The sequence below is a fragment of the Dipodomys merriami genome, unplaced genomic scaffold (assembly GCF_024711535.1).
Source record: "Dipodomys merriami isolate MVZ:Mamm:240054 unplaced genomic scaffold, mDipMer1.0.p SCAF_328, whole genome shotgun sequence".
Classification (NCBI taxonomy): Eukaryota; Metazoa; Chordata; class Mammalia; order Rodentia; family Heteromyidae; genus Dipodomys; species Dipodomys merriami.
Window position 1 is genome coordinate 1,006,749 of NW_027204804.1, and position 56,371 is coordinate 1,063,119.

General features: G+C 50.4%; 4 protein-coding genes and 1 long non-coding RNA gene across 12 annotated transcripts in view; 3 read left to right on the plus strand and 2 right to left on the minus strand.

Moving 5' to 3' along the window:
- Window positions 1-3,573, minus strand: part of LOC138841760 (zinc finger protein 688-like) — a 4,405-nt gene extending 832 nt beyond the window's left edge. Inside the window, exons 1-4 of one of the 3 annotated variants that reach the window (XM_070042633.1) lie at window positions 2,884-2,960; window positions 2,688-2,787; window positions 2,472-2,585; window positions 1-917 (exon numbers count right to left, since the gene is read on the minus strand). The exon at window positions 1-917 is cut by the window's left edge and continues 832 nt beyond it. In XM_070042633.1, the coding sequence (XP_069898734.1) occupies window positions 412-917; window positions 2,472-2,585; window positions 2,688-2,772 (705 nt within the window). In that variant the 5' untranslated portion in view covers window positions 2,773-2,787; window positions 2,884-2,960 and the 3' untranslated portion in view covers window positions 1-411. Of the gene's footprint in view, window positions 918-2,471; window positions 2,586-2,687; window positions 2,788-2,883 lie in introns of all 3 variants that reach the window. The other 2 variants (XM_070042630.1, XM_070042634.1) reach the window with 2 other exon arrangements.
- Window positions 3,574-3,576: 3 nt separating this feature from the next.
- On the plus strand, window positions 3,577-9,119 carry LOC138841761 (uncharacterized). 3 transcript variants are annotated; one of them, XR_011376488.1, is made up of 4 exons: window positions 3,577-3,826; window positions 5,630-5,931; window positions 6,574-6,844; window positions 7,360-9,119. It is a non-coding gene; the product is annotated as an uncharacterized lncRNA (long non-coding RNA). The 3 variants fall into 3 exon arrangements; XR_011376489.1 differs by having other exon boundaries at window positions 6,574-6,592; XR_011376490.1 differs by lacking the exon at window positions 6,574-6,844.
- A 2,170-nt stretch (window positions 9,120-11,289) lies between these two features.
- Window positions 11,290-17,359, minus strand: LOC138841759 (zinc finger protein 689). The gene is made up of 3 exons (XM_070042629.1): window positions 16,832-17,359; window positions 16,533-16,646; window positions 11,290-13,686 (listed from the first exon to the last, which is right to left on the minus strand). The coding sequence occupies exons 1-3, from the start codon at window positions 17,034-17,036 to the stop codon at window positions 12,509-12,511; spliced, it is 1,497 nt and encodes a 498-aa protein (XP_069898730.1). The 5' UTR covers window positions 17,037-17,359; the 3' UTR covers window positions 11,290-12,508.
- Window positions 17,360-25,330: 7,971 nt separating this feature from the next.
- On the plus strand, window positions 25,331-31,156 carry LOC138841758 (proline-rich protein 14-like). Of its 4 annotated transcripts, none has more exons than XM_070042626.1 (12): window positions 25,376-25,394; window positions 26,174-26,245; window positions 26,371-26,542; window positions 27,629-27,747; window positions 27,820-28,009; window positions 28,552-28,592; window positions 28,678-28,874; window positions 29,180-29,765; window positions 29,885-29,954; window positions 30,243-30,334; window positions 30,611-30,682; window positions 30,775-31,156. In XM_070042626.1, exons 2-12 carry the CDS (start codon window positions 26,223-26,225, stop codon window positions 31,049-31,051), a joined length of 1,839 nt encoding a protein of 612 aa, XP_069898727.1. In that variant the 5' UTR covers window positions 25,376-25,394; window positions 26,174-26,222; the 3' UTR covers window positions 31,052-31,156. The 4 variants fall into 4 exon arrangements, with proteins under 4 accessions (XP_069898728.1, XP_069898727.1, XP_069898726.1 ...); XM_070042625.1 differs by lacking the exon at window positions 25,376-25,394 and adding an exon at window positions 25,556-25,640; XM_070042627.1 differs by lacking the exon at window positions 26,174-26,245 and having other exon boundaries at window positions 25,331-25,394.
- Window positions 31,157-32,464: 1,308 nt separating this feature from the next.
- On the plus strand, window positions 32,465-45,165 carry LOC138841762 (autism susceptibility gene 2 protein homolog). The gene is made up of 18 exons (XM_070042635.1): window positions 32,465-34,350; window positions 34,626-34,805; window positions 35,506-35,541; window positions 35,639-35,668; window positions 36,593-36,641; window positions 36,732-37,032; window positions 38,315-38,616; window positions 38,825-39,030; window positions 39,144-39,188; window positions 39,428-39,523; window positions 39,944-40,012; window positions 40,895-40,924; window positions 41,316-41,387; window positions 41,747-41,864; window positions 41,967-42,047; window positions 42,941-43,024; window positions 43,156-43,363; window positions 43,451-45,165. The coding sequence occupies exons 1-18, from the start codon at window positions 33,895-33,897 to the stop codon at window positions 44,019-44,021; spliced, it is 2,934 nt and encodes a 977-aa protein (XP_069898736.1). The 5' UTR covers window positions 32,465-33,894; the 3' UTR covers window positions 44,022-45,165.
- Window positions 45,166-56,371: the final 11,206 nt, after the last annotated feature.

Here is a 56,371-nt window from a genome sequence, read left to right on the forward strand (position 1 = left end):
TTTGTTTTTGTTTTTGTTTTTGTTTTGTTTTGTTTTTTGGGGGGGGAGACGGGACAGAGTCTTCACTATGTAAGCTAGGTAGCCTGGCCTGGAACTGGTGATCCTCTGCCTCAGTGCTGGGATAGGATCCTAAGTGTGCACCATTATACTGGGTTGGTTTGGTGTGTGGGGATGGTGGGGGGGATGTGTGTGTGTAGAGCAAAAGACTAGGGGAGGGGAGGGGATGTCAAGTTTAATCTATTGGAATCTTTACAGGCACTTTTCTTTTTACAATATGGAAACTTGAGGGATCCCTGAGGGATCCCCAAAAGAATGAACTTGAGTTCCCAAGTCCCTGTCTGGGAGCCACCCCTCTGGGCCCAGTGAGTCTTAGATGCCAAAGCCAGGCTTTGGCTCCAACCTGCCTCAGGCTCAGCTGCACTCCTCGAAGATGTCCGGATAGTGTCGAAAGAGCACAGGTGGATCCCGGTCGCCACGCACGGGGGCCCGAGGCACAGCCCGGATTCCAGGCCTACGACCCCGCCGGCCCCCGGAGCAGGAGCGGTGGATCCACTGGTGTGCCTCCACGGCGAACTTTCTCTTGAAGCGCATGCCGCACTCGGGGCAGGGGAAAGGCCGCTCGCCAGAGTGCATGCGCCGGTGGCTGACCAGCAGCGAAGGGTAGGTGAAGCGGCGGCCACAGTCAGTACACACATGGCGCCGCTGGCAGGCCTGGGCATCCACCCCGGGCACTGCCACAGGGGGTTGCGCAGTGGAGACCTGGTCCCGGGCTTCTTTCCTACGCTGTGCTCTGGCTGAGGTCTTGCTGACAGCTGAGTCACGTTTGTGTTTAACCAGCGGTTTGGGCTTCTCCTTCCCAGGTCCCAAGGCTTCTGGCCTTCCCTTGGGTTCCTCTTCCTTCTGGTTTGGAGCATCGCCTGGGAAACGAGAAGAAATTATCCTTTAAAACATTAGGGGTGGGGGAGGGAGAGAGGCCAGTGTCTCATGCCTGTAGTCCTAGCTACTCAGGAGGCTGAGATTTGAGGATCGCAGCCAAGGGCAGACAAGTTCGTGGGACTCTTCAATAAAAACTACTCAGGGAAAAAAAAAAGCACCCCCGGCCCAGAGTCCAAGCTTCTGGCAAAACAAACAAACAAAAAACCCATTGTGCATCAGAAAATAGGATGCTTTTATTTCTGGTGCAGGGGTGGGAAAAATACCCCCCAGTGACTAACATGCAGCTTTTGGCAAAAGGTCAACCGTTGTCTCTTTCCTCTAGGTTTAAATGGTGAAAACTACATTTAAGTTCCCAGAGGCTTTGGGAGAATCAGTAGATGCATGTTTGTTAAGCTTATCAACAGTGACTAGTATGCCTTCTTCCTTTTCTTTTCTTTCTTTTTTTTTTTTTTTTTTGTTGTTGTTTTGTGTGCAGGGTAAGATTCACTTTAGATTCACTCTGGAGAGGGTGAAGAGAAAGGAGCCAAACTGCCAACATTTGGGCATTGCCTTTTTGCGATTTTTTTTTTCCTGGCTTGAGGAATGAAAATGACAGACCTGAAGCCACTTCCATTGTGTGTGTGTGTGTGTGTGTGTGTGTGTGTGTGTGTGTGTGTGTGTGTGTGTGTGTATTTTGTACTAGGGCTTTAAGTCAAGGCCTAGACACTGTTCTCTCAAGGCTAGTGTGTGTGTGTGTGTGTGTGTGTGTGTGTGTGTGTGTGTGTGTGTATTTTGTACTAGGGCTTTAAGTCAAGGCCTAGACACTGTTCTCTCAAGGCTAATGTTCTGCCATTTTAGCCATAGCTTCACTTCCACCTTTTTGGTGGTTAATTGGAGATTAAGAGTCTCAGGAATCCAGGTGCCAGTGGCTCACTCCTGTAATCCTCGCTACTCAGGAGCCTGAGATCTGAGGATCCCAGGTCAAAGCCAGTCAGGGCAGAAAAGTCCATGAGACTCTTATCTCTAATTAATCACAGAAAAAGCTGGAAGTGGCCCTGTGGCTCCAGTGGTAGAGCGCTAGCCTTGAGCAAAAAGGAGCTCAGGAGAAGTACCCAGGCTCAGAGTTGGAGCCCCAGGACCAACCAAAAACAAAGTATCAGGCAGTGAGTCTGGCTTTGAATTAGGATCCTCGGATCTCAGCCTCCTGAGAAGCTAAGATTACAGACATGAGCCACCAATGCCTAGCTCTTAGGGGACATTTTTAGTTCTTGGAAGAGAGTGAGCGATGTTTTCTTTCAGAGACATCTGGAAAACTTCGAAGTTTTAGTTTTCAGCTCTTGATCTACTCTGGTCTCAACCTATGACGACTGTCCCAAGTTCGAAAACTTTGTTCTAGTTTGGTTTTCTTTCTTTCCTCGTCTAGTATCCAATGTCGTTGGGCTCTTTTATTTTCTTTAGGGGTGCTGGGAATTTGGGGACCCTGAAAGAAAACTGCTAAACAGGAAACTCCAGACAACCAAGTTGGGGGGGAGGGGTCCCTTGGAACAACCCCTCACCTCGCAGAGCTCCTCCCAGGTTTTCCCCCTCCTCAGGATCCTGAGCGGCGGGGTTCCAAGCCTCACTCTCCCCTTCCATCCAAGAAATGAGAGCTGGTTTGGGGCCAGGGAGTCCTGGGAGAAAATAGGGATCACATTGCTGGCTTGCAAGGGTGTCGTGGGACGTTGGCATCCCCCTGCGGGGGCGAGGGCACCTCCTCCGAATGCATGCTCAACCTGAACGGGGTCTGCAACGCTCTTGCGTGAAGGAAGCAGATGCGGGATGGAAAGACTCCCGAGGGGTACCCGAAGCCCTGGGCATGGGAGGCGGCTCGTGCTGTTGGGTGGAATGGTGCGGGATTAGGGCTCACGATCCACTCGTGCCCTGTGAACCCGGGTGAGGGAGGAGGGGGGCTCTGACCCGGGGCCTCACCGAGCGCGCCCAGGTGGCCGTAGGTCTCCCGCATCACGTCCCGGTACAGGGCCCTCTGTGCGGGGCGCAGACACCCCCACTCCTCCGGGGAGAAGTACACGGCCACATCCGCGAAGCTCACGGCCCCGGGCTTCCTGCAACCCAGCGGCGGCTCCCCGGGTCCCAGGGCCAGCAGCGGGGCCGGAGGCGGCGCCATCGGGGCTCCGGGCCCCGGGCAGAGGCCGCCTCGTCCCCGGGACCACCGCCCCCTGCTCCCGGCCTCAGCTGTCGCCGTCCTCGGGAAGGGCGGCCCGGGCCCAGGCTCCGCCCCGCCTCGGTAACGGAACGCTGCCGGCGAGGCGAACCGAAGTCCAGGACTGGCAGCTGGGGACGCGGGAGAGCTGATGGGGACAAATAAAACCCCTTGATGTTTTCATGGCCGTTAGGACTGAGACCCCCCGTTAAAGGGCCCGGAAGGCGCCTTCAGAAAAGATGGCGACCACCTGGCTTCAAGTGCCACTGCTTGTAGTTCAGGGGCTGGTGTCTGAGAATATCAAATATGGCTTCTTTTGTCTCAGCCTCCCGTCTGCCCTTAAATTCAGTGGCTGCTACAGGAGATTTTTTTTTTCTTCCCCTTTTTCTTTTCTTCCCGTGGAACTGGGAAGTCTAGGAAACCTTCTTGCCTTCAAGAAAGATGGACGTGCCCGCAGCTTCACACCGTTCTCCCCGCTTGTCTGTGTATACCGGCCGATGATTGGCTGGAACTACGGAAGACACTGTGCGCTGATTGGTTCCTGGCGGGGGCGCGGTTGAAAAAGATTCTCAGGGCTGAGTCCCGAGGAGGTCCTCCAGCTGGGTAGTTACTTGGGAGCTGCGTCTACAACCGCCTTTCACCTGACGACGGACGGGCATTGGGATCTGGGACCTGGGATCGGGTCCCGGCTCAAGCTTGCAGACGCAGCAGGTACAGCTGCCGAGGGTAGAAGCCAGGGTATGGATTGGCAACTGCAAAAAGCGGTGGTACTGGGGCTTGAATTCAGAGTCTGAACACTTGCCCTTAGCTTTTTCACCCAAGGCTAGCGCTTTATCACTTGGGCACAGCTCAATTATTTATTTATTCATTCATTTGGCGGTTAATTGGAGGTAAAAAGGCTCAGAGACTTTCCTTCCTTGGCTGACTTCGAACCTTAATCCTCAGATCTCAGTCTCCTGAATAGTTAGGATTACGTAGACATGAGCCGCCACTCCTCAGACTCCTTAAACTCTTGAATGTTTGAAGATTTGTATAAGGAGGAACCTAGCTGTTTTCAAACTTCAAAGACAACTGGGTGACTTTATCATATTTTATCTTGAACAATACTATGAAGTATTGCCATTGGCTCCATTCATTATAAGGCAGTAGTGTTGGATTATAGGCTTACAGTCACAGAATATGTGGAGGCTAAGTTTGTTTGGAATTCAAGTCTGCCAATTCAGGAGAGGCTATGTAGTGAAATAAAAACCTTCAGTTTTTTTCTTTCCCAGGCGTGGGCTTGAACTCAGGGCCTGGGCACTGTCCGTGAGCTTCTTTTGCTGAAGGTTAGGCACTCTACCACTTGAACCATAGCACCACTTTTGGCTTTTTCTGTGTATGTGGTACTGAGGAATGGAACCCAGGGTTTCATGCATGCTAGGCAAGCACTCTACCACTAAACCACATTTCCAGCCCTAGTAATCACTTTTTGAACTATGGGGTTCAGAGAGGTAGCCATTGTTAAGACAGGTTTGAGTCAACACCTGTGTGGATGTATTTATTCCTTCAAGTTTCCTCTTCAATAGTAGGATGCCAAGATCTAAATAGGTCAGGAAAGCCAGCCATTCAATTGTTTTTTGTTTTTTGTTTTTTTTTAATTGTATTTTATTTTATTTGAGAACATGCTGTACAGAGGGGCTACAATTACATGGGCAGGATAAATGTTTTTTGTTTTTTTTAATAGTATTTTATTTTATATTTATTTATTATTTATTTTGGGGGATCCGGTTGTGGGGCCTGAACTCTGGGCCTGGGCGCTGTCTCTCAGCTCTTCAGCTCAAGGCAAGTGCTCTACCATTTGAGCCACAGCACCACTTCCAACTTTTTTCTTTTTGCTTATGTGGTGCTGAGGAATTGAACCCAGGGCCTCATGCATGCAAAGCAAGTGCTCTACCACTGAGCCACTTCCCAGCCCCCAGCCATTCAATTGTTAACATAGTAGATCATTACAATAAAAAAATAGACTGAAGGTTTTTCCCATTATAATCCTAGCTACTCAGAGGTGTTTGGGGTTTTTTTGGGGGGGGAGGGGGGTCCAGTCGTGGGGCCTGAACTCTGGGCCTGGGCGCTGTCCCTCAGCTCTTCAGCTCAAGGCTAGCGCTCTACCACTTGAGCCACAGCGCCACTTCTGGCTTTTTTCTTTTTGCTTATGTGGTGCTGAGGAATCGAACCCAGGGCCTAAGGCATGCAAGGCAAGCACTCTACCACTGAGTCACCTTCCCAGCCCCAGAGGTGTTTTGTTTTGAAGCCAAGCTAGACAGAAAAGTCTGTGAGACAACATCTCCAGCAAAAAAAAAAAGCCAGACTGGGGGTGTGGTTCAAGTGGTAGAACACCAGCTGTGAACCAGAAAGCTAAGTGAGCTTGAAGCCTGGAGTTCACATCCTGGTACTTGAAAAAAAAAAAAAAAAAGACTGAAGAGACTATGCCTTGATTTCAACTGTCATCACAAATAATTTACTCACAATGTTCCCCAGCATTGTATTTCCAGTTGTTTTGGCCTGAAAACTCATCTTTAGCCAACAGATGCAAAATCCAGAGACCCATGGATAAAAAGACATGCCAACCATTCCCTCAAAAACAGAGAAACCAAGCTGGGCACCAGTGGTTCATGCCTGTCATCCTAGTACTCAGGAGGCTGAGATCTGAGGATCGTGCTTTAAGGCCAGCCCGAGCAGGAAAGTCCGTGAGAATCTTATCTCCAATAAACCACTAGAAAACCGGAAGTGGCACTGTGGCTCAAGCAGTAGAGCGCTCGCCTTGAGATGAAGAGCTGAGGGTAAGTGTCCAGGCCCAGAGTTCAAGCCCCATGACTGGGCAAAAAAAAAAAAAAAAATAGAGAAACCAGTCCTGAAGTGTATTAGATTTCATACTTTTGTGTATTCTGTACAGAATGCGCAGAGGGCAGAAGGGTTCCCCCTCCCCCCCTGCCCCCCCCCAGGCCACTATCTCTATAGTCACCCCCAAGTTTCCTGGGGTGAGCTACTCCTGTGGGACAGACTCACAATTCACAATGTGCCCTCTATCCCAGGATGGGTGTGGTCTTTTTTCTTAGACTGGCATCTAAGTGACCTAGTTTCTGAGGCTAGAAAACAGTATTCAAAGGGAGAGAACAGTCCAGAAAGAAAGGCCAGCTAAATGAATGGTCTGCAGTGGATTACCTCCAAGTGGATCTTCAGGAGCTTTGTGAGTGGAAGTCTCCAGAAACAGGGTTCAGCTTTCAGTTTTTAAAAATAGAAAAGGTTTTAGTTCTAATTTTTAGTACCCTTAGCAGTTTATGAATACAGTCTGATAGTACAGCTTTGCCACTCTCAAAGCAGTTGAACTAAGCCCTGAGTCCTCCATGCTTCCAGAACCTTCTTTTCCTGAGATGTTTCTTGACTCATCTCCCTCATTTATAAACCTGTCTCTTCCTTTCCAGAGAAATCTGATCAACTTGGGTAAGCCCTTTTACCCACACTCCTGGAATATATCCCAAAAGTAAACAAGGGGATCTTGATCTTCCCCAAACACATGTGCTCTGAAAACTGATGCAGCCTGTGGCCACCTCAGCCTCTCCTCACCAGAGCAAGGAACCTACTAATATGCCTTCAGCCTGCATTCTTGCAGCTTGTGCCACACTGGCTGCAGGAGGATGGGCCGGACACTGAGCAGCAGAGAGGGGAGTATGTGAAGTGGAGGCCTCAGACCAGGCAAGGATAGGTCTTCTCACCTATGATCGTGCCTGTGGCTGGCCAGCAAGTAGGGTTAGGTGCAGTGGCTCTTGCAGTTGGGGAATGGGTAAGGGTTCTCCCTCATGTGAGCCCACCATGGATGGCTAAGAAGGCCAGAAGTGGCACCCATCCTCTGAGCATGGGTAGGGCTTTTTCCCAGGAGTGGGTGAACCAGAGCTAGAGCAGTGTTAATTGTGTGGGGAGAAATGAGCCTGGCTGATCACAGGAAAAAGGCCTCTCCCTGGTATAGACCCAGTGGTAGGTAGCTGACCAAAAGGGAAGGGTAGCTGAAGCTAGGGCCACAGTTGGAGTAAGAGTAGGGTGCTCTGGCACCTGGAATGTCCCTGAGCCCCATGGCTTGATGGGGCTCTACCAAGGGGTGGGCACTTCTAACAGAACTAGAACCAGGTAGCATGCCAGCTGGCAGCCTCTCCTGGAGAGGCTCTTTTTGTTTTGAATTCTTCTTCAACCCTTCTTTCTCATTCTTATTTCAGGATCCTGAGATGGGGAGAAAGAGAACCTGAAATGGCAGTGTATTCCAGGATATACCCTAGAAGAGAGATAAACAGAGTACATGGCCCTCTGGGAGCTTGGTTGAGTGGCGCCACAGGAAGCCCTGAAAGCTACCCTGGAGTGCAAGCAAATTCCATTGTCTGAGTATAAACATAGGAGGATCATGAACATTGGAGAGAGTGGGAGAAGAGTCAACAATACTGAATCCCAGCTCTGTTTCAGGCACTAAGGACAGCAGTGGTCCCAGTCATGGAGCTTTCAGGCTGGAACCTGATTGAAGAGTATAAAATCTTCATCAAATAGACTTAAATGACCCTCCCTGCTGCCATTTAGGCCATCACCAATTTGGTGATGGACTGGAGGGAAGACTTGGGAACATTTGTTACGACATAATGGCTTCAGGGAAAATATTCTGCCTTTGTTTTAACATCTGATGAGCCAAGTGCTGGTGGCACATGCCTGTAATCATAGCTACTCAGGAGGCTGAGATCTGAGAATCAGGATTCAAAGCCAGCCTGGGCAGGAACTTCCATGAGACTATCTCCATTAAACCACTAGAAAACCGGAAGTGGCACTGTGGCTCAAGCAGTAGAGCGCTGGCCTTGAGCTGAAGAGCGCAGGGAGAGTGCCCAAGCCCAGAGTTCAAGCCCCATGACTGACCCAAAAAAAAAAAATCCAGAAGTGCTGTGGCTCAAGTGGTAGAGCACTAGCCCTGAGGAAAAACAAAAATCTATGAAGCATTCTCACCCACATTGTGATCTACATGATATCCAAGAATAACACAACTTCATTTTATCACACTCCAATTCCTTGACTTCTCAGGACACTCTAAGTCTATTTTGCATTAAACTGAAGTTATCCAGTATGAGCGATTGGTTCACAATAGCTGTTCTCTCCAGCTGTCTTGATGTCAGAACTTGGTTAAGGTGCAGGAAAACTAAGGCGACTTCGGTGGGGGCAGTGTGCACTGAGAATGGGAATTGGGTTTGAAATAAAGTCCCTGTTACCTTTCCCTGCCCCAGCTGACAGCTAGTGGGCTCTCTCCCTCTGGATCCTAGGTTTCTGAGATCCAAATCTCCCACCTCTTCTTCCACCTGTGAGATAAAAGCAGGTTTGAGGCCTGAAAATCCTGCAAAGGAGAAAACTGAGCTTAGATCGGAACACACATGGGGCATGGAGGGGATGAGTCGGTTTCCTCGGTGGCCTCTAGGAACACATTACTGGAGGATCTAGCCCTCATGCAGCGCTTGGGATCTTGTCCTGGTATCCGGAAGGCCCTCTGTGGCCCCGCCTCCTCGGAATCCCGCCCTTAACCAACATGGTGCCTCTCTGGCGTCAACATCCCTTGCTTTGCCCTCTGCCCTTACGTGTGGAAGAGGAGACATTGACTGGAGGTTGGCTCCCACAGTTCAACCGACTGATAGATAACGTGCGTTGATTGGACAGTGCCGCGGGAAGAAGGAGCGCTGTGAATGGTCTTTCCGGAGCGGCCTGTTTAAAAGGCTGAGGCTGAAGAAGCCACAAGCCGGGGGAGTGGCGGGAGCAGCAGAGACACCCGGGCTGGGAGAAAGATGGATTGACGCTGCTCCCTTCTTCGATGAAATTTCTTGCAGACAGGTCCAGGTAGCCAAGACTCCCTGGTGAGTAAACTGAGACCGGTTTGGAATAAGGTATTGTTACCTGATTTACAGCAGTCCTTGGGATGGGTATAACACACACACACACACACACACACACACACACACGTTACTCACATCTCATTAAATTTATTTGTGTAATGGAAGTGTATCTGTTTTTATTCAGACTTTGTATTCTGCTCTGAAATAAATGGGAAGGAGTGACTGATCAAGAAGCACTAGATGGGGGGCTGGGAAGGTGGCTCAGTGGTAGAGCGCTTGCCTCACATGCACGAGGCCCTGAGTTCGATTGCTCAGCACCACATAAGCAGAAAAAGCTGGAAGTGGTGCTGTGGCTCAAGTGGTGGAGCGCTAACATTGAGCTGAAGAGCTGAGGGACAGCACAGGCGGGGAGTTCAGGCCACACAATGGGGGGGGAGCACTAGATGCATAAATAGATGTTAAATGATAACCCCCAATCCAGGCACAGGTGGCTCACGCCTGTAATCCTAGCTGCTTGGGAAGCTGACATCTGAAAATCGCAGTTCGAAGCCAGCCTAGGCAGGAAAGTTTGTGAGACTCTTACCTCCAGATAACCAGCAAAAAGCCAGAAGTGAAGGTATGGTTCAAGTGGTAGAACACTAACCTTGAATGAAAAAATCTAAAGAGAGAAGCCCTAGTGTCAGCGGGCATGCACCTATGTGTGTGTGTGTGCGTGCACACACACACACACACACACAATGTACAACTATTTGAAGTTTAGAACAGAAAAATAGAAATTGCCAATTGTACAGGCTAGGAATGTGATAAAACACTTAACCTAGCATTCATCCTGGCACTTATCTGTGCAAGACCCCAAGTTCCATTCCCCAGCAACACACATAGCAATTGGAATAATGCAAATTCTTAGTTTGATATAACAATGTTAATTCCTTTGATGTAATCTACAAAAACTATAGTACAAAGCCGGGCCCTGTAGCTCATGCCTGTAATTCTACTTGAGGCTGAGATCTGAGGATTGTGGTTCAATGGCTTTTCCCTGGCAGGAAAAATCTATGAGACTTTTACCTCCAATAAACCACTCAGAAAACCCAAAGTGTGCTGTGGCTCAAGTGGTAGAGTGCTAGCCTTGAGCTGAAGAGTACAGGGGCAGTGCCCAGGCCCAGAGTTCAAGCCCCATGACCAACAAAAATTGCTGAAAGGATGTTGAGCTCACTGGATACTGGGCATGGATCATGTCTGCAATGGGCCCTGACTGGGCGTCACAAAGAGACTAGGAAATCGATCTCATCTTTGTACTCCACAGACCACAGGATAGAAATTGGCTATCAGTGGCTTCCAAGTTTTATGAAGTACAGTCCATGCTCAGAGGAAGTTATAAAATTCCTACAGGAGGAATCATGTGTGCTAGCCTGTTTATGTGAAACTGGTAAGTTCCAACACAGAAGGCTAATGAAAAAGGTATTGGTTTACATCCCAACGGGTCTTTGCTCAGGCAGGGTGTTTCCCTGGTCCGAGGGGCTGTATCTTAACATCAAACTTTTTCTCAGTCCAGAAAAACTAGATATACATTTTTTAAATAGTAATTCCACAAGAAACCTAATTCATTCATCAGACTTTTAATGACACCCAATGTGGATTACCCCTTCCGGGAAAGCAGTTATCCAAGGAGTAACAAACAGTTCCAATGACAACCTGCTGAACACCTGAACAGAGGCAATTACAAAATGCTATGTTCTCTAGTCAGTCTCCCTCTCTGAGGATGAGATCAGAGCTGCAGGAAGAAGCAAAGAAGAGTAGAATAATGACCCATTCCAGCTGTTGGAATGAGTCATGTTTGGAAATTCCAATTTGATGCAGCTGCCCAAGGTAAAGGGGTCGGCTATGTTCACACTGAATCATAAAGCTTTATTTAGGAGGCATATCACAAAGAGTAAGAGACTGCTTCCTGGCCCCACTGGAGGTCAAGGAGGGAGGGAGGGAGGGAGGCGTGGACAGTTTTATGAAACTCTTCTTTGTATTCAATTACCTCTCTACCTTCCTTAATGATCTCACTTTATGGGGGAAAAAATGCTGACTGAGGCCTCATGGAAGAGAAGAGTAAGATCCATTAGTCAAGAATCTTCCAATTAGCTACCTAGATTTATTCCAAGTCCACCAGATGAAGTATAGTAATCCAGTCCCGTTTTTACCTCTTGCAGCTAGACCATAGGTCCCCCATAACACCACACTTCTCCCAGAGTTTACTGTGCTTATGTTTCATGCCCAACTTGAGCCAGTTTTCCAGAAACAAGGTGGAGAAGATTTAGCTTTATCACATTTAAAAGGTCAGGGCAGTTAGATGTCTGTCAGCCAAGAGACCTCTGGTTTGCAGTTTCCCCTAAACCAGTACAGCCTGGAGTTGCTAAAAATCAGTGCAGACCAGGAAGGTGTACAGTGAACAAGGTATGCTGTCTTTTTACTTTTATATGACAAAGCAACTTTTTTTTTTTAAGGCCTATTCTGAGGCAGATGAAGCATGGAACTGAAACCATCTGTGAGTCGTGGAGCTTGAACTAAGGGCCTGGACACTGTCCCTGAGCTTTTCTGCTCAAGGCTAGTGCTCTACCACTTCAGCCACAACTCTACTTCCGGTTTTATTGGCCGTTATTTGGCGGTAAGAGTCTTAAGGGCTTTTCACTCCCAGCCTGGCTTTGAATCACAATCCTCAGATCTCAGCCTCCTGAGTAGTTAGGATGACAGGTCTGAGCCACTAGCACCCAGCTTGAAACCATCTTTAGGGAGTGATTAACCTAACATAGTGACACAGACCTGCAGTCCCAGCTATGCAGGAGGATATCTTGAGTTCAGGAGTTAGAGACCATCCTTGGTGAGATCCCATTCTCCAAAGGAAATGAATTATTGCAATTTAACCTGGCAACCTAGAGGCAAAGTAGTTGTGGTTATCTTAACAGCTGCCATGTAGATGAAGTATGAAACATCATATAGGCCAGGTGTATAGAGCAGGACATGGTACTTCACCTCCTAAAGATCAGCATGATCCCACAATGAGATGACCTGCCTTGTGAGGTAGTGAGCTCCCTGTCAAAGAAGGTGTACAAGCAAGCAATAGATCACTTGGCAGGAGTGTTGTAGAAAGTGGGCTAGACCAAGTTTTTCAGTTTGGTATGGAGACAGTAAGGAGCAGGTGCCACTCCTGACTGCATGCAAGGGGACAGAGATTAACTGTCTGCAAACTAGAAAAGCAGCCTTGAAATAGATGGGGCAACTTTTAACCCAGTACCAGTTACACAGATTACTTCAGAAACTAACCCAATAATGTCCCATCTCCGAATGGGACTGTTGTAGGTTTAGTAAGGCATCCGGTGTAGTGGAATATACTAAAGTTCCGATGTGTACGCTAGGAGGCCTGGGTTTTAGTTCTGACTCTGCCCTGTATGGCCTAGAGCTCTGCCTGCCTTTTCCCGGACTCTTCTGCGAAGATGAAGTGAACCAGCCGATCATCCTTTCCATCCTAAAGGGCGCCGCCTTTCTGGCTGGGGCCCCCCACGGCGGATCTAGGGCTCCGGTTTGGGACCTTGGGGCTACACTTATGAACCGCCAGAGACCACCTCTGGCGGAAGCATCGCCCACACTCGAGGCAGGGGAAAGGCTTCTCCCCGGTGTGCAGGAGCTGGTGCTGGGCCAGGTGGCTCCACTGGGCGAAGCGCTTGGAGCAAAGGTCACAGGCGTAGGGCCGCTCGCCCGAGTGCACGCGCCGGTGGCTGGCCAGCAGCGAGGGGTAGGCGAAGCGGCGGCCGCAGTCCTCGCAGGCGTGCAGCTTCTCCTCCGTGTGCGTGCTGCGGTGGATGGCGAGGGAGCCGCTCCGGCGGAAGGCACGGCCGCAGTCGGGGCAGGGGTAGGGCTTCTCCCCGGTGTGCAGGAGCTGGTGCTGCAGCAGCGTGCTGCGCTGGGAGAAGCGCGCCTGGCAGTGCTCGCAGGCGTAGGGCCGCTCGCCTGAGTGCACGCGCCGGTGGCTGACCAGGCGCGAGGACGAGGAGAAGCGGCGCTCGCAGTCCGGGCACGGGTAGGGCTTCTCGCCGGTGTGGATGCGCTGGTGGATGACCAGGGCCGTGCGCTGGCGGAAGCGGCGGCTGCACTCTGGGCAGGTGTAGGGCTTCTCGCCCGTGTGCGTGCGCTGGTGGATGGCCAACAGGGACGGGTAGGCGAAGCGACGGCCGCAGCTGGGGCACTGGTGCGGCTTCTCGCCCGTGTGCGTGGTCCGGTGATTGGCCAGGGAGCGGCTCCTGCGGAAGCAGCGGCCGCAGTCAGGGCAGTGGTAGGGTTTCTCGCCGGTATGGATGACCTGGTGTTGGGAGAGGTTCTTGCGCTGGGAGAAACGTTTGCCACACTGGTCACAAACGTAGGGACATTCACCGGAGTGAGCCCGCCGGTGACTGACCAGCAGGGATGGGTAGGAAAAGCGGCGCCCGCAATCGGGGCACGGGTAAGGCTTCTTCAGGTTCTGGGCACACTTGTGGCTCTCCAGGGCGTGGCTATCGGGGAAAGTGCAGCCACAGTCGGGGCAAATGGGACCCCCAGACGTCTGCCTGGGGACCAGTCGAGGTTTGCTGGGCCTCCGCCCTCGTTTCCCCTTCCGGGGTGCCTCCTTAGGTGGGAGTACGTCCTTCTCCCCATTCTTCCTTCTGGTCTCTATAAGGACATGGAGAAAAGTTAGTTTTAACCACTACCAGCCTTCTATTCTTGCCTATGACAATACAGGTTATAAAACCAACACACTCAGTCCCTGTCCTCAAATGTTGGTGTCAGAGACAGCTAAGTGTGAGACACTCTTATGGAAACGAGGAGGGTACTGAGCCAGCTCGGAGGTCAGGGAAGAGAAACAACATTCTTTGGAGTGTGGATGTAGTTCGTTGTTTATGAAGACACAGTAACAGGAACAGAAGGAAGTCAAAATCCTACCATGCTCCCCATTTACTCTGTAGAAGCCATGCTTAATTTCTTCTGTGTTTTGCTTTTTTGTTTGTTTTGTTTTGCCAGTCCTGGGACTTTAACTAGGGCCTGGGCACTGTCCCTGAGCTTCTTTTGCTCAAGGCTAGCACTCTCCCACTAGAGCCCCAGCGCCATTTCTGGCTTTTTCTGCTTATATGGAACTGAGAAATCAAACTCAGGGTTTCATTCATGCTAGACAGGCACTCTACCACTAAGCCACATTGCCTGCCCTCTTCTAATACACTAATACACAAATACACTATTCCTACTCTTTCTTACAGAAAGACAGCATGTATACCCTTTATAATAATTTACTGCACCTTCATTATTTCCACTTATACACTAAAGATCTTTTTATGTCAGCACATGTACTTATTTTGAAATTGTAAAAAACAAATCTATGTGTTAGGCAAATGCTCTACTACTGAGTCCCAACTCCACTCCAACTTTTTTTCTTTTTCTTTTTCTTTTTTTTTTAACAGTGCTGGGGTTTGAACTCAGAACCTTGCCCTTATGTGGTCTGCCACAGAGAAGGCCTGTAGCCTTCTCTGCTTTAGATTGTTTTTGATAGGGTCTCATGTTTTTGCCCACCAGCTTCAGACCAAGATTATCCTATGTCTGCCTCCCAGGTAGCTATAATTAGAGGCTTGTTCTCTCTATTTTTTTTAAAAAAAAGTTTATTCCTTTTTTCTTTAATACATAATTCTCACTATGTAGTCCAGACTGGCCTCAAATTCTGGATCCTCCTGCTTCAGCCTCCTGAATGCTGTAATGCAGTGTATGTATCCCACTTGCCATAACAGTGTAAGAAAGCCTGAAATGGGCTCTCTCTGGCCCTTGCTTCCAAGATGATGAAAAAAAGAAGGAACAACGGTCGAGCCAAAAAGGGCTGAGGCCATGTGCAGCCTATTAGCTGCACAAACTGCACCTGATGCATGATGCATGCCTAAGGACAAGGCCATTAAGAAGTTTTGTCATTCGGAATATAGTAGAGGCCACAGCCGGTAGGGACATTTCCAAAGTGAGTGTCTTCGAAGCTTATGTTCTTCCCAAGCTCTATGTGAAGCTCCATTACTGCGTGAGTTGTGCCATTCACAGCAAGGTGGTCAGGAATGGATCTCGTGAAGCCCAGAAAGATCGAACACCCCCACCTCAATTTAGATCTGTTGGTACTGCTCCACAGCCTCCACCAAAACCAATGTAAGGAGCTGGATACTTGCAGACTTCAGAAAACCTGTCTTCTAGGGAAAACAAAAAGAAATAAAATGGAAATTATACTTAAGAAAGAAAGAAAGGGGCTGGGAAGGTGGCTCAGTGGTAGAGTGCTTGCCTTGCATGCATGAGGCCCTGGGTTTGATTCCTCAGCACCACATAAACAGAAAAAGCTGGAAGTGGTGCTTTGGCTCAAGTGGTAGGGCACTAGCCTTAAGCTGAACTGCTGAGGGACAGTGCTCAGGCCCAGAGTTCAGGCCCCATGACCGACAAAAAACAAAAAACAAAAAACAAAACAAAAAAAAAAAAACAAGAAAGAAAGAAAGAAAGCCAGCCTGAAATGGGGGGCTGGGAAGGTGGCTCAATGGTGGAGTGCTTGCCTCACATGCATGAGGCCCTGGGTTCAATTTCTCAGCACTACATAAACAGAAAAAGCTGGAAATGGAGCTGTGAGTCAAGTGGTGGAGAGCTCGCCTTCAGATGAAGAGCTGAGAGACAGCACCCAGACCCAGAGTTCAAGCCTTACGACCAACCAAAATAACAAAGCCTGAAATGGGACAGGCGCCTGTGGCTCACACCTATAATCCTATTCAGGAGGCTGAGATCTGAGGATCATTGCTGAAAGCCAGTTCTAAACAGACAAATCCTTGGGGCTCTTATTCTCCAATTAACTAGCAAAAAGTTGGAACTGGAAGCAGAGCTCAAGTGGTGGAGCACCAGCTGAGTGAAAAAGCCAATTGGGAGCAGAAAGCCCTGAGTTCAACCCTTAGTACTGGCACAATAAATACGTAGTGTAAAATTGTATGTTATTTATGTAGTTATGTACCTATTTAATATTGCATAAAATGATTAGATATGAACCTCCGAGATATACCCTTGACATTCGAGAACCTGGCAGAGAAAGTATAGTCCACGGTTCCATTTGCTTCTGTGATGGAAGCCTTGTCTTCCACTACTTAAGGTCCTGCTGCCATAACTGCAAGAGGGGGCTCAGGCATCCATGCAGTGTTACCCCATAACCCAAGCCCAGAAATGGATACACTTAGGGTCCCTCAACCAGGACCCAAATTCAAGGAAAGGAGACAGGAGAGGAGGCAATCTTTCCACTTGCTCATTTATACAGTGGGGTACTGCAGGTGGTTATTTAAAGACTGATCGAGGAATCTGCACGGTGATCGACCCTACACCACCAGAAACAATATTCTGAAATGAGCAGAATGGGACCAAGGTCTGGCCCTGGCCAGACCGAACTCTGGCCTGAGTTATAACGTTAACAGGAGGGCTGCAGACTCTCCAAGGTTGTTTGTTTTGTTTCTTTTTCTTTTACCACTCACTTCTCTGGACTGTTACCCCTTTCCGGTACTCCTGTGGATCTAGAGCAGCCGGTTCCCAATTCTCGGTATTTCGCTCCAACCAGGAGATGAGGGATGGCTTGGGACCTGCACACCCTGGGGAAGGAGAACTAGTCAGAGGGCGAGCCTCGAGATCACCAACGACAGGTGCACCTGCCGCGCCCCTGCCCCTCCCCTAACAACCAGATCGCGGCCCGGCCGTTCCCAGCCCTCCTCCACCCCCGCCCCCCGGCTCCTCCGTCCCCCTCGGGCCCGCGGAAGCGGATTGGGCCGGGCCTCACCGAGCGCGCCCAGGAGGCCGTAAGTCTCGCGCATCACGTCCCGGTACAGGGCCCTCTGCGTGGGCCGCAGACACCCCCACTCCTCCGGGGAGAAGTACACGGCCACGTCCGCGAACTTCAAGGCCCTCGGCCTCCTTCCCCTTCTCCGGCTAGGCCGGGCCTCTCCTGGCCCCGGTGCGGGGAGCGGAGCCGATGGCGGCGCCATTGGACCCGAGAAGCTGGCCCCACGGCCTGCCCCGTCCCGGCCTCGGCCCTTGGGCGCGGAGGACCCCGAGGTTCAGGAGCCTCGGCCGGACTGGGGCTGAACGTGGCGGGAGAAGCCCGGAGGGAGTCGGAGCCGCCCGCCCGCGGGGCTAACGGAAACCTCTCGTTGTAATTCAGGAAACTCCTAGCCGAACTTGGGGGAAAGGCACCGGAAGATGCCTTCAGGGAAAATGGCGGCGCTGCTACTGCACCGCCTTTGCCTGGAACACGGGCAGCTTCCAGCTATCGATTTTATTGACCAGAGCGCCATGCCGGCTTCCTAACCTCTTTGCCCTAAAGTGTAATGGCGCTGCAAGCGGGCCTCGCGCCCCTTTTCCCCGCCCTTCCTATTGCAACTGTCTATTGGGCAGAAGCTGAGCATCGAGCGTCCTGATTGGTTGATGGCCACAGCGGCCCGTTTGAACGAAGCCAACGGACGCGTAAGGGCAGGAAGCTGGACCGTCAGTGTAGGGAGAGTGCTGCGAAATCAGAAATGAGTTGCGGGGATCTGGGATCGGGGAAGAAACTCTCCCACTGTTTTCCACGGCTCGCTTGCAGATTTGTAACCGTTTTTAGTGCAAAAGGCCCCAACTCCGCGAGTCCCAAACTCGGCCACTAGAGTATACCCGCTTAGAAAGGAAATTTAATCAACGCGGCTCGCGGCGAGGGAAAAAACGAAGGAGTGATCCCGTCCCCTCCCCATACCATCTTCTAGAGGCTTACAGAAACTGAAGTTTTGTTTTGTTTTTGGTGCCAATCCTGGGGCTTACACTGGGGCCTGGGCGCTGTCCCTGGGCAGTTTTGGTCAAGGCTGGAGCTTTACCACTGGAGCCAGAGCGCCATTTATAACATATTAGAGTTTATTGGAGGTAAGAGTCTCAAAGACATTACTGCCTGGGATGGCTTTGAACTACGATCTCAGCCTCTTGAGAGCTAGGATTACGGAAGGAGCCCGGCATCATATAAGATTAAAAAATATATATTATTATAAAAAGTGATGTTCATGGGCTGGGAAGGTGGCTCAGTGGTAGAGTGCTCGCCTTGCATGCATGAGGCCCTGGGTTCAGTTCCTCAGCCCCACATAAGCAGAAAAAGCCAGAAGTGGCTCTGTGGCTCAAGTGGTAGCGTGCTAGCCTTGACTGGAGGAGCTCAGGGACAGTGCCCAGGCCCCAAGACCGACAAAAGAAAAACAAAAAGTGGTGTACAGAAGGGTTACACTTACATAAGTCAGGTATATTTTAAGTTTTAAAGGGAGACCAAGGAAGGGTCTGAAGTATACACAGCTGATATAGCAGATAATCTTGGCTAGATCAATGGTCTGATTGATCATCTTTGTTCTGGTTTTGCAGAAATTTTAGGAAAGTTGTTACAGCTGGCATCATTTGAAAGGAGCAATCTGGTTCCAATGAAATGATTGTTCCTGCCCTTGGATGCCTCATCATTAAGATAATTGGGGCCTGTTTTGAGAAGCCCCTTGCTGTAGCTTCTGCTGGTTTCTATCCCCCTTATGAAGTTATTTATTGGATCAGCCGTGTCCTTCCTGGAATCCAAGGCAACTGCGAGAGAAACTTAAGAGGAAAAGTTTAAAAAGCATAAATAGAGGCCCAGAGAGGAGCAAAGTAGGGTTAGGCCAGTGATCAATGTCCTCCTTTGAACTTAGCTTGTCTCTGAAAGAAGGAAGGATTTAAGTTTGGCCAGAATGAGCAGAAATCACCCTAGATTCTTTTTTGTGACTTTCTCACAGGAGCATTTGCTTTGGATGATGGTTACTGTCTATGTTGCCCTTTTGGGAAGAGATTTAACTTTAGCGTTTTCTGAAAGCAAACACCATGCCTGCTAGATTATTAGACTTTGCCAGAGAATCACGCAGACCTGCAGCAAGCCCCTTCTCACAAGGGCAAAGTGAGAATCACCAGCTATTGGCTGAGGTGACTTATATAACCTAGGATGTTTAGGAGGGGCTAGAAGGGGCTAAGAGGTGTGGACGTGTGGACCAGGGGCTTCATCATGGCAGACTAGGATTTATGGCTACTATCTAAGTAGTAGATAAGAGGTCCTGCAGCTGCCTAGACCTGGAGCTCCTTTTGCCTTATATGGTAGTAGCCTGCCCAGGAGAAGGGTAATCCCAAGGTAGAGGGGGTTGGAGGCAGATTACTGACTTTACTACAGGGCCTAGTGTTGCCTAGGAAGGGAGCATGCTAAGCTAGTGGAGACGGGAAGGAGTGTACTAAGCTAGGGGAAGGTAGCTCAAGGCATTGTTTCATCTTACTCTTTTTTTTCTTTTGTAAGTGGGTGATTAACATGGTTTTACAGAAATCTCAAAGGGATTTCATGAGTTTCCAGAAGCATATAATACTAGTTAGGAGGAAGAACAAAAATCTAAACATGAGAGCAACAAGCCTTTATTTTCTTTACCTTTGTACAAAGCATCCATCCTTTGTACTATCTTGATTTGCTAATTAACTAAGAAAACCCCTGAGCCTTTGATGTCTTTTTTTTTTGGTCAGTCATGGGGCATGAACTCTGGGCCTGGGCACTGTCCCTCAGCTCTTCAGCTTAAGGCTAGTGCTCTACCATGTGAGTTACAGTGCTATTTCCAGCTTTTTCTGCTTATGTGGTGCTGAGGAATCGAACCTAGGGCCTCATGCATGCAAGGCAAGCACCCTACCACTGAGCCACCTTCCCAGCCCCCTTTGATCTCTTCTTATGTTCAGTTTTCTGGATGAGTGAAAATCTTGATTTGGGTGAGAGAAGGTTCTAATCCCCTGCCTATGGCTCCTGCCTAAAATCCCAGCTACTCAGGAGGCTGAGATTTCAGATCATGATACAAAGCCACGTGGGGAAAAAAAAAATGGAGCTATGACTAAAGCTAAGGGATAGCATCCAAGCCCAAAGTACCTGTGTGCACAAGCACGCGCACACACACACACACACACACACACAAATTTGAGGTCAAGCATATCAAGCAGTTTCTAACTTCTGCCCACTCTCTTTTTCCTTAAACTGTGCTGACCTCTACTGGGTCCTGAATAATCCTTTCACCTCTCAGCCAGTGAGGATCCTTCATCCAGATGCTGAACCTAGTGCTTGTCCTTAGCACTAAACCACTGACTCTTAACAGTGGGTCGTGCTGCCCCCTAGAGGTTATTTTGTGAATTACCAAAAGCAGGAATTTTGGTCAAGGCATAGAGGGATGTATATTGTATTCATGCAAGAACCCAGGGATATTAGTTTTCCAATACAATGACAGTCTTTCTAGCTGAATATAAAAATGTCCTCCTAGCAGGGTGCTGGTGGCTCATGCCTGTAATCCTAGCTACTCAGGAGGCTGAGATCTGAGGATCAAGGTTCAAAACCAGCCTGGGCAGGAAAGTCTGTGAGACTCTTATCTCCAATAAACCACTAGAAAACTGGAAGTGGCATTGTAGCTCAAGCAGTAGAGCGCTCGCCTTGAGCTGAAGAGCTGAGGGACAGCACCCAGGCCCAGAGTTCAAGCCCCACAACTGACAAAAAAAAAAAAGTCCTCCTCCATCTGGGAATGGGGCTTAGTGGTAGAGTGCTTGCCAAGCATGCATGAAGCCTGGGTTCGATTCCTCAGTTCCACATAAACAGGAAAAGCCAGAAATGGTACTGTGCCTCAAGTGGTAGAAGGCTTGCAAAAAAAGAAGCAAAGAGAAAGTACCTAGGCCTTGAGGTCAAGCTCCAGGACTGGCAAAAACAAAACAAAATAAAAAATGTCTTCCTCTTATCATTTTCAGAACACCTATGGACATTTTTGTAGGTGAGAGAAAGTTTATAATAAAACCTTAATTTATTTTTAACATTTCATTTTAAAACATATGGCCAGGTGCCAGTGGCTCAGTCCTGTAGTCCTAAGTACTCATGAGGCTGAGATCTGAGGATTGCAGTTCAAAGCCAGCCTGGACAAGAAAGTCTATGAGTCTCAACTCCAGTTAACCACCAAAAAGCCAGAAGCTATGGCTCAAAGTGCTAGAGTGCTAGTCTTTTTTTTTTTTTTTTGGGTCCGGTTGTGGGGCCTGAACTCTGGGCCTGGGCGCTGTCAATCAGCTCTTCAGCTCAAGGCTAGCGCTCTACCACTTGAGCCACAGCGCCACTTCCGGCTTTTTTCATTTTGCTTTATGTGGTGCTGAGGAATCGAACCCAGGGCCTCAGGCATGCAAGGCAAGCGCTCTACCACTGAGCCATCTTCCCAGCCCTAGAGTGCTAGTCTTGAGCACAAAAACAGGGATAGTACCCAGACCTTGAGTTCAAGCCCCAGGACTGGCACACACACACACACACACATATACATACATACATACAAGGACTAAATTTCCAATGCCAACTGTATTTGAGACACAAACACGCTAATCAGTTTCCTAAAAGTGTTATTTGAAATACTTAGAAAACTCATTGTAGTGCTTTTGTTTCCATCTAAACATGAACACATTCCTTCCCCCACACACACCTTTTTTTTTTTTGTCGGTTGTGGGGCTTGAACTCTGGGCCTGGGCGCTGTCCCTCAGCTCTTCAGCTCAAGGCAAGCGCTCTACCACTTGAGCTACAGTGCCACTTCTGGTTTTCTGGTGGTTTATTGGAGATAGGAGTCTCACGGTCTCTCCTGCCCGGGCTGGCTTTGAACCTCGATCCTCAGATCTCAGCCTCCTGAGTAGCTAGGATTACAGGCGTGAGCCACCAGCGCCCGGCCCACACACACCTTTTTTCCCCCCTGGTACTAGGGCTTTAATTTGGCCCAGGCATGTCCCTGAGCTTTTTTGCTCAAGGTTGGAGCTCAGCCACTTGAACCCACAGCTCCACTTCTGGATTTTTGATGCTTAATTGTAACTAAGAGTCTTACAGACAGCAGGGTGCTAGTGCCTCATGCCTGTAATCCTTGCTACTCAGGAGGCTGAGATCTGAGGATCACAGTTCAAAGCCAGCCTGGGCAGGAAAGTCCGAGAAACTCTTATCTCCAATAAACCACCAGAAAACCAGAAATGGCGCTGTAGCTCAAATGGTAGAGCACTTGCCTTGAGCTGAAGAACTGAGGGACAGCGCGCAAGCCCACAGCTCAAGCCCCATGACCACCACCACCAAAAAAAAAAAAGTCTTACAGGTTTTCTTGTCCAGGCTGGCTTTAAACTGGGATCCTCAGATCTCTGCCTCCTGAGTAATTAGGATTACAGATGTGAGCCACTGACACTCAGCATACACCTGCCCAATCACAGGAAAAAACGGAGAGGGGAAGGACTTGAACATGTGTTAGAGGAGAGGCAAATTCTTCCCACTGTAACTATCATAAAGAGAACTTTAAAAGTTATAGGAATATCAACAGCAAGGAACAGCCATTACCCCTCAGACAAATAGTGGCAAAACCTCCACCCTCCAGGGTACTGAGGTCCAGAACCTTTGGGAGAGGACACTGAAATTGCTGCGGTGCCACGCTAGAGGAACTTTCTGAAATCTTCACTCTTGAGTGCCAAGGAAAACTGCTCATTGAAGAGTATTTCACTGAGCAGCCCCATACCAGAGCTCTGAGAGGAGAGTATGATGAGTAGCTGCTGGCCACCATCAAGGCAGCACCAGTGGTGCTGGAGCTGCCAGGGAACAGCTGCAACCAGGTAGCAAAACCCTAACAGAAATGTGTCTCCAGTAAAATGATGTGATGCCTGGGTATGGTATGGTTTGGGCACAGTGCTTGCTTAGCATGGATGAGGCCCCGGGTTCCATCCCAGCACCCCAATAAAATAAAATAGGCCAAGATCTATTTCGCAGAGGGGGGGGGCGGGTTAAAAGATTTGAGGCCTTGGAGTATGTATTTGAGGCTGGTTGAACTCAGTATACAATATAATCTGGGGATAAATTCCCAGCACCACACACACACCAGACAGTGTTGGTGCATATCACTCAGGGGGCTGAGACAGGAGGATAATGAGTTTGAAGCGATAGGAATTCCAAATTACAGTCAGGTGCTATATCTCATGTCTTTAATATTCTAGCTACTCAAAAGGCGGAGATATGAGGATGGAGGTTCCAAGCCAATCTAGCCAGACACAACCTGAGAGGCTCTTATCTCCAATTAACCACCAAAAAGCCAGAAGTGTGTGTGGTTCAAGTGGTAAAGCCCCAGCTTTGAATGGAAAAGCTAAATGAGAGCACAAAGTCCATGAGCCCCTAGTTCAAGCTCCAGTATTGCTCTCTCCTAACTCCCCCAACAAAAGTATAAAGAAGTGAATCCAGACCTTGGTGGTCTGGAGTGAGGGCCCAGCATTGCCAGAGAGGATCTTAAATGTATTTTCATTAAGGTTTTGTTTTGCCTAGTACCAGAGTTTGAACTCATGACCTTGCATTCAGGCTGCTAGCTCACTCATGGCTTGGGCTCTACCACTTGAGCCATGCTAGCTTTTATTATTACGACTACTACTGGGGATTGAACTCAGGGTCTCACACTTGGGAAGCAAGCACTCTAGGAGTTAAACCACACCCTAGTCCAGTTAAACTCCAATTTTTAGACCCACTAACACTTCAAATTCAGGCCCTAGGGCTGGGCACTTTCTAAAGACTCTCAGCCCCAGCCCTGTAGCTACTCCCTTTGCCCTTGGTATGGTTGAAACTTCAAGAACTAGCAACTCAAAGATCAGCTTGGCTGTCGGTTGCTGGTATGATGCCTAAAATCTTAGCTACTCAGGAGGTTGAGATCTGAGGATCTCAGTTTGAAGCCAGCTTGGGTGGTAGGTACCTTCCAGAGACTATCACCAGTTAACCAGCAAAAGGCTTGAAATGCAGCTGTCACTTATATGGGGCAGAAAAAGTTAAAGAACAGAGCCTAGGTATGAATTCAAGCCCAGGTATTGGCATACACACACAAATTCCAGAGGACCCAGTTGACCTCCTAATACAGAGATATTGTAATGTTTACAATGTCACTTGAATCCTGAGTCCTTGAGGAGAGTGGGGGAGTCTTCACTTTACACTCTTACTGAATGGGCTCTCTGCTTATTAGCCTATCTCCTAGATTTTCTAAATTCCTGAGAAAGAATTATTCTGGACTAGGAGGTACCTCCCCACCCTGATCTTAGACCTTAAACAGTAGGCTTTAGCCAACCTGTATGGTAGTTGTTCAATAAAGGGACTTGGAGGTGTAGGAAGTGGTAGAGCATTTGCCTAGCAAGCATGAAGCCCTGAGTTCCAACTCCAGTACTGTCCACCCTCACCCCGACAAAAAAAAAAGTTCCAGGTGTGGCAATACACACCTACCATCCCAGCTGCTCAGAAGGTAAAGAGTGGGAGGCAGAGACTGGAAGGATCTCACTTTGAGGCCAGCAGGAGCAAAAAATAAGATCCTCCAGCTACATGGAGGGAACAGCAGCCCTGGCTAGCCGAATTTAAAAAAAAAAAAAAAAAAATCAGGAAAAAATGGCTGGGGCGGGGAGGGAGGGGGCGTTGCTCAAGAGGTAATGCTCCTGCCAGGAACGCACAAAGCCTGGAGCTCAAACCCCAGTAACAGCCGGGGAAAAAGAAAAAACAAAAACTGGACATGGTGGTGGGGCACGTGGAGGGAGGCCGCGGGGGGACACAAAGGCTTCAGTGACTCCAAGGTGGGGACGGTGGTCGGGGCCCGCGGGCGGCGGACGCTGTCACAGGTGGTCGGGCCGCTCACCCTCACCGCCGCCCAGCCCAGATTCTTCCCGGATCTGAAGGCGAGGTGGAGAAGCGCGAGAGGGTGTAAAATGGCAGGAGGCGGGGGCGGGTGGGGAAGGCTCGGCGAGGCGAAGGCCCGGCGGTCCCCACCCACCCACCCACCCATCCACCCCGGCAGCCCTGCGTCTTTGACCTTGGGTGTTCCGCCATCCCCGGCTGAGGAAGCCCGGCCCGGGCAGGATGTCGCCTCCCAGGTGGCCGCCCTAGAATACTGGGAATTTCACAAGTCGTTACCCTGGGGGGGGGTCGACGTGTAGAGACCCAAGAACCAAGGGAGAACGTGGAGGAACGCTAGCTTCACTATGGTGGTGTCAGTAGCTCAATAAACCAACCCGTAGTCTTTGGCCACAACTCTGGTCGCCGAGAGGTTCGTCCCAGGCTATTTGCCCTCAACCACGATGGCGGCGTCAACCAATTTGGCTCCGTGCCCTTAAGTAGGATGGCCGCTGGGCGGCTTCACTTATTTTCGCCCCACTCCGGAAGACCGGGGCCGGCGATTGGGCGGTGCCCGGCGACTCGCCGAAGAAGGCTTCCGCCGGTTGGACAGGGTTGGGCAAGGCTGCTTTTAAAGGAGCCGGCGGTGGGAGCTGTGAGACACCGGGGTCCGCGGGAGGCGGCGGTGAGCGGCGCGCGGGGGAGGGCACCGGCTGTCTGGGAGAGGGCAGGAGGCGGGCGGGGAAGGAAGAGCTGGAACCCTCTGGTCTCGGGCTCGGGAGGAGGCCGGGCGGGGGCAGGGCGGGGGCTGGGGTGGGCGGGACCTCCCGGGATGGGAGGGAGGGTATCTGCCTGACAGTAGATCCCCCGGGATCCTGCCTGAGTTCCGCGATGCCCGAGGTCGGGCCGCGCGCGGCTGAGTGGAACTTGGGTGAGCCGAGGCTCACCGGGGAGGAGGAGCCTCGCGCGGCTGCTCGGATGGGAAGGAGTGCGCTGTTGGATTCTTTCCTGGGGGATCCGGTCTAGGGGATCTGGTGGGCGGGAGGGCTGTCCGTGTGCTGTGTGTGGAGTGTGTGTGTGTGTGCCGTGTGTGTGCCACTGGCTGAGAGGGGAGGAGGATCGAAGAGGGAGCCAGCGGAAATACAGCCTTCCAGCATCGGGATCCCAGCGGATCCCAGGGAATCTCAAGGGCGGAACCTGCGGGGACAAAGGCTCAGGAAGGCTCGGGCCTCCGCAATACCAGAGTTTCGCGGCAGGTGCCAGGCAGTGCCCGAGTGATCCGCTGATCGAGCCGGCGGCAGCGGGAGGACGCCCGCTCCGGGCGGCCTGAAGGGGGCGCCCTTACGCTCCCCAGGGCTCCAGAGCCTGTGGGCTTCCCGGAGCCGCAGGCGGACCATGAAGGGTGGAGCCCCGCGGGAGGGACCGGCCCTCACTCCCCGCTCCCCTGCTCCCCCCTTGCCCCAGGCCGCAGCCTGGGATCCCCCAGGGACCCCCTGGATCCGCCGCTTCCCCCATGGACTTGCCTGGGGACTCCAGGTGAGAGCGCACCCCGCCCGCCTGTCTTGAGCCCGGGAGACGGGGATCCTGGCTGCTGTACTGGGAAGCTACAGAGCCAACGACAGGTTTCAGGCGACTGTCCTCTTCTTTCTTTTACTCTCCAGCCAGTCTAACCAGACGAATTTGTGTCGTCAGCCCCTGACTCGAGCATTATGGGGAGCCAGAAGCCCGAAAAGACCGAGGCTGCAACAGCCTGTAGGGGTCCCTTCGCCCCTGGAAAAGGCATCTCGGCGGGTCCTAGCCGTGGTGCTGGAAGATATCATGGCTACCCACATGGTGAGCTCCCTGAACTGAAAATCTCCCCCAGCAACTTTGGTCAAGACCAGAGTCAGACCAGATCCCGAGGAGGATACTGATGTGATTCTCATGTCCATCGCCCAGGCAACTTCCTTAATGCTAGGGTCCTGCATGGCTCCCACTAATGCCACCTCCGTATCGCGCTGGGTCCACATTTTGTACAGTTCTGAAGTCTAATGAACATTTCCTGCTGAGCACAGGTGCTCACACCTGTAAATCCTAGGTATTCAGGAAGCTGAGATGAGGATCAGGGTTCAACGTCAGCTAGGAAAGTCCTTGAGACTCTTATCTCTAATCAGTCAGCAAAAAGCTAGAAGTGGAGCTGTGGCTCAAGTGGTAGAGCACTAGCCTTGAGAAGGAGAGGTAGAAGGAACAGTGCCCAGACCCTGAGTTCAAGTCCCAGTAAAGGCACGCACACACACACACACCTGCATTTTTTTTCTTTTTTCTTTTTCCTCCAAATTCCTGGTTTAATAAGGGCTTGTTTATTTGAGAAAAAAATGTCCCAAACATCAGGCTGCATTTTTTTTTCCTTGAGAAACATGCTGATATATTTGGTTGTACTGCACAGATGAGAAAAACTGAGATTCAAAGTAGGACAGGGGAGGGGGCGTGCTGGGAAGGTGGCTCGGTGGTAGAGTGCTTGCCTTGCATGCATGAGGCCCTGGGTTCAATTCCTCAGCACCATATAAACAGAAAAAGCTGGAAGTGGCACTATGGCTTAAGTGGTAGAACACTAGCCTTGTGCTGAAGAGCTCTGGGACAACACCCAGGCCCAGAGTTCAAGCCCCACAACCCACAAAAACAGGACAGGGACCCCCCCCCAAAAAAAATTACCGTCCTTTTTTCAGTTCTCCAAACAACCTGAGAGAGATTACCTACAGCACACCTGTAGCTTAGGATGCTAATATTAATCTGACCTCTAATTCAGATAATCTCACCTCTTCTTTAAGGATCTGAGTGAATTCTAGCCACAATCTCTGTCAACTATGTGTCTCAGAACATTGTTAGGCAAAGGGAGACTTGAGTAATCCAACCTCATTCCAGCACTTCTTTTTCTCCTAGCACCCCTTGGTTCCCCAAAGGGATACATCTGTCCCACAACACCACAGCAAACATCAGGATTCTGTGTGCAGTCAGTCACTTGCCTCTCCACCTCAAGTCAAGTGGTCCTCACAGGCCAGGTGAGCATGGCGAGGAGAGAGAATAGGCTGGGGACACAGCTGAGCCCACTGATGTTCCTGTTCCTTTTCTAGGCCTCCCGATTCACTGCATTTGTGTCGAGAGCCCTTAAGCCGAATCCACAGGTCCTCTTCTACTCTAAGGCTGCGATCACAAACAACCCCTGGCCCAGAGGAGAGCGCTTCACAAAAGGTGGACCAGGGCCCCCAATCAACCCTGGTAGTGGTGTTGGAAGACATTACTAGTCCCAGACTCCAGGCTGAGGTATGTTAACTGGGTTGAGAATGTCAGGTTCAGCTGGGGCAAGCACTCCAGTGAGGATAGAAGACAAGGGGAGGAGTTCTGCATCTGGGTTGGCTTTCTCTGGGTTCTGCATCTGGGTTGGCAAGGACACTAGTATTTTAGGTAGCACATACTACACCAAAGCAAAGAATATATAGAAAGAAGCTGGGTGCTGGTGGCTCACACCTGTAATCCTAGCTACTCAAGAGGCTGAGATCTGAGGATCAGAGTTTGAAGCCAGCCAAGGCAGGCAAACCCAAGTGACTCTTTTATCTCCAATTAATCAGCAAAAAGCTGGAACTGGAGCTATGGCTCAAGCAGCAAAGCACTAGCCTTAAGCAAAAAAGCTAAGGCATAGTGCTCAGGCTCTGAGTTCAAACTCCAGATCCGGCCAAAATAAAACTACACGAAAAGGTCTTTGGTATGCATCCAAGCAGATACGGGGGCCGAATGAATCAAGACATAGAATGAGGAGGCCAAAGAGGGCTTCCTTGCCTTCTCACAACTTCCCTATTTATATTCAGAGCTACGCCAGTGACAGCCCCAGCCTCTTCTCTGCACAAAGGTGAGAGGGCTGGGGAAGGGATGATCAAAGTCATCATCCCAGTAGCTGAGGCATTGGGATTTATGTATCATTTCCTTCTTTGTAGCACCTCCAGAAGCCCTAAGGGACAAAGGAAGTGCTGGCCTAGGTGGGATCTGGACTCCGAAGCTCCCCCATCGCCCCTCCATCCCAGAGCTGAGCCCGTGACAATGGCTCACCAGCTCCCACCCACACTCGGAGACTCTCAGCCTCCATCCCAGCCATCTATCCTGCCTGGGGACCCTCCACAGAGCTCACTACCAGGTGAGGACTCAGGGAGAAGGGATGAAACTTAGGATCTGGAAATCCTAGCTAAGCTTTGAAAACTCAGGGTCAGAAGTGGGTATGGGCGTAACCCCTCCTAGGGCAGAACATAGTGCAGGAACTGGTATTTCGACTTCACAGACATGTGGTTTGACTCCTCATTGCAGGACTTAATTTTTTGGAGTGGGCTCATTCCTCTGTAGACAATAATGAGTGTGTAGGGGGAAGGGGTCGAGACAAATGAGGTGTGAGGCTTAAAAACCTGCAGTCGGGGAATGCCACCTGTGACCCTGTCCTTTCTACAGCCCCAGATCCTGTTCTGGAGCCCCCATCGACCCCACCACCGTCCAGCCTCTTACGCCCTCGCCTCAGTCCCTGGAGTTTGGCCCCCCTTTTCCGTTCCGTCCGCTCTAAGCTGGAGAGCTTCACTGATATCTTCCTCACACCCAACAAAATCCCAAAGCCCCCACCCCCATCACCCCCCATGAAGCTAGAGTTGAAGATTGCCATCTCTGAGGCCGAGCAGTCCAAGACTACCAAGGAAACTGCAACTGTCAGCCCCCGGCCCCCGATCCACCAATGGCGAACTCAGGGCTGTAGTACCCCAGCACCTTCCCCTAAGCTCTCTCTAGGCCGAAGCCACTCCTGCCCTGATTTGGGGCCTGCTGGCCCAGTCAGCTACACCTGGCCCCCTGCTCCACCCCAGCCAAGCCGGCCAAGGCCTCGGCGACACACTGTGGGTGGTGGGGAAATGGCCCGAGCCCCCCCACCACCCCGGCCCTGTCTCCGGAAAGAGGTCTTCCCTCTTGGAGGAGTGGGAGCCTCTCCTCTCACCACATCTTGTTCGTCCACTGCATCCACTTCTTCCTTCTCTGAACCAGCAGAACCCAGGTAGAGCCTCCTGGAAGCCTTGGCCACAGCCTGTACCCAGCTTCCTTCCCTGAGTGTCCAGTGGGCAGGAGGTGGGGTTTTGTAGTGATTTCTGTTCTTGAGCTTGACCTTCTTTGTAGGTTGGGTTCAACCAAGGGGAAGGAAACAAGAGCCTCCAAGGACCAGGTGCTTTCAGAACCAGAGACCAAGGTAAGAATACAGATGATGGGGGCTGGGAAGGTGGTGGAGTGTTGCCTTGCATGCACGAAGCCCTAGATTCGATTCCTCAGCACCACATAAGTAGAAAAAGCCAGAAGTGGCGCCATGGCTCAAGTGGTAGAGCACTAGCCTTGAGCTGAAGAGCTGAGGGACAGAGCCCACGCCCAGAATTCAGGCCCCATGACGGACAAAAATAAATAAATAAATACAGATGATGAGCAGGAGACAAGTGAGGGGCTGAGCCTCGGCTTCTTTTTCACCCCCTTCTCATCTTTACAGGCTATGGGAAAGGTTTCTGGATTCAGAATACGCCGGACACCAGTCCGTCCTCAGCTAAAGCTCACGCCAATGGGGCTCCCTCGACCAATCAGGTGAGTGGGTCACCAGGCAGAGAAGTTGGTTTAGCCAAGCAAGCAGAAGCTTATACTCCCCTGAAGTATGGCTATATCTCCTATCAGGACCAAGGTCCAGGCTGGGGAATTCAATTTGGTATGGACAAGGTTTGTGCTTAGAACTTCCTGTCTGCCTCAGATAGCACTCACTAATCCTGGCAAGTCCCAGAAACTCAACTACAAATCAGCCCTAATGGAGTCCTTTAAACTCTGCTGGCCTGTGGTTTCTTAGTGGCCTCTGCACTTTGCTCTCAGGTTGAACAAGAAGGAGTTTAGCTTGGAAGAAATTTATACCAACAAGAATTATCAATCGCCAACAACCAGGAGGTGAGATACTTGGAAGGTTTTGAAGGTGATACAGGGAAACTAGAACCAAGAGCCATGTTGGTAAACAGCTGCTCTCTCCCTGCTTGATCCAGGACCTTTGAGACCATCTTTGAGGAACCTCGGGAGCGCAATGGGATTCTGATTCTTACCAGTTCAAAGAAGCTCCGGCGGGCTGTAGAATTTCGGGACAGCAGCCTTCCTCGATCCCGCCGGCCATCTCGTGGCATCCGAGCTGCACCTAGCAGGACCCTTACTCCCAAGGTGTCACCCAGCAAAGATGTGGGAGCCCTGCTACAGCAGCGTCTGGAGGAGCTTGATGCCTTGCTCCTGGAGGAAGAGTTGGATGGGAAGCAGCCCCATCAACCCTAGGAGCTCCAGCTGTTTTGTCCCGCCATCCATCCTGGAGGGGAAAACCTCTGAAGCAATTATATTTTTTTCCTCTATATTTCTAAGTAAAGTTTTCAATATGTTTGATTCTTTTGTGTCTCTAGCTAAGTTGGAAATTGACCATACTGATACTTTTCTATGTTGTCTGGAAAAGTGGGGGTGGGGAAGGGAGCAGGAAAAGATGAGGGACAAAGAAACAGAACTGGTCATTGAAGATCTACTCTTCTCCAAAGCATAGGGCTGGGTTTGGAACTCAGTATCTGTGTTTGCTTCACTTGCACCCTATCAATTGAGCCATGCTTCCAGTACCACTTTTTAATGTTTTGTATGTTCTGGGGCTTGAATTAGGCCTGGGTACTGTCCCCAATCTTTTCTGCTCAAGGCTGTATCTCCACCACGTTGAGCCACAGCTCCACTTCCTTTACTAGTTATTTTGGAGACAGACTTTTATACCACCTCTGGATATCAGCTTCCTGAATAGCTTGGATTATAGGCATGAACTACCAGCACCAGGCCCCAAAATAACTTTTTATTTGTAAATTCTGAGAAGGATACTTCTGAATGAGACCTGGGATCCTTGTCAGAATTTTCCCATGCCATTTACATCAAATAGGCTTAAAGATACAGAGTAAGCTAAAGCCTTGATCAAGATAGTCCTGAATCCCTTCCAACTTGCAGACTTGGGATGCCAGAGCAAAAGCTAAAATCAAAGTCCTAGTGCCAATGGCTCACTGTAATCCTAGCTACTCCCGAGGCTGAGATCTGAGGATGGAAATTTGAAGCCCGCCCAGGCAGTCAAGTTAGCACCAATTAACCACCAAAAATGCCTGGAGTGAAACGGTGGCTCAAGTGGCAAAGTGCTAGCCTTGAGCGAAAAAGCTAAGGGTCAGCCCAGGCCCCGAGTTCTGGCCCCAGTACTGGCACACACACACACACACACACACACACAATAATAGCCTGTCACTGGTAACATAACGTAGCCCTATGAAAGAATTAGGGTTAGGGTGAGCATGACACATTAAAACGGGTCAGTCAGTGGCACTGGCCATCTTTCACGTGGAGTCAGTGGAATGCTGGCCAGAGATGGCTGGAACCAGGATCCTAAGCTGCTTTACCCGTCCTCGGTAAAACGTGCAGATAGCAGCGTGTGCAGAGAATTGCTACTACCAAATGAGTTAAAAGGAGCTCAGGTTGCTCCGTCCAGCACTCTAACCCCGCTGTAACCCAACGCGGTCTTCCCACACTCTCAGGCACTAGAAAATAACGCGAGGCCTTGAAGCCATCTGACACCGCGGAGCGATCCACGAAGGAAGCCCTGGGGGTGGTGCGGTCACCGGGCGCATGCGCAAAACGCCAAGCGACGAAAATCGGAGGAACTGCCCGTAGAACCGCACCTTCCGCAGCCGCGCGCCGCCAAGCGGCCAACTGCCCCCTACGACGAACTCCTCGCCCAACTCCTCGCCTGAACGCCGTCAGAAAGAAGCCAATAAACGAAGAGTAGGAAGAGGCGGGGCTACCGGGGGAACCACCCCAAACACCTACTTCTAACCAGTCGAGTCACAAGACTTGGGAGAGGGCGGAGCTAACCTGATGTAACCCAATCCAAGATTTGAGGGCGGTTACATATTACCCACTCCCCAGCTCTTGACTCCGCCCCTCGCCTTGACGCACATTTGCCCACCTATCAATGACTAGGCCTGTGCGGGGGGAGGGGAAGGGGGCGGAGAGTGGGAGGAGGCAGAGAGAGGAAGGAGGCGTAGGCTGAGGAGGAAGAGGGAGGAGGGGCAGGGGAGTCCTGGCGGAGAAGAGGCCTGGGACTCCAAAGGAGACAACAGGAAGATGCGCTGGAGTTTTTTCGCGGCCCAACGGTCGTTCCGCATCCCCTAAAGCACAAGTTAGGCAAAGACGGAAGAAAAGAGGAAGAGACTTTTATGTCGGCGTACAGAGGAGCTACACCCGTCACCGTTGCCTCACATCCGGGGCTTTGGAGGGCTGGCCCCGGGGCCCCGCCCCCCCTCGCGCCTTTCATGGCGAACGGAGGCGGAGGATGGAAAAGCTGGGTCCGGAGAAGGCCCCTTTAAATCTTAAAGGGGTGGCCACCGATCTCTGCCGACTTGAACGCTAGCCTTAAAGGAGAAGCTGTCGAACCGAAGATTGACAAATCGTGAACTCTGCTGTTGGGAGAACCGGGGCGATTGGTTTTTCTCTTCTCTACTCCCGCCCCACGGAAGAAGTCCTTTAAACTCAGCTTAAAGGGGAAGTGGCTGCTTGTGGAGGAGTAGAAGCCAGCTCTCGAGCTCTTAAAGGATCGGCCTGCTGTTAGAAGGACCCTGGACTCCTTAAAGGGGTGGCCTCTTTTAGCCGGAGGACTTGAGACACTTTTAAAGGGAAGGTCTGCGTTTCGGGTCGAGCTTTCGGCCCCTTTTAAAGGGGTGGTCCTTCCTCTTCCTCGGGGAGACTTGCCTCGACCCCTGGCAGGGGGCGGCCACCGCACTAGGCCGGCCGGACACCGGCGGGTCGTCTTAAAGGGGCCGGGGGCTGGACAGCTTGAGGACTCGCCTTAAAGGGACGGCCGCCCCGTTTTCGCCGTCGCGGCCCCGCCGGCCCCACAGGGGGGGCCCTCGGGCTTGTCGCCCCGGGGGCGGCGCCGGCTCTCCGGGCCTTGGCCTTGGGGCGAGTTCGGGGCCAGCAGATCCTGCTTTAGAGGGGAAGCCGGGGCCTTCTCTTCCCTGAGCCGCCGTCAGCACCGCGCCTGCGACCCCCGGCCTGCGGACAGGCCACTCCGGGCCCCGTCGCCTCCGGATGCGGCGCTGAGGGCCGTCGCCATGGAGACAGCAGCGGCCGCAGCCCCAGGCCCGGGCTGGGTGGCCGAGGGGGAGCGACGGCGGCGGCGCTGCTCGCGCCGGGACCGAGACCGGGAACAGCGGCGCCGCCGCGGACCGGGCGGCGACGCGCCCCGGGCCTTGCTGGCCGCCCCGCGCGGCTCTTCGTCGTCGTCGTCGCCGCCGCCGCCCGCCAGGCCCTGGTCCTCCGCCTCGTCGGGTGAGCGGCCCGGGGGCCCGAGGCGGCGGCGACCTCGTCCCAGACCGCGGCCCCCGCGGCCCCGAGCTCGGAAGCGGCCCGCCGGCTCGGGCAGCCGTGGGGAAGAGGAGGAGGAGGAGGAAGAGGGGGGCCCCGACGACGGAGAGGCCGAGGAGGAGCCGGAGGAAGAGGAGGAGGAGGAGGAGGACTTGATCGATGGCTTTGCCATCGCCAGCTTCGCCAGCCTCGAGGCCTTGCAGGTAAGGCCTGGCGGGACGGGGCCTGGGGGTCCGAGGGGCAGAGCAGGCACCGTGCCTTGGGTGGGGGAGTCGGGGGGGGTTGCTGCCACCCAAACCAGAGCGACCGGCTCCTCTGGCCGGCCTCGCCCCACCCTAGGGTAGGAGGAGGTAGAGCAGTTAGTCTCCAGGGACCAGCTGGGTCACCAGCCAGAGGCGCTTTGGAAGCCTGATCACCCCTAAAAGAGGTGGGAAGCTTTCATTTTCCATCCACGTCAGTCCCACCTCCTCCTCCACAGAAGGATGCATCTCTTCAGCCCCCAGAGCGACTGGAACATCGGCTGAAGCATTCTGGGAAACGGAAGAGGGGGGGCTCCAGTGGGGCCACTGGGGAGCCAGGGGACAGCTCTGATCGAGAGCCTGGCCGGCCCCCTGGGGATCGAGCCCGCAAATGGCCCAATAAGCGGAGAAGGAAAGAGGTGAGCTCTTCCCAGATACACATCCTCTAAAACTGACAGGCATAGTGTCTTGACTTATGTCCAATCAGCAGTACCACTGCCCACTCTAAACAGTGATCTCAGTCTTTAATGCAGAAAAGAATGCAAAACCAGCCAGAGTGCCCCCCCCTCCTTTTCAGGTCTGACAAAGAATTATGTACAGTCAGATTCACCTGCTTGTGGTTGGTATTATGTCTACTTCAAACATGCTAGTAATTCAAGACACATCTAAAGGACTTGGTTGAATGATAAATCAGTTAAATGTGGTCCCTTTCCTTCCCTGGAGGTGGTGGCAGTGGACAAGTAAACATTTGGGCCACGATTTGGGAGGCTACATAAGGTGGGGATTTGGGAGCAGTGCTGCAGAAACCAACATGAGGAAGCCACTCATTCGGCCTGGGGGATGGGCAGAGGGTTGTGGTTAGGGAAAGCCCCCTATGATGTCTTACGCCCTGAAGTACAGTCAGAAGTTTGCTAAGAGGAGAAATGGAGAAAAGCTGTTTTGAGCAAAGGCACATAGATGTGAGAACCTGTTGTTCTTAAGAGCCTGGCAAGCACATTGGGAATGAGAGAAGCTAGAAAAGCATGAGGGACCTTGAATACTGAACTGGGAGTTGAACTTTTGTTGAATTGCCTGGATATCTAGTCATCCTGCCTTACCTCTGGACTCTGGTCTTCTCAGGCCTTCTCTCGCCATTCTCTGGAAGCTGGATACATAGTAAGTGCTGTCCCCCTAAATTGGCCTCTCCTCACCCCTTGTATTCCACTTTTCTTTCCTTTCCTGACACCTCTTTTTTTTTTTTCCCTCTTCCCAGTGTGATGCGGAAAGTGATCTGGATGAGAGGGTGAGTGGGGCTGGAACTTGTTGGGTGGGCAGTGTCACAGCCTATCAAATAGACTATAATTTAAAGACCTTCTGAATGCAGCAAAAGCCTCCTTTTGAGTGGGCAACATGAATTAGGTTGAGCCAGGAAGACTAACTGCAAGTCTTGGTATGGCATCTTTTCTAAAGAGCCATCACCATTTCTTCATGGTAATCCAGAGTGGTTCTTCCTAGCCATTAGTCCGCTTATACTGTAAGGTTTTTTGAATGAGGAGTCTGAGCAAAGACAAGCCGTAAGACATGAAGCTACTTCAGTGTCATTGAAGGAGCTCTTCCATGTAGGTGAATTTCAGTTTATTATTAGAGCTTATTTGCTTATTCTGAGCTAATGTATCCTAGGAAATAATGCTATATCCATTTACTTCTGTAAGTAACTCAGTTTGTACTTACTGATGTTTGTCTCATTTTCCTTCAGAAGTTTTCTGGGCATGGAGTATGATGACCCAGAGAACCGTCTGTCCAAGGGGAGTGGCCATTTTCCTGCCACATGAAAATAGGGATCCATTCTCAAGAGAATTTTAAGTCTAGGTTTTTAAGGAGTCTCTAGGTTTCATAGTATTAGCAGCTTAGTTTTTTGCTAAGGCTAGGGAGCCAAACTGATGTTTAGGCCAGGTGGGCCTAAGGCCTGTCTGACACTTTGATTTGCCTGCTTTTTGTTACTAAAGTGCTGCCTTGATTCAGTCTTCTTGGACTAGCAGATTTTTTTTTGTTTGGCTCTGCTGCCCCACTTCTGTCTCCAGGCTTAACTCCCGCTAGAGCCCAAAGTCCAGTGATAGAATAGAGTTGCTATCACCCCCATACCTAGCCGGCTCCCGAGGCTATGGGCCTTCCTAGGTGGAGGCCTGGCTTGACTATAACTTAACCATCTTCCTACCTTCTCTGCCAGGTCTCTGATGATGACCTCGACCCATCCTTTACTGTCTCAACCAGCAAAGGTTGGTGCCAAGGGCTGGGATGGAGGCAAGCGGGAAGAGTTGGGTGAGCATGAACTTCAGCTGAGCATGTCTGCTGTCCTGCCCTCACAGCCTCGGGGCCCCATGGCGCCTTCAATGGGAACTGTGAAGCAAAACTCTCCGTGGTCCCTAAAGTGTCGGGCCTGGAGCGGAGCCAGGAACAGCCCCCAGGGCCCGACCCGCTGCTAGTGCCTTTCCCCCCAAAGGAACCACCGCCTCCACCAGCCCCTCGGCCTCCTGTCTCACCCCCTGCACCCTTGCCGGCCACCCCCAGCCTGCCACCCCCACCCCAGCCCCAGCTGCAGCTTCGGGTCTCGCCATTCGGCCTCCGCACTTCTCCCTATGGCAGCAGCCTGGATCTCAGCACTGGCAGGTGAGTGACTCAGGTAGCTGGTCTGATCTGGAAGGGCCTGGTTATTTGGCTCCAAACCCTTGCATTCTTTGATGGACATGGGATGGGGTGTGGCGTGAAAAAGGATTCTGAGGCTAAAAAGTTTGAGAGACACTGGGTGAAATACAATTTCAGAGATGACTCTAGGACTTATCTGGGCAATCAATCCTATTGGTGCCATTTCCAGGTTTTATTTTCTGGTGAGAATTTCTTCTAAAGCAAATCTGCTAGGAATAGTGCTCTTTGGAATATACTTTGGGAAATTCTGACATGATACTTAAAGAGTGCTGGCTTTGGTGTCAGTAAGACCCGGATTCAAATTATTCTTCTGCCACTTACTGGCTCTGTGATTTCTGACAAGTCATTTAACCTCTGAGCCTCAGTTTCCTCTTTCCTACAAAATGAAATAATAACGGTACTTTCATCCTAAAGCTGTTGTCTAGCTAATTCGGAGTAAATACAGTGTTTCCGAAAGCGTGTATACTCGTCACAAGTGGGGACTGGGGATGATGCCAGGTCTCACCTGAGTTAGCTCTAAGCTAAGTCACAGGTTAGCTTTTATGTGCTTTAGGAAAACAAGGCTAGTACCGCAACTTGAGTTTACGTGGTACTGCTTGGGGTGAGGCCAAAAAAAGAGTGAGTTGTAGAACTTGCATAGTACAGATGGTTGTATGGCCGCAGCAGTGTTGAGAAGTGGTGTAAATGCGGGAAACTTGCCATAGCTTATAAAGCAGTGCCAGCAGCTGGCCTACAGTAAATGCTCACCAAAGGGTAAGGAATCGTTGATACTGTCATTATTGTTGCTCTTTCTGTTGTCATCATCATTGTTATTATTGAGAAAACTAAGGCTCAGAGGGGGGCAGTGACTTGCTCAAGGTTTCCCGTGGTGTTTGTGGCAAGATGTGCCTAGAATTCCATCTCCTGATTCCTAGGACAGGCCAGTGTGGTTGTTCCACTGTCTTAGGGTGGGAACCCAGGTGGCCCAGTGTAATTAGACATCAAAATGAATGATCTGTTTGGTGCTGTGATTGAGTCAGAAAAGGGAAAGTCATATGGCCAGAGATGGCAGAGGTAGAAGAGAGGGGGTTTGTCGAGTATGGGAGTCGAGTATGGGAGGCACCTCAGTCTGAGGCTGGGTTATCTGAGGGAGTTCTGCCATCTCCTGTGTTGGAGAAACAAAGTATTATCACCCAGGCTTCTGACCCCCTCCCGTCAGAGCTGGCACCTCCCACTTCCTCACTCATCTCCCCACTTCTCTCCCCAGCTCTTCACGGCCGCCCCCCAAGGCCCCGGCCCCTCCCGTGGCTCAGCCTCCCCCCTCATCATCCTCTTCGTCCTCCTCCTCCTCATCTGCCTCCTCCTCGTCCGCGCAGCTCACCCACCGGCCCCCAACGCCCTCACTGCCCTTGCCTCTGTCCGCCCACAGCTTTCCTCCCCCGGGCCTGCGGGCCCCCCCTCCACCCCACCACCCCTCCTTGTTCTCCCCTGGCCCTCCCCTGCCCCCACCCCCACCCCTGCTGCAGGTGCCAGGGCACCCTGGGGCCTCAGCCGCTAACGCCCTTTCTGGTGAGTGTGGGGTCCTGGCCGGGGGGTGGGGGGGCCATGGCTCTGAGCTCTGGCCCAGTTGGCTTTAGGGCCTCTGGGCCTCAGCCTACAGCAGTACTTGAGGAGGGAGTGAGTGGCTCAAGGCCAGAGGGAAGGCGAGTCACTGGGGCCTAAGGAGGCTGACATGGTGGCAACAGATACGAAAGCCTTCTCCCCTCCCTTCCCACAGAGCAGGACCTGATCGGCCAGGACCTGAACTCTCGCTACCTGAATGCCCAGGGTGGCCCTGAGGTGGTGGGAGCAGGGGGCTCAGCCCGGCCCCTGGCCTTCCAGTTCCACCAGCACAACCACCAGCACCAGCACACCCACCAGCACACCCACCAGCACTTCACCCCTTATCCCCCGGGCCTGCTGCCACCCCATGGCCCCCACATGGTGAGCTCCTCATTGGGCTGGTGATGAGGCTCAGAGGCCTGGGGGAGGGCGTGGCTTCAGGTCAAGGCCCTGGGTCCCTCGCCAGCAGCTTACTCTTCCCTTCTCTTCCCTAGTTTGAGAAATACCCAGGAAAGATGGAAGGCCTTTTCCGACATAATGTGAGTGTGTGTGAGTGTGTGTGATGTATGGATATGGATGTGTCCATGCATGCATGTGGCCCTGACTGTTGGGGTCCAATCTTTAGCTCCAGAAGCCAGAGCCTTAAGCCTGGGAGAGCTCCAAGGGGATGTGGGGAGGTAGGAGGGTTAGGGTGGAGGCCCGAGGACTGACTGATGGGTAGACCAGATCCGGACTATACCTCCACCCCCTGCTTGGACTAGTCCCCTTCTCTCCACAGCCGTACATGGCCTTTCCTCCCGCAGTGCCCGGGCTCCCTCCGGGCCTCCCGCCAGCTGTCTCCTTTGGCTCCCTGCAGGGGGCCTTCCAGCCCAAGGTGAGCCTCCAATCCAGCCATACCACTGCCTCCCACCCCTTATAGACTCAAGCATCCTGGATCTCCATGCTTTTCTTCCCATTCCTCCAAACCTGTCTAGCTTCTTGCCCTCCTTTCTGGATCCAAGTTTGTTTTTTTTTTTTTAATTTTTTTTTCCATTGTGCTGTTTCTGTGTCCCAAACATAAGATTCTTTGACTTGTGCTAGTCCTGGGGCCTGAACTCGGGGCCCAGACACTGGCCCTGAGCCTTTTTGCTCAAGGTTAGCACTCTAATACTTGAGGCACAGCTCCAGTTCCTAGACCCAAGTTTTTGTATAACCATGCTCCCTCTCTGTCCCATCCCCCAGCTTGGTTCTAGACCCCCTTTTTTAATGCTTGGTGCCAGCTCTCCTGTCTAATTCCTCCACTCCCCTTTCCCAGAGCACGAACCCTGAGCTGCCACCACGACTGGGGCCAGTGCCAAGCGGGCTCCCCCAGAAGGGGACACAGGTGAGGGGGTCAGGACAGGTCCTGGGGAAGCTAAAAGGTATGTTGAGGGGAAAGTAGGAGAGTTAACCATTGACTCCTCCCTTTAATACACAATCAGAGGTATCCCTAGGTGTCTACAGAGAGAGGATTTCTATAAATAACAGGATTTCCCAGGCATGAGAAATAGGAGGCTTATTATGTGGGCCCAGGAATAAGGTAATATTAGGGAAATGGTTTTATTTTTGGTGCTACTGGGGATCAAACTCAGGGCCTCACCATTCCTAGCGTACATTCCGCCACTGTTACATCCCCCAGCCGAAGGACAGTAGATTTTGTGGAGCTTCTTGAATTAGGTCAAATTTAATTTTTTGTTCCCCAGATGACATAGTGGGAAGCCCTGTCCACAAAGCTGTCCCTTTGAGAAGTGGCTGAGGAGCCAGAGATTTGGTTTTCTCTATGCACATGTAGCAGCCTTAGACTTGAAGGCTGTAAGAACATGGTTGAGCACTGCATGTGTTTCCTAAGGGCTAGAGTAGACCAGCGTTTTCCAGCTTCCTTGAAAGGTGTTTTTTTTTTTTTGTTTGTCTGTCTTTTTTTTTTTTTAAGATAACTTACTTAAATTGACGCTTCCAATATATAATACTGCTCATTGAAAGACCTATCCTGCCTGCCTGTAGCAACTTCCTCAACCCTCTGAGCAGGGCACTTTCCTGGGGAGGTGTTGGAGGAGAGATGGCTGGAGTGGGAGAGAGAGGACAGAGAAGGGGATTTTGACCCCAGAAATGTTGAAGGGAGTCAGAGACTCAGGGAGGCAGCTAGGGGCAAATAGATGCTATGGATATGAAGCACCAAGGTTAGTGAACACGTGTGAATTGCCTTCAATCTTTCCTTTGCCATCCCCAGATCCCCGACCATTTCCGGCCACCTTTGAGGGTGAGTTTGTTGAGGACCTCAGGCTGCATGAGGCTGGGGGCTGGTGTTTTATAGGGCATTCTGGCTAAAGGGTGGGAGGGTTCCTACTTGGGAAAGATGAAAAGGTCCAAAACATGGAAGAAGCCAAATGTGACACAATAGAAAGGGAAGGTCTTTGAAGTCACAGACCTCGGCTCAGATATAACTGGCCATGGGACCTTGGGCAAGACAGTTTTATCTCTCTGAGCCTCAGTTTCCTAGACTTTAAAATGAACCTGGTCATCTCTTGGTTGTAGGAATGGTGAGTAGGGACGTTGTGTGGCAAGGCTGGGCTCACGGCCAGGCCTGGAGTGGGTGATGAGTGAATGTTCTTTGCTTCCCTTTCCCTTTGGTCATCCATCTGGGGCGACAGAAACCAGGGAAGTGGTGTGCCATGCACGTGCGCGTGGCTTACATGATCCTGAGACACCAGGAAAAGATGAAGGTACTGGGGCCGGAGGGCTGGGGAGAGTGGGTCTGAGAGGCAAGGATGGCCTGAGCTCTGGGGCAGCTGCATTCAATGGAACTCTGTAGAATCTTGGCCAGAAACATTCTCTCCTGTCTCATCACTGCTGCACAGTGTGTTCTTTGGTTAATTCTGGGATGATGATCAGAGAGGTAGAAGTAGAGGAAGAGGATAGCAGCTAAGCTCCTTCTCAGTGTGAGCCAGCCCTTGGAAGGGAGCTCATGGTGGGAGAACGACAGTAGGGACTTCATAAGAAAGAGACAAGAGAAAAAAAATTGAAACACTTCTGGCCCTGGCTCTTCACTCACCTATTTGCCCTCTCCCTGTGTCTCACACAGGGTGACTCCCACAAGCTTGACTTTCGGAACGACCTCCTGCCCTGCCTTCCGGGGCCCTATGGGGTCCTGCCCCCTGGGCAGGAACTCTCCCACCCGGCCTCCCTCTTCACTGCGACTGGTGAGTCTGGCCAGCCCTCCCAGGGTCTGAGATTCCCCACCTATGGCCCAAGGTCCACCTTGTGCCAACTCAGCCTCATGAGTTTCCCACGTCTCTGCCCAGGTGCCGTCCACGCTGCAGCCAACCCTTTCACGGCAGCTCCCGGGGCCCACGGACCCTTCCTGAGCCCCAGCACCCACATTGGTAAGAGCCAAGGGCATGTTGGGCATCCCAGGCCTTGTCCCCAACTTCCCAGATGTTCTGGAGCTACAAGATGGACATCAGACCCGAGAAGCAGCTAGAATGGGGTGGATTCTGGTTCCATTTGCTTTGTGGCCTTGGGCAAATTACTCAACCTGTTCTGAGCTGTGAGTTCCTTAGCTATAAATAAGTGGCAAAGAGCAGTGACTCCCTCTTTCTGCCATAGCACACTCTGTCTCTGAAATAGCCAGGAATAGAGGAGTAGCATGCTACCTGGCAGAGGAAAGGGGGAAGGGGCAGCTAGCTGTGCAGGCTCAGAGGAACTTGGCAGGTTTCTTGGGGGAAGATTTAAGCTCGCTATGGGTGGACAAGAAGGAGTTGAGCTTGGATGGAAGCATTTCTGGCTGCAGTTCCCATGGGCTAGTTGTTCTACCAGCTGTGACACATTCATGAAGTGAGGGTGAATCTGGGAAGGGCTCTGCATGGGAGAGAAGACAGCTGAGATCTTAAGGCCAGTAGCTTGCTAGTGTCAAGGTCTGCTAAATGGGTCCAGGTGGCTAATGTTAGGGAATGGGAATAAGAGCTTGATCTCTAATATCAGAACGGCCCTGGTTTGTGAGTACACCTCACAGTTTGATGACCTTTGACAAGTCATTTCACCTCTCTGAGCCTATTTTATCATTTGAAAGTGGGAATACTCCTGTATCCTAGTGCTTGGGACACTGGGCTAATGAACAACATGGTACACGTCAAATCAGTGCCTTGCCTGGTCCAAGGAAATGTTTAGGACTCCTGGCCTGCTTACTGATTTGCCTCTTCCCCCCATTTCTTTGTTCCTGCTCACAGTTTGGTGCCCATGCTCTGACATCTCTCCTTTTCCCCCCCCCCCCCAATAGATCCTTTTGGGCGTCCCACAAGCTTCGCCTCCTTGGCTGCCCTCTCCAACGGGGCCTTTGGAGGCCTGGGCAGCCCCACATTCAGTGAGTGCTGGGTGGGGGTGTGCAGAGGGTTCTGGGCGGGGGCGGGGGGGGGGGGATTTTTCACTTATCACACAGGATCTGGAGCTTCTCACTCCTGGCCCCTATGGCTTTCTATTTCACTATCTGCCTAGACTCCGGCGCCGTCTTTGCCCAGAAAGAAAGTCCAGGGGCCCCACCAACCTTCGCCTCTCCCCCAGACCCGTGGGGCCGCCTGCACCGCAGTCCTCTGGCGTTTCCTGCCTGGGTCCGGCCCCCTGAGGCCGCCCGGACACCAGGCTCAGACAAGGAGCGGCCTGTGGAGCGGAGAGAGCCTTCTATCACCAAGGAGGAGAAGGATAGGTATGTCTCCCTGTCCTGCCAACATGCTGCTCTCGCCGTCCTTCAGTCTTCTGGAGCACCTTCATTATTTCCTTATCTCTGCCTTAGGGACCTCCCTTTCTCAAGGCCCCAGCTCCGAGTTTCTCCTGCTACTCCTAAGACTCGGGCTGGTGAGGAAGGGGCACGGCCAGCCAAGGAGTCTGTGCGAGTAAAGGAAGAGCGGAAAGAAGAGGCTGCCGCCGCCGCCGCCGCTGCTGCCGCCGCCGCCGCTGCTGCCGCTGCCACAGGGCCTCAAGGCCTTCACCTGCTGTTCGAGAGGCCCAGGCCACCCCCCTTTCTGGGCCCTAGTCCACCAGAGCGCTGTGCAGGCTTCCTGGAGCCAGCCTGGTTGGCAGGGCCCCCACGCCTGGCCAGGCCACCTCGCTTCTATGAGGCCGGTGAGGAGCTGACTGGACCTGGGGCTGTGGCTGCTGCCCGCCTCTATGGTCTAGAGCCTGCTCATCCACTGCTATACAGCCGCTTGGCTCCTCCACCGCCACCCGCCGCGGCCCCAGGAACCCCTCACCTTCTCAGCAAGACCCCACCAGGAGCCCTCTTGGGGGCACCACCTCCACTTGTGCCCGCCCCCCGGCCCAGCTCTCCACCTAGGGCCCCTGGCCCAGCCCGGGCTGACAGGTGAGGGGAGGGGAGGGACCAGCAAAGCTCCATTCCCCTTTTCCTTTTGATAAGGCCCTGGGCCTGAGGTTTTTGAGCCAGTGCTGGAAGGCAAAGATCATGACCCTCACAGCCATCTCTGAGGTCATGGGCCTGGGAGTAGAACTCCAACCCCCACAAGGTCAAGTATCCTATGGACCGTGGGGACACTGGGAGGGTAGAGGCCACAAGCCTCTGGAGAGAGGTGTATGTGTACATGAGAAGAGGGGTCATTTCAGAGGTCATAGCAGACGACCTCCTGAGGTGCACCATCATCCCCTCTAGGCCCTTGGCCTGCCTCCCCAAGGGCTCACTTAGCCAGAGGCCAAAGTGCTCCCTCCTCTTCTACCATCCAAGTCCTTGTGCCCTTCTAGGGCTGGAGGATGAGGGGGCTAAAGGAAAGGGGGTTCCATGTACATATTTATCACCCCTTCTATATAGCCCCCAGACCTTTTGTACATTTTTACAGGGGTGCCCCTCCCAATGACCCCTTCCTGGTTAATTAAATCCTCAGACTGGTGCTGTGTTCCTAGCCTCTGGCCTCTCTGTGGGGGGAGGGGGGGTCACAGGGGAAAAGCTGGGAGGGGACAAGTAGTAGCCCCAGGGCTTGTCCCTGGGGATACATGGGGTCCAGCCAGAGGCAGACCAAGTAGGGGGAAGGACCCTAGGGACCTAAGCTAGAGGGAAACACACTGTCAGCCCAGGTTCTCCTCAACGAGTTCTGTTAACTTTGTCCCCAGCTCTAAAAAGCTCAACCTTCAAGCCTCAGACGCCACCTCTTAATGGCTCAGTCCCCACCCCTACCCCATTTCCAAGTGCCCCCAGGACTCCTGGGCCCTGCTCCACAAAACCCTGTCCTAGGCTGGGGGGTAGGGGGCAAAGAAGGTCACCATGTACCACACACCAAAGAAGGGGGTTGGCCCTGGGGTGGGCAATACAGGCAGCTTCTTCAGCAGCCTCACGGCAACAGCCCCAGCCTTCCCAAAGCAGCAGACGCCTCCAGGCTGGGGCCCAACCTAGAAGGCAGGGCTCAGTTTAACAAACCATAACGTTGACTTTTTTCCCCCGGTGGGGCTTATTCTGTAACATGACTTGCGGATATTTATATAAAAATGAGTGGTTACAATGAGGCCCCCTGGCTCCTCTTTGGGTCTGTATGGGTCGCCTGGTGTGGGTTGGATTGGGTCTCGCTATAAGGGAGGGATGGGGACAATATGGCCACGTCCTATGTTTTCCTTCTGTCCTGCATTGGAGGAGTTCTGCTTCTGGGTGCATGGATTGGTATTAGGTGTTGGTTCTCTACAGTGTAGGAATACATATATAAGAATGAAGCCATCTGGAAAGACATTGAATGTAAAACATCAAATTTCCCCTTTTACCATTCTTCCCCAGCCCATTCCCTTCTCAAGAGGTTGCCACTGTTGAGTATTTGGTGTGTGTTCATCATATTTCTTCCTGTGTGTTTGCCTGTATACACATGTATAGTTACATTAGATAAGATCTGTAATGGTCACTAATTGTATTTGCCAAGTACTACATAGTCATTCTATTTTCTTTCTTATTTGTCAGTTCTGGGACTTGAACTCAGGGCCTGGGCACTATCCCTGAGTTGCTTTTGCTTTTTTGCTCAAGGCTGGCACTCTATCACTAGAGCCACAGCGCCACTTCCGGCTTTTCCTGTTTTTGTGGTATTGAGGAATCAAACCCAGGGCTTGATGCGTGCCAAGCAAACATACTACCACTAAGCACTCTACCACTCTACCACATTCCCACCACCTACGTGGTCATTCTAAAGCATGCAAACACTAATAGTCTAGTACAAAGAGCTAGGTGCTGGTGTTTACTCAGGAGACTGAGATCTGAGGATCATGGTTCAAAGCTAGCCTGGGTCAGGCGCCCAGTGGCTCATGCCTGCAATCCTAGCTACCCAGGAGGCTGAGATTTGGGGATCATGGTTCAAAGCCAGCCCAGGCAGGAAAGTCCGTGAGGCTCTTATCTCCAATTAACCACCAGAAAACTGGAAGTGGCGCTATGGCTCAACTGGTAGAGTGCCAGCCTTGAGCTGAAGAGCTCAGGATATCGCCCAGGCCTCTAGTTCAAGCCCCAGGATGAACAGAAAAAACAGTACAAAGAAAAAGTGTCCTGTAATCCCAGCTCTCAAGAGGTAACCACTGTTAATTATATCAAGGGTAAATTCCTCTTCTATATGACTAAGTTGTTTTTGGTTGTAGTTTTGCTGGTACCGGGGTTTGAACTCAGAGAGCCTTGAAGCACTTGTTCACCTTTTTCAATCCTGGCTGGCACTTGAGCCACACTTCCATGCTTGTTCATTGGAGAAGTAAGAGAGAGATTTGTCTGAGCAGGTTGGCTCTAAACTGTGATTCTCAGATCTCAACCTCTTGAACAACTGGGATTATAGACACAAGCCACCAGTGTCTGCCGTGATTAAAATATTTTTGGAAAGTAGGATTGTGCCTGTGAAACCAATTTGCAACCTCCATTTTGCACTGAGCATTATCGCTTTAAAAAAAAATTTTTTTGGAGTCTTGTTATGGTGTTGAACCTTCCATTTTCCCTCCTTAACCTCCCAAATAAGTGCTGGGATAAGAGGTGGACACCCCTATGCCTACTGAAGTAAAAGACTCTATAATTGCACAACCAGACTTCCCAGATCTCTCCTCATACCTAAGATTGGGTCTTTTGATCACTTATGTTTCTGCCTGTGTCTTCAGCACCCAGATCAGAAACTCCCTTTTCCCTGCTTGAACTGCCTTTTATTCTTTCAACCACTATTGATTTAATCCATCATGCCAGGCACTGAACTGGTGGCAGGAGACACAGGGGTAAACAAATCCCAGCCTTTCTGGCACTTAAATTCTACTGTGAGAGATCAGCAAATATGCTGCCTGAAGAGGCTACAGGGTAAGAATGTTGAAGGGCTGCCTTTCTTGTCCTAACCACTATGCCCTATTGATTCCTCTTCTGTGATCCAAGCTTGGGGCAAATCCTCAGGCAGAGTTAAAATGACAGTCCAGAAAAGACTGTTAGCATTTAGGAGAAAGCTAAGCAAAACTCTTTCACCATAAAGAGGCTGGTATTAGGAAATGGATTTCTTCACTATGAACAAGTTCACATAGTAGCTATGTTTTGTTGTATGGTTGGGTGTTTTTGTTTGTTTTTGTGACAGTCATGCTGTGTGGCCCAGACTTGTCTTCATCTCCAAATCCTGCTTCAGACTCTCAAGTGCTGGGATTTACAGGCATGAACTACCATGCTTGTCTTAAAATGGAGTTTTAATAGTCATTTCTTAGCATTACTATATAAATCTTGTGAGTCAGTAAGTAAAACAATGTCATTTCTATTGCTGATGTGTTTCTGATCAGAAACTCTTTTTAGAATCAGATTTAGAGAGATGTGATGAAGGAGAATGTTGACCTACATGCAGTTTGTGTAGGAAGCACATCTTTCATAATTGGCTGTGAAGTGGGCAGAATCTATTTGAGGGTATAGGGTGGAACAGGGAGCTAGAGTTGGGAAAGAGCACAGACAGATAGACTAACATCAACTGACCCTGGGCTTGACTTAGGCTCTATGATTTATGTGCAGGTGTAGATAATATATATGGTGAGAAAACAAGGGAAATGACAATACTGATCCACAGGTCCCTGTGAAACCTCCAGAGGATGTGCTGAGCACAGAACTTACAACACAGTGAACATCTGATCATCTGAAAGTTATTATATTGTAAATAATTAGAAATAATGGTGGAGTATTTGCTTATTATGTGGAAGGGCTTGTATCCCCAGCACCATAAAGAAAAAGAAAAAGGGCTGGGAAGGTGGTTCAGTGGTAGAGCGCTTGCCTTGCATGCATGAGGCCCTGGGTTTGATTCCTCAGCACCACACAAGCAAAAAGAAAAAAGCGGGAAGTGGTGCTGTGGCTCTAGTGGTAGAGCGCTAGCCTTGAGCTGAAGAGCTGAGGGTCAGCGCCCAGGCCCAGAGTTCAGGCCCCACAACCAGACCCCGAAAAAAAAAAAAAAAAAAAAAAGGGAGTAATTTCCCTGTTTTCAGGAAGAATGAAACGGAGGTAGCTCAAGTGGCAGAGCAGTTGCCTAGCATTAAGCACTAGCTAGGTTCAATCTTCAGTGAAGTTAAAAAAAAAAAAAGGGGGGGGCTGGGAAGGTGGCTCAGTGGTGGAGCGCTTCCCTTGCATGCCTGAGGCCCTGGGTTCGATTCCTCAGCACCACATAAGCAAAAAGAAAAAAGCCAGAAGTGGCGCTGTGGCTCAAGTGGTAGAGCGCTAGCCTTGGGCTGAATAGCTGAGGGACAACGCCCAGGCCCAGAGTTCAGGCCCCATGACCGAACCCAAAAAAAAAAAAAAAAAAAAGATGGAACATGGAAGTTCAGAGAAGTAACATGACATGGTACAATTTGGTTCATTTGGATAATCAATACAATGTTAACTTCTCTTGCATGCCATACTATCCTTGTTTTTTATGATCTTTGTGGGTTTATGGGGGTGTTGCTGGGGTTTTTTGGTGTTTTTTGTTTTTGTTGGTAGTGGAGCTTGAACTCCAGGCCCGGACGCTGTAGCTCAGCTCTTCCGCTCAAGGCTAGCACTCTACCACTTCAGCCACAGTGCCACTTCTGGTTTTCTGGTGGTTTATTGGAGATAAAAGTCATGGACTTTCCTGCCCGGGCTGGCTTTGAACTGTGATCCTCAGATCTCAGCCTCCGAGTAGCTAGGATTACAGGTATGAGTCACCTGTGCCTGGCTTGCTGGCTTTTTTTTTTTTCTTGTCAGTTGTGGGACCTGAACTCTGGGCCTGGGCACTGTCCCTCAGTTCTTCAGCTCAAGACTAACATGCTACCACTTGAGCCATAGCACCACTTCTGGTTTTTTCTGCTTATGTGGTGCTGAGGAATCAAACCCAGAGCCTCATGCATGCAAGGCAAGCACTCTACCACTGAGCCACCTTCCCAGCCCCTGGACTGTCTTTGAACCATGATCCTCAGATCTCATCTTCCTGAGTAGCTAGGATTACATGTGTGAGCCACTGGTGCCTGGCGGTTGCTGGGGTGTTTTGTTTTTTTTTTTTCTTTTGTGGGCTTTTAAAATGTTTGTTTTTCGCCAGGTATGGAACTCAGGGTACTTGTGCATGCTATGCATTCATATTACCACCAAACTCTGTCCCAGCCCCACCCACAGCATTGTACATATTAATAGAGCATTGCAGTATTTATACGCATGCTGTGATAGTTAAGTCAAGCCTATCTATATCAAACCTTTCTTTCATTCCTTCCTTCCTCCCTCCCTTTCCTTCCTTTCTTCCCTTCCTTTCTTTCTTTCTTCCTTTCCTTCCTTCCTCTCTCTCTCTTCCTTTCCTTTCTTTCCTTCCTTTCTTTCTTTCCTTTCTTTCTTTCTTTCTTTCTTTCTTTCTTTCTTTCTTTCTTTCTTTCTTTCTTTCTTTCTTTCTTTTTCTTTCTTTCTTTCTCTCTCTCTCTCTCTCTCTCTCTCTCTCTCTCTCTCTCTCTCTCTCTCTCTCTCTCTCTTTCTTTCTTTTTTTCTTTCTTTCTTTCGCCAGAACACAGCTTGAACTCAGGGACCCAAAGTTACTCCCACTTCTTCCCTCTTTGCACTCTTTGGAAGAAAGTCTACTAATCCCCTTTTTGAAGGCCAAGTATTTGCATATGTAATTAAGATCTTTTTCCCCATAGATTTATCTGCACCCACTTACTTATTCAGTCATTTATATTAATCTAGTTTCCTGGATATTTATTTGATACTGCAAATTATAATCTATTATTCCTTATGATGCTCAAATTCTTCCAGTTCTGACTTGTCTCTGTCCCTTAGACATATTTTCCTTATTGTAAGGGGGCTAGATTTTTTAAATTTAACTTAATTTGTTGGTCCTGGGGCTTGAACTCAGGGCCTGGGCACTGTCCCTGAGCTTCTTTTTGCTCAAGGCTAGCACTCTACCATTTGAGCCACAGCACCACTTCTGGCCTTTTCTGTGTATGTGGTACTGAGGAATCAAATCCAGGGCTTCATGCATGCTAGGCAAGCACTCTACCACTAAGCCACATTTCCAGCCCAGGGCTAGATTTTTCGAACACTGACTTTTACTTTGTTATTTTGTGTGTTTGGAATTTTGGGTCCTGCATATATATATACATATATATATATATGTACATATATATATACATATATATACATATATATATATATACATATACATATACATATATGTCTCTTGAAATTTAAAAACACAAAACTGCTTACATCAAGAATTTAAAAGTTTTGGGCTGGGAAGGTGGCTCAGTGGTAGAGCGCTTGCCTTGCAAGCCTGAGGCCCTGGGTTCGATTCCTCAGCACCATATAAGCAAAAAGAAAAAAGCTGGAAGTGGCGCTGTGGCTCAAGTGGTAGAGCGCTAGCCTTGAGCTGAAGAGCTGAGGGACAGCGCCCAGGCCCAGAGTTCAGGCCCCACAACCGGACCCAAAAAAAAAAAAAGAATTTAAAAGTTTCTTTTCTTTCCCTGATCACCCTCACCATTGTAAGTTCTTTTTTTAGTTGATTTCTGGTCTATTCTCTAGGATTCTTTCTTTTGTTCTTTTAAGCAAATGTCTACATAAGTATCCATTGTTCTACATACTGCATTTTTGAAGTAACTATCTCCTTCAGACCATTCCATTTCAGTGCATAGAAAGCTACCTTTTTTTTTTTTTTTTTTGGTCCGGTCGTGGTGCCTGAACTCTGGGCCTGGGTGCTGTCCTTCAGCTCTTCAGCTCAAGGCTAGCACTCTACCACTTGAGCCACAGCGCCACTTCCGGCTTTTTTCTTTTTGCTTATGTGGTGCTGAGGAATCGAACCCAGGGCCTCAGGCATGCAAGGCAAGCGCTCTACCACTGAGCCACCTTCCCAGCCCAGAAAGCTACCTTTTTAAACTCTGCATAGTGTTAAGCCATTGTAAGACTATACTCCAATATATTTAACCAATATCCATCAAGAAATGTTTATGATGGGCTGGGAAGGTGGCTCAGTGTTAGAGTGCTTGCCTTGCATGCATGAGGCCCTGGGTTCAATTTCTCAGCACTACATAAGCAGAAAAGGCCGGGAGTGGTGCTGTGGCTCAAGTGGTAGAGCACTAGCCTTGAGCTGAAGAGCTGAGGGACAGCGCCCAGGCCCAGAGTTCAGGCCCATGACTGACAAAAAAAAAAAAAAGTTTACGTTGTTTCTAGTCTTTTAATAGAACTAAGAGGGTTGCAGTTTATATCCCCATCTTTGTGCACATGAGCAATCTGCAAGGTAATTTCTAGGAAAGAAATTGCAGAACCAAAGAGTACATGCTTTCAGAACCCAGATAGATACTTGTCCTCTACAAACTAGTATGAGAGGATCAGTCTCCCTGCTAATGATGAAAAGTAGCAGCTTTGTGTATGTGTTTGAGAGAGAGAGAGAGAAAGAGAGAGAGAGAGAGAGAGAGAGAGAGGTGTGTGTGTGTGTGTGTGTGTGTGTGTGTGTGTGTGTGTGTGTGTGTGTGCTGGGCCTTGCTTTTTTTTTTTTTTTTTTGGTCCGGTCGTGGGGCCTGAACTCTGGGCTTGTGCGCTGTCCCTCAGCTCTTCAGCTCAAGGCTAGCATTCTACCACTTGAGCCACAGTGCCACTTCCGGCTTTTTGCTTATGTGGTACTGAGGAATCGAACCCAGGGCCTCGAGCATGCAAGGCAAGTGCTCTACCACTGAGCCACCTTTCCAGCCCTTTTTTTTTTTTTGCTGGTCCTGGGGCTTGAACTCGGGAACTAGGCACTGTCCCTGAGCTATTTACTCAAAACTAGTGCTCCATTTGAGGCACAGTGCCACTTGTAGCTTTTTCTGTGTATGTGGTACTGAGGAATTAAACCCAGGGCTTTATGCATGCTAGGCAAGCACTCTACCACTAAGTCACATTCCCAGCCCAGGGGGGCTTGCTTATTTATGTATTTTATTTATTTATTTTGGCCAGTCCTGAGGCTTGAATTCAGGGTCTTGGCACTGTCTCTGAGCTTCTTTTGCTCAAGACTAGCACTCTACCACTTGAGCCACAGTGCAACTTCTGGCTTTTTCTATTTATGTGGTACTGAGCCAAACTCAGGGCTTTGTGCGTGCTAGGGAAACACTCTGCCTTTAAGCTACATTCCCTTAATTCAGGCCTTCCCAATCTCACTTGGCTTTTTCCACTCAAGGCTGGAATTTTACTACTTAAACCACACCTTCACTTCTAGCTTTTTGTTGATTAAGTGAAGATAACATCAGGAGTGCTAGGAAGGTGGCTTAGTGGTAGACTGCTTACCTAAGATGCATGAAGCCCTAGACTCGATTCTTCAGTACCACATAAACAGAACAAGTCAGAAGTGGCACTGTGGCTCAAGTGGTAGAGTGCTAGCCTTGAGCAAAAGCAGCTCAGGGACAGTGCCCAGGCCCCAAGTTCAAGCCTCAGGACTGGATTGAGATTCATTTGTTTTGGTTGTGGGGCCTGAACTTTGGGCCTGGGCATTATCCCTGAGCTCTTCAGCTCATGGTGAGTGCTCTATCACTTGAGCCACAGCGCCACTTCCGGCCTTTTTTATTTTTTTTTATTTTTATTTTTTTTTTTATTTGTCGGTCGTGGGGCTTGAACTCTGGGCCTGGGCGCTGTCCCTCAGCTCTTCAGCTCAAGGCGAGCACTCTACCACTTGAGCTACAGCGCCACTTCCGGTTTTCTGGTGGTTTATTGGAGATAGGAGTCTCACGGTCTCTCCTGCCCGGGCTGGCTTTGAACCACGATCCTCAGATCTCAGCCTCCTGAGTAGCTAGGATTACAGGCGTGAGCCACCAGCGCCCGGCTTCTTTTTTATTTTTTTGTGCTGATGTGGTGCTGAGGAATCGAACCCAGGGCCTCGTGCATGCAAGGCAAGCGCTCTATCACTGAGCCACCTTTCCAGCCCTTTTCTGGTGGTTTTTAGAAATGAGAGTCTCGGGCTGGGATGTAGCTCAGTGGCAAAGCGCTTGCCTAGCAAGTGCAACGTCCTGGGTTCGATCCCCAGTACCAAAAAAGAAAAGACCAAAAAAAATACAGTTAAAAAAAAAAAAAAAGAAATGAGAGTCTCATGGACTTTTCTGCCAGGGCTGGCTTTGAACTGTGATCCTCAGATATCAGCCTCCTGAGTAGCTAGGATTACAGGTGTGAGCTACTGGCACTCTGCTATATTGAGATTTGGGATCACAGTTAGAAGCCAGCCTTTTCAGGAAAGTCTGTGCAACTCTTATCTCCAATTAAGTAACAAAAAGCCAGTAGTGGAGCTGTGGCTCAAGTAGCAGAGTGCTAGCTTTGAGCACAAAAGCCCAGTGATAGCTTTCAGGTCCTTAGTTCAACTCCCAGGACACACACACACACACACACACAACACACACACACACACACACACAACACACACACACACACAACACACACACACACAACACACACACACACACAACACACACACACACGCAACACACACACACACAGAGTTGGGTTTGCCAGGTGCCAGTAACCCATGTCTGCAATCCTAGATACTCTGTGGATCCATGACTTTTTTTTTTTTACTGTCTTGGGGCTTGAACTCTGGGCCTGGACACTGTCCCTAAGCTGGTTTTTTTTTGTTTGTTTGTTTTTGGGTCTGGTCATGGGGCCTGAACACTGGGCCTAGGCGCTGTCCCTCAGCTCTTCAGCTCAAGACTAGCGCTCTACCACTTGAGCCACAGCGCCACTTCTGGCTTTTTTCCTTTTGCTTATGTGGTGCTGAGGAATCGAACCCAGGGCCTCAGGCATGCAAGGCAGCCAAGCACTCTACCACTGAGCCACTTTCCCAGCCCTCCTAAGCTGCTTTTTGCTCAAGGCTAGCACTCAATCACTTGAGCCACAGCTCCACTTGTGGCTTTTTCTGTGTATGTCAAACCTAGACCTTCATGTGGGGCAAGCACTCTACCACTAAGCCATATTCCCAGCCCCATGAGATTCTTTTTTGTTGTTGTTTTGTCAGTTGTGGGGCTTGAACTTTGGGCTTGGGTGCTGTTCCTGTGCTCTTCAGCTCAAGGTGAGCACTCTACCACTTGAGCCACAGCACCACTCCCTGTTTTCTGGTGGTTTATTGGAGATAAGAGTCTCATGGATTTTCCTGGCCAGGCTGGCTTTGAACTGTGATCCTCATATCTCAACCTCCTGAGTAGCTAGGATTACAGGTGTGAGCCACCAGTGCCCGGCCCCCATAAGATTCTTATCTTCAAATAACTACCAAAAGGCCAGAAGTTGAGCTGTGCCTCTACCCAGGGCCTTGGGAACCACAGCTCTACTTCTGGCGTGTGTGTGTGTGTGTGTGTGTGTGTGTGTGTGTGTGTGTGTGTGTGTGTGTGTGTGTGTGTGTGTGTGTGTGTGTGTGTGTGTCTGGCTTGTGTGTGTGTGTGTGTGTAATTGGGGATAAGAGGCTGGCTTTACACCAGTATCCTCAGATCTCAGCCTCCCAAGTAGGTAGGTATGAGCCACTAGTGCCTGGCACACTATTACTTTTTCTTTTCTCTTTCCTCCCTTCCTCTCTCCCTTTTTCTTTCTCCTCACTATATTGCTCAAGCTAGCTTGAAGCTCATAATCCTTCTGCCTCAGCCTCCTGAGTGCTGTGATTACACGCATACCATACCACACTTGGCAGGGACTCATCAATGGGAGATTGAAAGGCACTTTTGTTATGAGGACCCCCACGGGACACAGATATTTCCACTGCAAACCTAGGGCTGTTGACAGAATCCTGGGAGCTGGCACAGGCCTTCCTGGAACATTTCTAGCATCATCATCATTTTGGGTTGTGCCCTTGATATCCAGAGAAAATTACACAAGTTATGATGAAAACGCCCAAGTCAAGACTGGTGAAACTGGCTTGTGGATATTCAACAACCAACACTGGGAAACTGAAGCCAAGGAGAATAAAAAGGCTGAGTGGGGAATAGCCAATATTTTGTTATGTCCTTTAGGTGAGCTAGCCAGAATGGGTCGGCTCCAGAGTGACCCAAGCAACCCTCCTATAATACTATCTACATGCCAAGTAAAACACCCTCCTGTAATGAGACAGTTGACAATTGCCATAGTAGTGACTGGAAACAACCATAAAAGGAGTCAAAGTAGGAAGTGTACACATGTGTGGGTGGGGCTGAGAATCTACACTTAGAAGACATGAATATTCCTCTTTTATTAGCCTATCCCTCCCCCTCATAATGTCCATAACCTCTGATTCCCCAAGGGTTGAAAAATCCATTTGTAAGTTTATCTCCCATTTCTATTCTAGGTGAATAATAAAAGTATTGCAAGGGCCAGTGACTCACACTTGTAATATTAGCCACTTAAGAGGCTGAGATCTGAGGATTGTGGTTCAAAGGCAGCCCAAGCAAGTGACTGGAATTAAATACATACAAAAAAGCCAGGAATGGAACTGTGACTCAAAGTGGTAGAACACTAGCCTTGAACACAAAAGCTCAGAAATAGTGCCCAGGCCCTGAGCTGAAGTCCAAGACTAGTACAAGCGTGGGCACGCACGTGCGCTCGCATGCGCGTACACACACACACACACACACAATAAAATACATAGTAGAGGGAATGAGGTTTTACTAGTCAATTCTTGGAAATGTCATAAATTACAAATCATCCAGGGCTTAGGATGGGGAGAGAAATGAGTAAAATGGAGAAATAGAAGCTGGGCACCAGTGGCTCATGCCTGTAATCCATCTCAAGATTGTGGTTTGAAGCTAGCCCAAGCAGAAAAGTCCCTGTGAGAATTATCTCCAATTAACCACTCAAAAAGTAGAAGTGGAGCTGTGGCTAGAAGTGGTAGAGTGCTATCCTTGAACAAAATTGCTCAGGGACAACTCCCAGGCCCTGAGTTCAAGCCCCACATCTAGCAACAACAACAGAGAAATGATAAGATGCAAGAATACTTGCCTAACAAGCATAAGGCCCCGCTTTTTTTTTTTTTTTTTTGTTGGTTATGGGGCTTGAACTCTGGGCCTGGGCGCTATCCCTGAGCTCTTCAGCTTAAGGCAAGCACTCTACCACTTGAGGCACAATGCCACTTCCAGCTTTTTCTGCTTATGTGGTGCTGAGGAATGGAACACAGGGCTTCATTCATATAAGGCAAACACTCTACCACTGAGCCACCTTCCCAGCTCAATACCCTGGGTTTTATCCTTACTACTACCAAAACAAAACAACAAAACAAACCAATTAGGCTGGCATCTGTGCTTCACACCAGTAATGCTAACTACTCAGCTGGGATCTGAAGATTAGGGTTCA

Bases quoted from the DNA above. Each gene is read 5' to 3' on its own strand.
- LOC138841759 (XM_070042629.1), bottom strand. From the start codon at position 17,036: ATGGCGCCGCCATCGGCTCCGCTCCCCGCACCGGGGCCAGGAGAGGCC. The intron at 16,647-16,831 runs GTGAGGCCCGGC...CTCCTTCCCCAG, and splicing joins CGGCCTCCTGGGCGCGCTCG to GGTGTGCAGGTCCCAAGCCA. The intron at 13,687-16,532 runs GTGAGTGGTAAA...ATGTCCTTATAG, and splicing joins AGGGGTAACAGTCCAGAGAA to AGACCAGAAGGAAGAATGGG.
- LOC138841758 (XM_070042626.1), top strand. From the start codon at position 26,223: ATGGACTTGCCTGGGGACTCCAG. The intron at 28,593-28,677 runs GTGAGAGGGCTG...CCTTCTTTGTAG, and splicing joins AGCCTCTTCTCTGCACAAAG to CACCTCCAGAAGCCCTAAGG. The intron at 28,875-29,179 runs GTGAGGACTCAG...TCCTTTCTACAG, and splicing joins TCCACAGAGCTCACTACCAG to CCCCAGATCCTGTTCTGGAG.
- LOC138841762 (XM_070042635.1), top strand. From the start codon at position 33,895: ATGGAGACAGCAGCGGCCGCAGCCCCAGGCCCGGGCTGGGTGGCCGAG. The intron at 35,669-36,592 runs GTGAGTGGGGCT...CTTCTCTGCCAG, and splicing joins AAAGTGATCTGGATGAGAGG to GTCTCTGATGATGACCTCGA. The intron at 41,388-41,746 runs GTACTGGGGCCG...TGTCTCACACAG, and splicing joins GACACCAGGAAAAGATGAAG to GGTGACTCCCACAAGCTTGA.